The sequence below is a fragment of the Octopus sinensis genome, linkage group LG1 (genome assembly GCF_006345805.1).
Source record: "Octopus sinensis linkage group LG1, ASM634580v1, whole genome shotgun sequence".
Classification (NCBI taxonomy): Eukaryota; Metazoa; Mollusca; class Cephalopoda; order Octopoda; family Octopodidae; genus Octopus; species Octopus sinensis.
In genome coordinates this window covers 113,711,737-113,782,304 of record NC_042997.1, presented here as the reverse complement: position 1 = coordinate 113,782,304, position 70,568 = coordinate 113,711,737, and the positions used below count along the sequence as shown (strand labels likewise).

General features: G+C 34.4%; 1 protein-coding gene across 1 annotated transcript; it reads right to left on the bottom strand.

The window, feature by feature from the left end:
- Positions 1 to 18,454: 18,454 nt before the first annotated feature.
- Positions 18,455 to 56,255, bottom strand: LOC115213980 (nuclear hormone receptor FTZ-F1 beta). Its single transcript, XM_036503979.1, has 6 exons — positions 56,164 to 56,255; positions 34,789 to 35,685; positions 28,480 to 28,659; positions 26,338 to 26,780; positions 23,879 to 24,131; positions 18,455 to 20,358 (listed from the first exon to the last, which is right to left on the bottom strand). The coding sequence occupies exons 2-6, from the start codon at positions 35,681 to 35,683 to the stop codon at positions 20,081 to 20,083; spliced, it is 2,049 nt and encodes a 682-aa protein (XP_036359872.1). The 5' UTR covers positions 35,684 to 35,685; positions 56,164 to 56,255; the 3' UTR covers positions 18,455 to 20,080.
- Positions 56,256 to 70,568: the final 14,313 nt, after the last annotated feature.

The window sequence follows — 70,568 nt, the reverse complement described above, 5'->3', positions numbered from 1 at the left end:
AGTAAATTGTTTTAAAAATACTTCAAATCTTAGAAATAAAATTCACCATAGTTTCATATTTAAGGAATAGCTACATAGTTACCAAAGCATTTCCTTCATTACATTTGCTATGTGGACCAGTCAAATAGAGAATCAGAATGAAAACAAGTTTCATTTCATGTATGATCTTTCCCGTTTCAGTTAAAGGTAAATTAAAATTTAAAATAGTAATCATATAGTTGTTGATCGAAAGTAACCTATAAGAGTGCTTCTGTGAGCTGAACTTATTTTGAGTGTAGACGTTATTACATTCTTTTCTTTGTATTGTAGTGATCTTCTGCAAACTTTTATATGAAAGTTATATTTTAGGGAACAGAAGTTAGTAAAAAAAAAAATAGTGGTAATATGAAGGGTTAATTTTAATTTTCCAAATATTGAAAAATGTAATATTTTATAATTCCAAAAATATTTGAAGTTAATTCTATACTTTTTGAATAGAATTACATTAAAATTCTAAGAAACGGTATAGTGTGTTAATTGTATCATTGAACTTTTTAAAGTGGCAGTTAAAGTATTTAAATACAGTGCATTGCAAGTGAGCTTGAATGTTTTTTTTTTAACAAAGACAAATTGACTGTGTTTAAAGGAGTTAATATAATAGGTATATTATCAGTTGGTAACATTTTCCAAATTATTGAGGAATCAGTGCAGAAAATACATTAAATAAATTTTTTAAAAAGTGGGGGAGGATATTCATCTGACAAGCAGCTGAGCGTAGTATTTTTAGATGCTTTCATATTTTTATTTTCAAACAAAAGGAGTTATTTTGACATTCAATTTTATATACATACATACATGTATATATATATATCTCACTTCCCGAGCGTTAAACTAATACATCTGTTTGTTGTTTACACACCCGTCTTTTTTTTTTTTGTAAATTCCAACTATATATATATATATATATATATATATATAATTTAATTTTAAATTAACACATTAAAAAAATAAGATATTTTAAATATCAGGCTAATTTCAGTAAGAATAAAGGAGTAATTAATTGATGGTAGTTTCTTTTTTATTACAACATATAAAAAAAAAGTTATAGTGAACAGTTTTTAAAAATGTGCAAATTAAAAGACATGTTTGCTACATATGGTAAATAAATACAAAAAATAACAATTCGAATTTTAGATACAATTATTGTTTCTTCTATAAAACATTGATGTTGGTCCTCCTACTAGTGGAATGCACAGAAAAAAAAAAAAAAGTCAACTCATTATCTTAGGTTGATCAATTGGGTGCTATTCTACTGAAAACTGTCACATGTCATCTGCAACTATCTGATATATATATATGCATATATAATGAGTTTATCAGTAGTCGACTGTTACATAAACTACAGCAGGCAGTGCTCACTGAGAACCTTAACTTACGTGTATGAAAACAAAATTACTTTTGAAGTTTCTCATTTAGCATCTTTTTCTTGTTTGTTTTAAAAACATTGCATCAGATATATTGTTGGAATACACTGAACTGAATCCATTGGAATAATCATTTTAGATGGAACATTCAAACATCTAAGATTCATATAATTAAAAATTCGGCACTTTCAAATTTTCCAGTTGTTCAAATTTTACAACACACTTTTAACAGAATATTTTCTTTTTTTTTTTCATGTAATAATAGTAATAATAATTAGTTCTTTGCAGCATTTTTCAAAGCCATTAAAGATATTTTTCATATAGGACTTAACATCTCTGTCAAATAAGCTACATGATAGCACCATCATCATTAGGACAAACTCACCCAATTCTTAATACATCAATTGGGTAACAAAATAAAGGAAAAAAAAAAGAACAGAAATCGACAAGCATTTATAGCCTTAGTTTTAGTGTAATACATTTTAAATGACATTTAAACATTAATAGTTAGCTCATGTTGAATTTTAACATAGTTACTACTTTTTCAATATACAAGCACAATTTTTCCCTCTAATAACATAGCGTGAATTTGCTTACATTTTTTAATGGCTTAGTCAGAGGAGGAAGGGTAGTGTCTGTCACCCTTTTTCAGGGTCTCTGAGACTGGTAAGGAGGAAGGGAGGAAGCTATTTTCAGACCAGAGATCTGGTCCAAATGCTTATAACGAAGATGATTCTGCTATAAGTATCCAAGGGCCAGGTGATGGTGTAATGAATTAAGTTTACCACCCTAGAACAGAAATGGTCCTTTCAACAGGTTTTCCACAGTTTCCATCAACTAAATTTAATTCACATTGCTTAGTCAATGCAAGGCTATGGTAAAAGATGCTTGCCAAAAATGCTGCACATTAGGATTGAATATAAAACCTCTTACCTGTGAAGCAAACTTAACTACACATCCATGGCCATGCCTAAAGCTAGCACAAGTAACCAAACTTATTGACAACTACTAACATATTTTGAATTTTAATAGAATAGTGCTCCCACAGTTACAATATTCTCTATAGAATTTGCTTGAAACTAATTGGTGAGAATGGAATAAGTGAAATATAACATACTTGAATGTATACTTTAGAATATATTGATTTAAATAGTTCATTTTCAACTAATTAATATAACAGAATCCAGATCAATTCATTCAATAAATACAATCACTTAGAAATAGATTTTCATATTTGTGTTATTCTTTGTGATGGATTTACACAGAAAATAAAAGTTTTATGGTGATGTTCTCAGTATTCAACTTGAATAGAGAAATTTTCACTTACAAGTACCAAAGTTTTTCTTTTTTTTGTCAGTTCTCTGACAAAAGCCAATTTCTCAATATTTTCTGATCCTTAGGCAAAATTTTACTATCATATTATATTGCAGACTATTATCTCATGTTGGTGCTTGTCTTATGATCACATCAGGTTTTTGTACTACTATTATCTGCTCATTATGCTCTGAGAAAATTCTGTTAGTTCTATAAGTATTATTTCCAATAATGGCTGTTGCTATTGTTGTAACTATGAGACACTTTTGTGCATGTTTGGGGGGTGGGGAACCCTTCAAAATTAGATAATATTAAAATTAGGTTTTTAAATAGTTTTCTAAATTCATCTAACTTACAAAAATGTTCAACAACATCAAAACATAAATTGAATAAGACAAGGACAGGTTATATATACCTTCAAAGTATATGTAATATATATATATATATATATATACACACACACACACACACATATATGAATTAAATAAGCACAATAAGCTGCAGAAAGCAAAGACCAAACTAATGCATTTTGCTTGACACTTAAGAATCATTTCACTATGTAACTTCAGTCATTTTTCGTTTTGCATAAAAACAAACAAACAAACAAAATACAAAAAAACAAACAAGCAAAAAAAAACTCGTTAACTGGTGGATATAAAACATAAATAAAACATATCAAGCTTTATCATATTTCCATGCTTCATACCTTGTTGCTTTTATATCATAGGTTGTTCCCCCAACACAAAAGAAAACTCCAAAATATTTTGGCAGAAAAAAAAGTCCTCCATAAAATAAAGAGTTCCTTCTTGATAAAAGTATTTTATTTTGGTAAAAAATATATTCTCCTGAATGCATTTGTTTTAAAGAAAGCTTCCGCTTATCATAAGTGTGTGTATTGTGCATCTGATGACTACTTTTTTATGTTAATAAGAATGGAAAAGTTTTATCCTTAGTTGAATTTATTGTTATTTAGCATCAAACATAGTGTCATCTTAGAAATCAATAAATTTCAATACACACCAGTATTGAGTTCTTATTCAGCCAGCAGCAGATTTCAGATACTCACAAATTTATTCAAAGATGTTAAGCTGGTTCTAGATTAGATGAAATGTGTGGTTTAGATATAGAATATGTGTGGTTTAGAATGCATAATTTCCACTTTGGTGTTTAGTTAAAAGTCAATCCTATGATCAAAGGCATTCTAACCATGACCACCCCACCCTTTTCTTTATCTCAGACATCTAGAATTTTCTTTATTCAATATGTCCTGTATTTTTTAAGACAGTGGTGTTTGATTTGAGAGGGAAGACTGAATGCCACACAGAGGTTCCCTTATAGGCCAGTGGATGTAAATTTGATCTGGTAGCAGGCTGTAACCATTTTTGTGTTCATTAACCCATGGTTTAAATAATTACTCCTGTTTGCATGGTAATAATAATTGAGAGCTGTAGTAAATGGGCTGTTAGGATGTCATTGTAACCATCTGAAGAGTTACAAATTCACATTATGGTACTGGTGCTAGATAGCGTCTATAGTAAGGACAAATACTTAAGAACTTGTTAGGTTAGAATTAATTTCCAATAGAGTTATAAAATAAAACTTCTCTGAAAATATTCCAACAATATCAATACATTAACATTATGGTAATAAAGCCGGAAGTTTAGCAATGCTTATTAATCGTGAATTATAATTCTAATTTACCGTAACACAGCATTTCATTTTCATAATTAAAAAAAGACAAAAAAGAAAGATCCATCAAAGAGATCAGTAAAACGCAGTTTTTGTTTTGATAAAATCTTGATAAATGAAAAAATACATTAGTGCAAAAAGAAACTAGAACCTTCATTTCTAGAAAACTTTCATTTTATCTACATATATAAAGGGGAGAGGGAACCCCACCTAGAAGCTCTGGGGGCTGGTTGATACAATAGTTGTGTTCAAATTTTATATATATATATATATATATATATATATATATATATTACAAGCATTTGTTTCCCATCATACACATTAACTTACTGCATTAACAACATTAAATGGTAATAAAACTGAATATATTGTGCATGTTTATTATTATCATTACAAGGGGGGTGAATGGCAAAAGCGGTAGAGCACTAGAAAAAATGCATTGTGGTATCCATCTCATTTTATTCTAAGTTTAAATCCCACTGGGATTAACTTAGATTTTTATCTCTTAAGTTGATAAAATAGTACCAGCAAGATACTGCGAGGTGTATATAATCAATCACATCTCTTCTCAATTTATAGCCTCTTGCCTACATCAAAAATTAATATTAACATTATTAGGCTTACAGTCATTATCAGTTATCATCGTTATCGTAATTATTAACTCAGTGTCTCTATATTGAAAGGTAAATGACTTTATTGAAGAAATGAGGAGTTCAGTAATAGAAAAAATCATTTAAGTAACAACATCAAGTTTGTATATGATCATACTTATTTAAGAATACAATTATGTAAATAAGAATAGTTATATAAACCTAATTAAAATTCTACTGGCAAATAGTGGTTAAACTGAATTAAAGTGATAAATCTATACTATATATATATATATATATATTTAAAATAAGCTGCCTAAAATTGTCATGCTTGCAGGTCTCATCCAAAACCTAAAGCAAATTTTGTATAAATTTTAATTTTCTGTTTCCCAGTTTCAGTAAAGTTTAAATTAAATCAAAAAGGTTTTTTTTTCCTTTCCCTCAAAATTCATACTTTGATCAATTAATTTATAAAGACATTTTAGAAATACATATGTGCAAAAGATAAATTTCATTACTCATTATATATATATATATATATATATATATATATATATATATATTTTTTTTTATATATTTTCAACTTGGCAAGATTGAGCAACCTAAAAGGGTCACAAAATTCAGATATTTTAATTGGAGATTACCAAAATATCTGTTAAAAATAATTAATTGTTCATGAAAAGATAACTTACTCAAATAAATTGATTATAATCTTAGATTTTTAACAATTAATTCTAATTGTATGTTTTTCAGTTTATACAGTTAAAACAATAGCATCATTTTAAAACAAATCAGTTTCTACTGAGATATTAAAATTTTATATACTATTAGGTGCTATCATTTTTTACTACTCAATTTTTTTTCAGTGCATTTGTTTGTCTTAATTATCAAGCAAAGAGCATATTTATAAAGCATTCAACTTTGACAAATGCTATTAGCTTTAAATTCTAAATTATATCTAAAACTGTCTACTTGGAACTGAAATATAAAATCCAATTTGACAAATGTCTTTACCATTTCATGAACTATGATGTATAAAGAGCTCATCTTTAGTTTTATGCAAACAGTTTAATTTTATAGCAGTTCTTTTATATATGCAGTTACAATGTAGACATTACATAATAAACAAAAACAAAGTTTTGGTCCACAAAGATTTTGCAGACTGAGAATTAAATGATGAAATAAACGTAACTTTATACAATGGTTCTGTTTAATTAGCTAAGCCAGTCCTGTTTTCACAGATTTCAAATGAGTTTCTTCAAATATCTGTCTTGAAAAAAAAAAGTTGTGTGTTCTGTTTAAGAAGCAAGTAATATCTACTCTGGAATTCAAGTAGTTTAGTACAGTCATCTAGTTGTCACTTAGGAGCAAGTATGGCTTGGTAGCATGCATCATGCTTAACCCCACCCCCCCACTCTCGACCCACTGCAACATCCAGGATGTGAAAGCTGGACAAGGTTAGGGCTGCACCAACACCTGGCTGGTACTCATTACAGCTGAGTAGATTAGAGCAACATGAAATGAAGTACATTGCTCAAGAGCACAATGTACTGTCTAGTCCAGGAATAGAAGCCACAACTTTACTTATAATTATAATCCAAATAATTGTAACAACTAGGCTACATACTAAGAATTCAAGTAACAATGGCAGCAAATAGAATGTCAAGAGGTAATTCACACCAAATCCTTAACATTTTTACTAGAAACATGTCTTAAGCAAACTGTAATTTCATTATCTTTTGGTAAGTATAATAGGAATGTATAATTATTATTTTTTAGTAGCAACTCTTATACTAATGTTTCCATTTAAGATGCTTTATTATAAACTATATTTATAACTATATAGAATCAATAATCTTTCATTTTGATCACTACCATTAGCACTGACATCATTCACTTCACTTCCATGGGTCTCATCCTCACCTACCTCATCACCTGCTCTCCATCTGGAGACATGGTGTGTTGCTTCACATGGTGTATGATGTCCATAGGTCCCCTGGTTGCTCTGTATAGTCCCCATGATGCATTTGTTGTTTAGTCCTTGATCAATCTTAAGCAGACCTAAGATCGAAAACATTTTAGTTATGGCTGCCCCATGACTCTCTTGGGCACTGAGTATGTAGGACTACATTTATTCAATATATCCTTCCCTTTTTAAGATGAAAGGGTGTAACTTGAATGAGATGATTAGGCAGCTATTTTCAGAAGGTAGAACAACCACAGAGAGGCTCCCTCATGAGCTGTAAACACCAAGTCTAGGTGGTGGGCCTAAAATTCCTGGAAACATCTGCTGTTGTAAAGCAGTAAAAGTTTAATCCAGGTTGTAAGGCAGAAACAATGAGACCATCATGGAAAGAGAGTTAATATCATTGACATGACACATTTAAAAAATTCTTCTTACAATTTTGCAGAGCTTGATTTACCAACTTATCTAAATCTAGATGTCTTACAAAGATTACACTTAAACTTTAGGGGTTATTTTTATGTGCAACATGCCATATTGCTTAAGAGGATTTTACACCCAATCTATATAAATGTATATCTAATATTTCTGTTGTGATAATTTTTTCATGAATATTTATTAGTTTTCTTTGAACATTAAAAAATAAAATATTGAAGGCTTAAAATTTTAAAATGGAGTTATTAAAAAAAAAGGCTAATTTAGAAACAGTATTTGCCATAGTGCTCTATGCATTTTAAATGAACAAGTAGAAAGCTGTTGGGTGTCAATTTAGCATAATGCATTATATTATATTGTTACTTTTATTGCTTAAATATCTATTAATTCTTGAACTTCATGAAGCCAAATTATATATATGTACCACATCACTGCTAATAACACTAAAGAAATTCTATTCTGTTCAAGGATTTTATCTTCTATAAGAAAGCTTTAAAAGGAATGCATTTTATATTATCTAAATTACTACTGCAATAGACAGAACAGTGGAGAATGATGATTGCTGAGATGTCCATCAAGGTAACTATTTGACATTCCTGAGATAAATCTAAATAAAATAGCATGTGGAAGCCCTCTGGAAGTGGAAGAACAAATAGTTTTTATAAGAATTAGTTTAGTGTGTATAAACTTGAATAGTGTTTGGTGTTGACAGGAAAACATAACTGGCCAAGAGTTCTGAAAGATATTTTAGTTAAATATATTAAGATTTTGCTAGGTTTTCACTACATATATTAAATAAAATTGTAATATCAGTCACTAAAATGGTAACTAAGGGTATAAATATGATCAATTGAAATATTAAAAGAATTGACAGCATTCAATTTGTCTTGAGTACAATACCAAACATGGTTTAAAAAAATGTGATAGAATGGATGGAATTTAAACAGGTATTAAGAGGCAAGGATTGAATGAAAATTCTAATCAAAATGTTTAATTGTGGGTGCTGTGTAATTAAAAAAAAAAGAAGATAGAAAACTCTTTGATTGTCATTTAAAAGTAAAGTGTCATTCCATTAACATTTTGAAAAGTTCAGCAGAACAAGCAAGTTAAAAATATATTTAAATGAAAGAAAATACTTTTTTTTCCAATTTATAAAAGAAGGAAAAATACAGATGCACACATATAATGTAATGAGAATATACTCCTTGAGGTAGCTTAGGTAAACTACTAATTATGCCTTAAACTACTTTAAAGGCATCTTATGAATATTGACAATTAAGGAGTGTGATTCTCAGTTATTATATACATTTCAGGTAAGGCCAATTCAAGGATCAATTAAATGTTCTCATCCTTGAAAGCTTGGAACAAAAGAATAGTTCCTGACCTGTATATCAACACATTACAAAGGTTGTATGTTGTGTACTGTTGTTCCCTCTCTGTCTCATACATATATATTGACAGATACATTTTATATATCAAATACTTCTTTAAAAACCACAGATGAAAATAGACATTTTGTGTACAGGCATATGTATGCATGCAAGCAGGCAAGCTTCACAAAAAGTTAAGCAATATTACCAGAAATAAAAAATATAAATTGTCAAAAGCTGTTCTACAAACTTTTAGCTATAATAACTATGTAGTTTGGCAACAGAAACAAATACTGCAGTAACCATAACCATAAATGATAAAATATCAAGGCAAAGAAACATATTAGCTGAGTTATTTTATTCAACTCTTTTTGTTTTGTCTTAGCATGAGGTAAGAACGGAAACACACACACATACATATATATACATACATTATACACACACACATTCACACATAAAGCCTATAAAAATAGATCTGAGCAGAAGTGCTAAAAAGAAACTTTTACTACATAAAAATTAGTCATAACCTATTTTGGTATATTTTTGCTTGTATTGAGTCGTTAGATCTCTTTATTATGAGGTTATTGACAGTGCAACTAATAGAAGTATGCTTTCTAAATTTGTGACAAAACAATTACTCTAAATTATTTATTAGTATATGCAGTATTTCAAAAGGTAAAAAAAAACAAAAAACAAAAAAAAAAAAAACAAAAAACAAAAAAAAACCCAACAAATCAACTCGGATTACCACAAAATCTTAATGTACCTAATGTAATGAACAGAAACTAAAATTGGTACAGGCAGAGTATTTCTTTTCTGTTGACCACCTCAATAACTTTTATCACCTGTATATGGGCATTTATTAATATTTAAAACAAAAACATTTTTTTCAAAGTTCATACATTTATATCAGCTTGTTAGCAAATCCAAGGCCTTGAACATATTAGTTTTCTGGTCATTTATAAAAAAAAAACAAAACAATTTCAGCAATATGCAAGTTTTGGAGACAAGAAGTCTTTTAAAATTGAATGAACTCCTCAACATTTCCCACCCAGCAATGAGCTGTGGGAATTCCACTCCTTTCCCTTATCCCAGGATGTCTGAGAAAATTTTTACAAGGCAGAACAAGACTGCTTTCAGGCTGAAGTGGGGGGCAAGGGGCCTTCTCCATATTCAAGAGTGCTGTGATTTTTCATGTTAAGGAAGGAGCCAATCAGATATTCACAGGCCTTCATCCCTAGGCTTTCTGAGCCTTTGGCTAATGTACTAGTTGAACCCCCACCCTCTTATTGGTCCTACCCCTTCTACTCACTTCAGCAGGAGTGTCCTGTGCAGATTCATTGTGTTTGTAAATCAATAGTTATTGAATTGAATTTACATGCAGCAGTCAACAAGATGCATGTGCATCATGTGTGGAAAGCTGCATCACATTGCGAGGGGATGATTATAGTGCTTAGTGTATATATAATGGTGTGATTGATTGGGATGGAGAAATGTTGGCGTTTATTGCATGTACGAATTTGGATGAATGTCTGGTGCTTGTCTTTATATTATTTCATTTGGTTGTAAATTTCTTGTTTCACGTTTAGCTCCAGGTCAGCTCTGATAGAACAGATGTATGATCAAAGGCATTTCAGCCATGACTATCTCATCTAGTATTCATACATAGTGTATTTAGGACTATACTGTTTCAATATGGCCCTCCTTTTTCAAGACAAGAGTCTGTAATTTTGAAGGAAATTTGGCTGCTATTTCTAGCAGGTTGAGCAACAATGGAAAGGCTCCTTTATCAGCTTATAAAAGTTACTTTAGTATCGTATAGATGTATTTGTTTTAAATATCTTTGTGTGATTACTACTAATTGAATGTTGGGTCAGTATTCTCACTAGGTAGCCATGTAATAGTCAAGCCACCTATCTAAATTCCTAGAAAGCAACACCTAAATCAAACCCATAAAACATTTAAGGGTATGACTGATATGTTGTTGGGAGTTTGTATAGAGAGGATATACTTATAGTTGTACATAAAATATTTCTTGCAGATATCAATGCTTTGAATTTTAAATGTATTTTTATATTTGAGAGGTTGTGGTCAGTCCAAAGAGTGCTCATGTTTTTAAATGGTTTGTAAATTTGTAATTGGTTTGGGAGGACAATTTTCTTTTCTTTTTGTATATTTATATGACTTAGTGGTTCAGGTGTTGCATTCATGGTCACTAGATTGTAGGTTTGATTTCCAGACTGAGCGACATATGTTCTTGAGCGAAACACTTCATTTCATGTCGCTCCAGTCTGCTCAGCTGTAAATGGGGTCACCCTGTGACAGAATAACTTTCCGATCAAGAAAATGTTAGCGAGTTTGTCTAGCCAACAGTATGGTCAATCATGTGATATTCATCTACATAGTAGAAGTCAGATATTTCAGAATGTATTTTCTTAGCTTTAATATAATATTTTATATGTGACTTGTATTTTAAATACAGATAGGGATATACTGGGAATATATATATATTACAAATCTCTTGTAGCTGAAGAAAACATCTTCTCAGTGACAAAAGTCTGAGTGATGTAATTAGAACTAGAGGTTAATGGTATCAGCAAAGAGCACCTGGAAAATTGTTGAACTCTAGTCTGAAGTTAAACATTCCCTCATTAATCTTGGAATTGATTATGACAAATTGGTGAACAAATGCATTGTAGAATAAAGTGCTCTGCTAGGAAACAAAGTATTACCAGCATAAAATTTGAACTCATTAGGCTCAATACTTTATCTACTCAGCCATTTTGCCTCTAACACATACACTGTGGCCTTATGCCAAATGTGAACAGTGATATATTTTGAGTGTATGAACTGGTTATTTCTTTGGAGTTTGTCTAACTGACCACTATGCAGGTTTGATCCCACTGATCACCACCACAGCAAGTACTTACTATATAGCTTTAGGTCAACTGATACATTCTGAATGAAATTTGGTTGACAAACTGCTGAATATATATATATACACACACACACATGCACTCACACAAATAAGGGATGGCAAAATATCGGTGTAGTAGCAGTAATACCATATATTAGTTAGTTCTGTACAAGTTCTTTCTTTTTCCTTTACACCTAAGCTGATCTTTCTTCTAGTCTTTAGAGAGCAATTAAATAAGTATGCCAAAGACGTATTGCCATTTGATTATTGCTGTATTCAGATGTTCATGTCATAGCAGGAGAAAAAGGAGAAAAATTCATGACCCTTGAAAGACCACAAAGATTAAAATGCTGATGAATATAGAGGCAGTTGTAGTTCAAAATTCTGTAGGGTGGTTTGGTAGAGAATTTGTGTAGGGACTAAGAAGAGAGATAAAACCAGCCTGGTAGGTTAAGTGGAAAGGGTATGCAGTTTGTTAGTTCAGACAGTCAGGTCATAGTAATAACATCACATCTGTTATGCTAGTTATTCAGCAAGTATTTCCCTGCTTTGGGGGTGCAGGCTCGTACATTTGTGCATGTAGTAGTAGCATCATGTCACATATCTGAGCAGTTTCGCAATGTGAGTCTTATTTTAACTTTGTAGAAGATGACCAACTGGTCAGAACTGAATATTTTTTTTTTACCATGAGAAGGAAGAATTGTCCTAATGTTTGGGATGCAGTTTTAACTATAGGAAGTTGATCTGAGAAATGATCGGAGGTTGTGTGGCCTTGTACTTTGTAGTAACTTTGAAGGCTTTATTAGTTGTTGTTCATGTGTCGGAAAGGTTTAGTCTAAGACTGCGAATAGTCATTGTGGTTTTATGACATTGAAGGATAGTAAGTTGGTTTTAAGGTCTCTGTTCATGGAGGCAGTGTATCTAGTGTGGCATTTGAATGAAGCCTATGTGAAATTAGAAATAACATCAATAGTTCTATAGTTAGAAGTAACAGCATGTGGGTCAGAAATGTACAAAAATGTGGAAGACATAACTGAATTGTGACAGAATGTGGTAACCAGATTGATACAATGAGCAAGTATTGCAAAGAATTGGTCTGACAAGAGAGATGGGGAACTTAGCTAAGAGATTACTATGTGGAACACCATATAATTTTGCAAATGTTATTAGTTTCACTGAGCAAATCCCTTATAGATCTGGCTCTGCAGAAATCACAGTGGTAGGAAATGAGAAGGTAGAAAGACTTAAGGCGTTGAAGGCAACTATCTCCATCTTTGTGATATTGGAATTTAATGTGACAGGATAGTACAGTAACCAGAGGTTGTTTTTCTTAGGAATGGGACATACATCATGTTTGGGAGTAGACCCTGGAGAGAGAAATAGAAAGAGATACAGTTCTATATTTAAGAGATGAGGATTTATGTACATTATTTACATTTGACAGATATTTGTCCTCATCTTGTTTGCTGTTAACACAATGTTTTGGCTGATATACCCTCCAGCCTTCATCAGGTGTCTTGGGGAAATTTTGAACCTGGGTTCTCATTCCTAAGGTATTTTTTGATGTTATTATTATTCAGGTCACTGCCTAGAATCGAACTTGGAATCTTGGGATTAGTAGCCCGTGCTCTTAGCCACTATGCCTATGATGAAGGCTGGAGAGTATATAAGCCAAAACACTGTGTTAATAACCAACAAGATGAGGACAAATATCTGTCAAATGTAAATAACGTATAGAGAGAGATATTGAAGAGTTTGGGGAATAGAAAAGTTAACAGTGAAAGTCACTGACTGTGAGAAATTAAAGAAACACCACCATGACTAGTCAACTTATTGGGTTAGAATAATCAGAGATGTGGTTTAGCACTAAGTTGTCCCTGATTGAGAAGACCTATGATCAAGGGTATATCAGTACTTAGTTAAGACCATCTCAGCCTTTTTTTTTTTCAGGCATAGTGTACTTTGGACTACATTATCCAATGTGTCCTATTTTGAGATGATAGGGTGTGATTTGAGGGACAGTAGGCTGCCATTTATATCCAGGTCAAATGATCTCATAAAGGGCTCTTGTTGACATTTCCATGTTCTGTGTGTGTGGACGTTGTATGTTGAAACATGAGAAAAATGTAGTAATCGGGAAGAGTTTTTTTTTGGGGGGGGGGGGTGAGTGTGTGTTTGCAGTGGGATGTTGGAACTAAAAATCAGAGAGTAAAAAATAAGGTAGCTTTATCAGCAACAAATGCTACAGACTGAGTTATATGGTTAAAGTGTTAATGAATAGGGTGTGGCTGCATATTTAGTAGAAACCCTCTTTATCTAGTCTCCCACTTAGGGCCAGAAGTGAAGTATAGTTTTGGCTAAGAGTTACTGGTTCAAGACTGGAGAAATTTCAACAGCTAGCAGACATGAAGTATCAGAGGGTTCGAAGAGACAAGGTATATTGTACAATGCAAATGTGTGTTGTCTTGATTAAATAATGGTCATTTGAGTAACCAATAGGACAGAGGCCATAAAGGCTGTATTTGGATGTAAGAAAAGAGTCAAGAGTGTTTATAAAGTTAGTGTATTTATATTAGGGATACATATTGTTTGAGTGTCATACTGGAGCAGTTTTATAGATGTAGTGTGGCTAATTGCTGTTATACTTCATGGCTATATGTTTTTTGATGTCAGTGTAGAAAATAACGCATGTGTGAGAGAACTGGGTTTTAGGTTTTTTCCTGCCTGCTGTTAGCAGCAGAATCTTGTTTATCTGAATTCAAAAGATACAAGGATTACAGCACTGTGCTTACTAAGGTAGTCATTGTTTGTTACAAGCTATTGCTCAGTCTCAGTTGTAGGAATGCAATGACACTTGGGTCATCATGGTTTTATTATGATTTTGTCAACTAAGCCAATTACAATAATGATTGCAGACAATGAAATGAATGTCTCTAGAACTACCATTCTACACAATGACACCATACAAAGCTGTAGTTAAATATAACATAATCATAAAAAATGTGTTTAGACACTCTCAGGTACATAAAAATAAAGAAGTCAGTGAAGATTCGATGGTCAGCTTTTTTTTATCTTTAACTTTTTTAACTTGGCACAGTTGATGACCAATTGTAGAGTTTGGAGGCACTAACATCAAGACAGCTTGATTTGAGGAAGACCAAACACAACAGAATCAACTTAATTCTGTTAGAAAAACAGCAGTAGCCCAGATATCAGGAGATTTCCACACAACCCAAGACTATTCTGTTTAGCTTTGGCAGCTGTCTTTTGCAATACAATCAACTCATTAAAAGATCAGGAAAGTAATTAAAAAAAAAAGGAAAAATAAGTAGATTTTGACAGTCTACACTAAAACTACTGAGTAAGTGTTTTAATGTATTCGTATTTTTCATTTGAGATATGAAAATACCAAAATTACAGGCACAAAAGAACCTGTTGGTGGATTATAAATCTAGTGATATAGAAGTTAATTTAGGTTTTAACAACTAGAAAAATTACACAGATTCAAACCATCTTCATTAAATGTTGTAATAATGTAACAATAGTAGAATATATCAATAATATATTTTACATAGTGCAAACATTATTTGGTATAGAACTCAATATGTTAGGTAGGGTGGATATATATTTATTATATCAGAGTTAAGTCTGCTCTGCGTTTCAACCTTAGCTGGGCTACTTATGACTGAGCGTTATGAGTAGCCCAGCTAAGGGTAAAGGACTGTCAACATATATAACTTGTTTTAATTTGCTATTACAGTTTTTACTAAAAATTTTAATATGAAACATTAAGTTTTTTTTAAAAAATCATAAAAGAAAGGTCGTAAAAAAAACAAACAAATCTTTAATTCCATAGAGTAGACAGCGGTTTACATAACTCAACCATACGTACAGAAATACAAATGATTTATAAAAGGAATTCTTGATTATTTTCTGACAGATAAAATTACAAACACCATTTACTTCCTCTTGACACAATACATGCACACACAAAATGTGGTTAGAAAAAATATAGAATTTGTAATGACTGATTTGGTTTAGGAAGTTCAACTCTAGGTCACTTCTTTCTTCTGACAACACACTAAGCTCCATTTATCTTGTATAGTATACTGAACTATATTTAAACCTTAATCAAGTTAAGAATTTCCAACTATTTAATCAATTGTAAAATTTGATTACAATTGATTATCTTAGGTCAGTCACCTTTAATTTTGTTTATTAACATCATTGTTTTGTACTTAGTCACAACGAACCACTATTATATGTATTAGTAAATACAGAACACTATACAAACATAGTGAAATATTTATAACTCTACTTAACTTGTTTTATAAGATTAGAAAGTATTTCAGAAAATCTTTAAATAGGAATGATATTGTTAATTAAAAAAAAAAAAGAACCAAAATGAAATACAAAAATGATGTGTTTATGGCCACAGTTAAAAATTGCTTCTATAATTTGTTTCCATTGATCAAAGCCATTTAAGGCAATATCTAGTTATTTAAACTTTATTACAAAATGTCATAAAATTGGTTATTTGAACATAGAAATCTTCACTTCGGTATGGACAGCCACGTTTTTATTTTATAAAACAAAAGAGAAATAGTTGAGTGGCAAATTAAGGATGGCATTCTAAACACTAAGCAAAGTGTGGTTTATATGAAAGTTGTTTATTCCCAGTCATGGTTGGACAAGAAAAGATTCAGGTTTATGATCAAGTTGCTCCAAACATGACCATCCCATCATTTTTTTCAAGCACAATGTGAGATTTCACTTTTATTTCTTGCAAGTTGGGTAACCCTAGAGAGGCTCTCTTGACTGGTTATTGGCGGTATTTCTTATTTGACACACATTTTGATATTTGTAACTCCATCCTTGTGTCCACTGCTTTACCAGAATTTTCAATAGTCCGATACCTAAAACTTTAGGTGTGTTGAAATACATTTCCCTATGAAACAGTTTCTTAGTTACCATTTTTATTGTGTGTTCTCTCAACATTCTCTATTAAACATCATATTTGATTTATCTGTCATATTTCCTTATTTCATTCTCTAGCTCAGGGGTCGGGGAACATTTTTTAACCAATTAACCCAAAATATATTTATGCCGATGTTACCCCTTTGATTTGAATGATAGAAGGTCATAGATTCTTTGAATTCAAAAGGTTTATTGAATCTATTTACATGCCCATTACATTGGACAGATGCAGTGTTGCCAGAAGAAAAATTTCTATCATAACAAGGAACACATTTTTGATATAATTTTACTTATGTCTAATGAGTCCTCATTACCCACAAGAATTTCATTTTTACTCTACTTGGTGTAATTTACCCTGGTTTGCCAACTCCTGCTCTAGCTGAACAATAATTCTAATATTTAAGGAAATTATTAATAATATACCCATATTTCTTTTACATAAAAAAAAAGTAATTTTATAGGCTATAGTTTCCACTCAGCAATTCTAGTTAACTATTAGCTCTAACAGCTGTTCATTATCCAAAAATTAAACTAAAATGTCTTATAACCATCAGTGTGTTGTTGGATCACAACCATAGTCTTTATCTTCATGTAAATGTGCCATGGACCAGTCAGCCCAGCATAGCCATCATGCTACTGACTGTGGCTGGAAATTATAGGGACAAAGAAGTTAAAAGAAAACCATTTTAATATAGTGAATCTGTGTTGTAAATACAGTTTTCTGGGAACTTAATATAATTTTATGGCTGTTTAATCAAATCATTCCAAATTCAAATGGTCATCAAATATTCAATTTGATTTCAATAAAATATAATGATGTTAACAGGACAAGTTTGTATAATAATAAATAATAATCCTTTCTACTAAAGGCACAAGGCCTGAAATTTTGTGGGGGAGGGGACTAGCTGATTACATCAACCTCCCCCAGTGTTACATTGGTACTTAATTTATTGACCCTGAAAGGATGAAAGGCAAAGATGAGCTTGGTGGAATTTGAACTCAGAACATAAGAATAGACGAAATGCTGCTGAGCATTTTGCCTGGTGTGCTAATGATTCTGCCAGCTTGCTGCTATAATAATATTTGCAGTTACTGTTAATGACCTTGAACAATAGTTCAAAGCAATGCAATAGTAATGTAACTCCTAACCTACAACTGCTGCAAGGCCTCACAGTGAATGTTAATTTGTATACTATGAACTGAACTTCACTGACTTGGAGGAGAAAGTGTTTTAGAGTTTTCTATGGCCAATAGATCATCATTATCATTATTTAACATCCACCTTCCATCCTGACATTAGTAGGATGAGTAAATAACATTTTAGCTGTCATCAAATATGATTGAAACTATTTGTGTTTAGTTTCTGAAGCCTATTAGCCAGCTAATTGAATAGATAGTTAAACTAGCAAGATGGCTTTTACACTTATTTCAGCTGCTTGATGTAGCAACCAACAAACTCCACACATTCTTCAAAATGTTTTAAAGTCTTAAATCAGAATAGCCATGATAGAAATGGAACAGCCAAAGCTAGATACACCAATTAAATGTTTTTTCTTGATCAGATATATTTGTGCCATAAATCTGTTGAAGGAAAACTGCCTGGGTTTTGTCTAACACAACTGTTAATTTACAATTGACCATATAAAATAACCAGTATAATGCTGTAAGATTTACAAACAGTACTGTGATGTTCAGTAATTATATGGGGGAACCAAGGACATGTGTAGAAACAATATTGAATTTATTTTCTAACCATAAAAATATAATCAAATTTTTTTCATTTGATTTTTTTTGTATTTTTACTTTTTATAAAGCCTCAGAACTTTTACAAAGTTAGAGCTGAGTTTGACAATGTAAAAAAAAAAAATGAGAAAAAAAATCCCGACTGAGATTTCATAAATTGTTTCAAGTAACATTCTGTTATTTACTGTGGAAAGATTAGGGTTTTAGATCATTTATAAGTTGAAATAATAAAAAAATGTGTATGTTAGGGACACTGTACAAATTTCCTCTCATTCTGTCACTCACACACATACACTCTCTCTCTCTTACACATACAAGCATGTTTGTGTGTATAGATAATTAAAAATGCAGGTGAGTTTCATAAAAATACATGCAACCATGGCAACAGAAAATGAAACTGATCACTGCCATCTTTTTAATTTTTTTATATTTTTGGTTTTTTGCAGAAACACATTTTTACTTTCTTAATTTGTGAGCGAGTTTGACCATTTTTCCCATTTGGATTCCCAAAATTCTAAACACTGACTTTTAAAAAAATGTCTGAATCATAAAAATATAGTTTAAAATGAAAACTGATGATATATTTTTGTATCTGAATGATTGCCAATGACAAATGTTGACATTTTAATTCACTTTTTCACTCTTTTGCACCAATCAAGCTTAAAATTTTGATAAAACTGTACAGATTCCAGCTCTGACCTTCAACCAAATTGGGAAGATATTTTAGTCGAGAGAAAAAAAAAAAAAACGAAACAAAAACCCCCTCATGTATGCGCATATGAAATTATAAATTTCCATTTAAACAAATTTATCACAAGAACATTACCATAAGCTTCTCAAATGTATTTACATGATATATTTTACAATAATTTCTCTTGCCTGGAAACTTAACCTTCAAGACACTTGTGTACTAATGTCATATCATTTAAAATTCAATAGTTATTTCTGAATATTAATTACCTGATTTATTTAAAAGAAACTGATTTTAAACCACAGTTTAATTTGACATTAGAGAAAGAAGCCTCTCAGACATAAATGAAATGTGGTGGCAGAGAAATGAAAGTCTTTTTTTTTGTTTTTTAATGATTACAATACTAGACTAAAACAAATACAGAATTCATTTTATAAAAACAAACAAAATACTAATCAATAATTCCTCTAAACAAAAAAATAGAAATCCACTAAAATTTGTCTATTAAAAACTCAATTTGGTGGTGGAAAAAAAAAAAGCATCTAATTTTTTTGTTTTCTTTAAAGTATTTAGACTAGCCCTCTAAATAAGAAATTTACTCGTTACGAATGTTTGGTGAATCACAACACTGCTACATTTGGAAAATAATCTTCATTAAATAATAATAGTAATGACGGAAAAAATAAACATAATTCATTACATTATGGAAATTATGAACATAAATAATTTTCAGTAGAGAAATTTGTAAAATAATTAAGCAGTGATAAACAAATTTGCAACAGACACACTTAAACACACATTTTACACTCAAAAAATATTACAAAAATGAGGTGGTGAGATTTTTGCCCATAGGAATATTTTGAAGTGACATGATATAATTATCGACAGCGACAGTTTGAAGAGAGAGATAGTAAAAAAAAAAAAAAACCCATTAGAGAACCAAACTGTAACAGGAATAAAAACAAATTGAATTTCAATCTGCAATGTTTCAAGTATTTTCTGGAGTGCTATGAGATTCTTTAGTAGCATTCTCCCCCTTCAGCAGTTCGTAGAGAAGCCCGTATGATGAAATGTCATTAAGCTGAGTGTCTGTTATGAGTTCTTTTCCTTTAATGCTGATACGAGACAAGATGGGCAAAGTAAGGATCATTTCTCCAAATTTGTTTGGATGTTGAGGGTAATGGCTACCCGTGTACATATCCAATGCTTCACATAGCTTTTCTTGATGTTCTCTGATTGTTTCTGGATGTTTCAAACCCTTTACATCTGAGGAGAAAAAAAGGAAAAAAAATTTAGTTTGACAAAGAATATCTAACACAGCATAATAATAATAATAATAATAATGATGATGATGACTGTTCATTGCTTAGGAAAGGAGTTGCTGGTAAATCAATAAATGCAGTAGAATTACATTCTGAGTTCAAATCCCACCTAGGTCGACTTTGCTTTTCATCCTTTCGGAGTCAATAAAGTATCAGTCACACACTGGTTGGGGGTTATGGTCAATATAATCAAGTAGCCACCTTCTCCAAAATTCAGGCCTTGTGTCTATATAAGAAAATTATTTTTATGCCTTTCAGCTGAATGACTTTTTGGATGTAATCAAAAGTGAGTCTGTCTTTCCCTACCTATTGAATGTCTCTAAATGTTCATTGTAAATAGTTTAGAGTTGAAGTATTTTCTGTCATGGATACAGTTTCATAAAGAAAATATAGAATGGAACAGAGTATAGGTATTCAACATGAAGTATAGTCTGATAGGATATCATGAAAGATGCCTTAACATTTAACCAAAGGTAGTGTGTTGTTTATAGGATGTTACTGTAATTATCAATGATGGTTGTTGTAATTATTAATAGCAATAATTAGGATGGAGGGGTGGCAGAAATGGTAGATCTCATACTAAATGTCTTACTATATTTAGCTTTGTACCTCTAGGTTTGTTTTTCTTAAAATAGATCACAACCATGTATTCAATAGAGTCTACTTAAGCTGCCTTATAAGACTGTTAGGCTGTTTGCCAATTTAAAAAAATTACATAACTCACAAAAATTATTATTAATACAACTTGTGACTCTGTTCTGAGTTCAAATTCCATCAAGGTCAACTTTACCTTTCTTCCCTAGAGGGATGAAAAACAAAGTATCGGTCAAGTACCAAGATTAATGGTATCAACTAACCTCACTCCCTTCAAAATTGTTGGTATCATACCCAAGCTAAAAACTATTATTATTAAGTGTTGAGCTGTTAGAATTGTTAGCTCACCAAACAAAAAGCTTAGCAGTATTTCTTCCAGCCATGTGTTCCAAGTTCAAATTCTGCTGAGGTCAACTTTACTTTTCATCCTTTGAGCAATGGGGTTGATATAATTGGTTAGCTCCATCCCTCTAAAATTTCAGGCCTTGTGCTTATAGTAGAAAGAATTAAGGCAGTGAGCTGGCAGAATGATTAGCATACCAAGCAAAATGCTTAGTGGCATTTTATCTGTCTTAATATACCGAGTTCAAATTCTGCTGAGGTCAATTTTGCCTTTTATCCTTTCAGGGTTGATATGTACCAGTTGAGCACTGGGGTCAATTTCATCAACTATCCTCATCCCACCAAATTTTAGGCCTACTATAACAATACTCTTGTGTTTTTTTTCTGTCACAACATATGAATGAAAGGAAGGAAGGGGTGATGACAAACTGGTAGTGAGTGTTTCAACTCTGTGTGCGTATATGTAAAAGGGAGGTGTGTGTGTGTGCAATGGAAGTGAGATGGTGAACATTCAATGCTGAAAAGAAAAATCAGTGTTTCAACTCTGTGTGAGTATATGTATGCATGTACAAGGGAAGTGTTTGGATGTGAACCAGCGTTCTTTCAGTAACAAACGATGATTGATGTCACATCTCAAAAGACAACCTCTAGAAAACATTGACAAGTGCATGAATTCGATTTACCATCCATATTCTATCTTTTGTCCTTATCTATATATAAAATACTACAATTAGCCATCAGTTTTGATGGCACAGGGCCAGCTAGTTTATTATAAATCAAGAAGGCAGTGAGTGGGCAAAATTATAAACATATTGGATAAAATGCTCTGTGGTGTTTCTTCTGGTGCTTTACATTCTGATTTCAAATTCTGATGACGTCAACTTTACCTCCTGGATTGATAAGATAAAGCATCAGTCAAATACTGAAGACAATGATAATGACTTACCCACTCCCCTCAGAATTGCTGGCTTTGTGCCTAAATCATCAACATTATTATTATTAGGAGTTCAAATCCCAACTTTGTCTTTGATCTTTTTGGGATTGATAGAATAAAGTACTCTTCAAGTACTGGGGTTGATGTAACCCCCCTCCTCATTGCTGGCCTTGTGCCAAAATTTGAAAGAATTATTATTATTATTATACAATGGGTATTACATGTTAATTTAATTAAATAAGAATAGCCTGGGCAAAGTTCAAGGAGCTGGCAACTAAGGGCCACTTGCTCAGGATGAAAGGTAGACTGTATGAAGCAGGTGTGCAAACTGCCATGCTACACGGCAGTGAAACATGGGCCTTGACTGCTGAGGACATGGGTAGGCTTAAAAGAAATGAAGCTAGTATGATCTGCTGGATGTGTAATGTCAGTGTGTATGCATGACAGTGTAAGCACCCTGAGAAAAATGTTGGACACAAGAAGTATCAACTATGGTGTGCGAGAGAGACGACTGTGCTGGCATAGTCATGTGTTACGTATGGATGAGGACAGCTGTGTGAGGAAATGCCACTCCCTAACTGTAGAAGGAACCAGTGGAAGAGGTAGACCCAGGAAGACATGGGATGAGATAGAGAAGCATGACTTTCGAACACTGGTCCTCAGAGACAATGACAGTAGACAGACCTTTGGAGATATGCTGTGATTGAGAAGACCTGGCAACTAAAGTGAGATCACAGCCATGGCCGATGCCAGTGTTGTATGTCTGGCCCATTTAAGAGTACCCTTGATGCGTCAGGCAATAAGATATGTTTGAGAAGACCTGTTGAGTCAAGTAAAACCAAAATCGAAGTTGTTGCCAGTGCCTCTTGACTGGCCCCCATTCCAGTAGCATGTAAAAGGCATCATCCAAACATGGTCAATACCAGTGTCCTCTGGCTGGCTCCCTGTGCCGGTGGAATGTAAAAAGCACCATCCGAATGTGGACGATGCCAGGTCTGCCTGACTGGCTCCTGTGCTGGTGGCTTGTAAAAAGCACTATCTGAATGTGACCGATGCCAGTATCCCCTGACTGGCTCCCATGACGGTGGTACATAAAAAGCACCCACTACACTCTTGGAGTGGTTGGCGTTAGGAAGGGCATCCAACTGTAGAAACACTGCCAGATCAGATTGGAGCCTGGTGCAGCTGCTGGCTCTCCAGACCTCAGTTGAACAGTCCAACCCATGCCAGCATGGAAAACAGGATGATGAGATATTATCAGATGTTTGGTAACAAGTCCCCTCAAATCTCAAACATCTTTCTGATGGTTCTTGTAGAAACCTAGACATTCTGGCACTTTTCTGCAGATTGCCATGTCCCATTTCAAATATCCTTCAATGTCATAAAAACGAAAGAATAGGGCAATCAAAAATTAAACAACTAAATGTTTCAATATTTCATCCAACTAGAAGACCAGACCATTCAACCAAATCCTGTCAAGGTAAATTCACTCTTAATCAAGGACTTAACATTAAGAACAATACATGGAATGAATGAAAAGGAAGGAAAGGAAGGAAGAATTTCTAAAGAGATAATTGATAAAAAATTCCTTTACCTGGTGTAATGAGCACCAATACTTTCAGACCAACAAATTCATAAAGATCTACTTTAAGTCGGTTTAACTGCTCAGCTAACTCAACAACCATTGACACTACACTGCCCAGACCAAGAGATTTTGCTGTTTTCACTGAAAGAGTGGCTCCTTGAGCAAGGCGGATTTCAGATGGTTTCTCTTTAGATCGGTAACAGCACTCTAACAGAAGAAGATCTGACCAACAATTCTGTAGTAGCAGTATTTGATCATCAGTCTGTAAAATAAATAGAAAACCAAATACATTAGAGGGACAAAAGTCTTTAAGAAATTATGACTTCACCTTATAAGCTTTGGAAAACTCTGATTTTGTATTTCAGCCTTGTTCATCCCATCTGCTTTTCTGGTATATTATATCCAGTACTGGACTACCCAGTACGTATTTATTTCATGTAGTTTAACCCCTTTCATATCAATCAGCACCCAAACTGCTCCTACCTTGAGGACACAAACTTCAAACAAATTTCATTCTAAATTATTATTCCAAATACCAGCTTTGATAATGACAGTAATACTTTGTATTTTTTAGAATTTAAAAAAAAAGTGTATTTCAAAAGAAATATGGTAACAAAAGGATTAAAGTAGGATGAGACATGAAGCAAGATCTGAATGTTATTTGTAGCAGGTAGAGTACCTTGATAGAGGCTTTCTTGGCTTGAAAATTTTTGTTGCTGATAAAGATCTATCTTAGATGAAATACATTTGTCAGTGATGCTACTGTCAAGTGACAAGTTATATCAGCTGAAGGTATCTTTTAAGGTGAATGTAGCCATTGTCAGTGGATCTAATTCATCAAAATCTGAATGCCCTGGACTATGGGACTAGGATGTGAACTAATGACACTTTGGTTGTTTAGTCATCTGTGATTCCTTGGGATTGATGGCAGTAAAAGCTATAGACTGGTTTCATCCACCTTCTTTATCTTATCACCATGCTCTTTATTATTGTTGTTAGTGCTGTTGAGGGTAAGAGAGGGTGATGTGAATTCAAGAAGATTACATGTACAAGAAATAACTTTTTTTCTAAAATGAGGTTTCTGTAAACAAGATAAATGAAACTGGTTTTAAAAGGTAGCAATGCCATGTATTAGATCTGATATCAACAATGATTGATCTATTTTCTGTTGATGAAAATGTTTCAAATTATTCTGAAATACCAAATGGTGGATATTTTATCTATCAAGATATTTGATTCTTTTTTGTTTCCTTGATAAATCAGCTGGATACTCAGACCAACAACTTCTAATCATATACAGGGAAGAAGTTTGAGAGAGTATCAAATAATACCAGATTTTAAGATAATTTTTTGTCAATCTTCTTGATACCAACCTACTACCTCTGACTATCCCTGGTCCAAGTATTATCATCTTACCAGAAACTAGCTGTGTTATCATATTCACATCTAAATTAAAACTTCTCTATCTCAAAACCATTTTTGCTCCATGAATAACAACTCCAGATTGCAGTTGATAAAAATCCCATTGTAATTTTATATGAGGGCCCATTAAATTGCATTACAAATCCTTGAATAATATACTAATAAATAGGTTACAATTATTTTTACCAAACCCTTTGAAATTCTTTAGACATAGGTAGAATATTTTCATTAGAAATAATGTTAAAGAACAATTAAACCTAATTAGTAAATATGGCAGAATTTGGTTTGTTTTGTATGAGTAAATTAAATTAAAAAAAACCAACAATACACTGTAAACAATAGATTAGACAAAGAAACAAAAATCACCACTGTGATACACTGTTGGATTAAAATCTTAAAATCTTCTGTCTCTCTGTTTTCGTTTAATGTATTTGTTACCATATTTCTACTGAAATACACTACTTTTGCTTCACTTAATTTCAAAACTAATTTTGAATTTAGTAAAATAACTGTTGAAATTAAGCTACTGTTTGGAACATGAAATTTTGATGGGAAGGTTTTTTTTAGCTTGTTTTAGAAAAGGAACTTTTGCATCATAGATCCAGAATGGTCTCAGGTGGGTTGTTATCAAAAGGGTTAACAGGAAGACTTGACATTTCATTGGCCTCTTAATTTTTAAGAAATACAATGTCAATTTTTTCAGCTCCTCTCTCTCTGTCTGATTCAACAAACAAACCAATGAAGGAACCATAATGTTTACCAAATCTGAAAGAAATAGTAATTAAACTTCTCCATATCACATCCAGCTAGGTCTTAAAAGAGGGGATGAAGGAAGGACACACTGAACAATGTTGTCCAGATTTACAAAAAGACAAGGTGGTTAGAGCTAGAACACCTCTGATCTACTCAGAGCTGACCCAGGGCTAAACAATAACAACAAAAACATTCATATCAAATTATGATTGTTTTTGAAATATGACCTAAAAGGTAAAATTACACAGTCACTGTTATAGACAAAAAAAGCAAAAAACTTCAGTAATACTCACAGAAATTGATGCAAACTGAGAAAGATTCCTGGCCCAGCGTACAATTTTGTAAAGACGATCTTCAGTGATTTGCATCAGAGAAGTGTAACTTGTTGGGTCTTCCAATAGAATTTGAGTGTTTGGTTCATCATCACAGAGTAATGATTCTAAATTCATAATGTCTGTAAGAATCTGTGGAACAAAAGGTTTTTTGTCATCAGAACTACTGTTACGGCTTAGTATAGCAACAAGCTGACTAGCCTTGTTCTGACCAACTTTCTGTATTGCCATATTTGGAATGGTCACTGACCGTTGGGAATGCTGCTGTTGTTGATGATGACTGTTGGGTTTCACTGTGGTCAATTTCTGAAGTTTCTGTTTGTCAACAATATCACGTGTACGACCATGCGGTGAACAACCATCATATGAACTTCTACCACCACGTGTACGATCAAGACGGATAGCTAGAAAGTAAATGGAAAGTAGGAGAGAAGTTAATAAAGGCATGCAAAATGCAATCAGATGAAACAAGTGCAACACTGAATTCTTCGTCTAAATACCCATTCTAATATCATCATAACAATTGTAACTAATTAAGAAATCCTAATTCTCATAGGATTTTGTCACACTTGTGACATCTCAGCAGGGTTTATATGGAAGCTAGTTATAGATAGATGAACTAGTTTAAGGAGCCAGAAGCAAGAAGACTTTGTATCCATAATTTGAAATGATAGCATTTTACTTGCTGATAAATTAACTTAAATTCAGTGAGTGCAATGCAGTCTAAGTGATATAAATTTGTACATTTTATTTGGAGATTAGATATTGAGATATTGCTGAGATTGTTATTAAAGAAAATAAGTTTCATGTGTGTGTCTGCATGTTGGATTGTTGGTATGGCTGTTGTATCTGTTGCACCATCTGAAGCCACCTTTCTGTTCTTTGACCCCAACACTGATACTAGTTCTTATCTTCCAAGGCAAAAAGTCCTTTCACTGAGGTTTTTGATTCAACACTATACATTGTATTATAATCATCTGGGACTTTCATTAGAGATCTGTTAATCAGTCTGCAGAACAATTCTGCTTCCTCTTTACCAACCTCCAAAGATTTTGGTTTAACCACGTTTCCTCCTACCATGTACCAACATTCAAACTACACATCTTGTCACTCTCTGAGACCCATATTTCTCATGTTCCCTCTCTAAGCTATCTTTCTTGTTCAGGTTATGCTCCCTAGACTAAACTTAGTTCTGTAAGGTAATATCTTTTTATGTGTGGAACCAACTACGCCATCACATCTCTCCTCTCAACAGGGCATCACCATAAAAAGACGGCTGTTTATTCTCTTATCTTTTCTAATTTATCCACTGCCTCCATCACTCCATCCCTATCTCCAGTAGTTATTCAACTATAATTTGTCCAGCATTAAGTACATCCATCACATCTTAACTTTCTCTGAAGTTATTCTTAGTAACTGCATTGAACTTGTCTTGGCTCACACACTTCTCCCATCTAACACTGACATTAACTACTGGTACATTATTTGCTATTCTGAACTATCAGCACCAGTTAGCATTCTTAGCTACTTGTATTCCCCAATTGAAGTATACTGTTCAAAACAGACTTCACATCTTCCTCATTGTAAACCAGTTTATTCTACTTATATTGTTTATATTTAATGATTATTAATGCAGACCATCATTACTTTCCCCCAGATCCTACCGTTTACATTGACCTCAGACCAACACAATTTTACTAAAACAATCTCAACTCCATTGTTGCACTAAACCCAGACAGTGATTATCAAATGTGATGTCATAATTTTAACCCGTTTTTGTTTTCTTTTAAAAAAATTCTAAGTAGTTTTTGGTGAATTTTACTACTTCATCATTTTTGAACTTCACTAAGAAAATAATTGTCTAGTGTCACATACTTCAATAGCAATCAAAACAGCTTAACCTCATTTTAATTTTCATTATCTGTACAATTACTGTAACAAAACTTAATTAGTCAAATGTAATCTAATGAATTAATGAGTGTGAGTCAACTTTTCCTGATTATGTCATGAGACATACAACCAATACAGGGTCGAATTGAACTGAATGTGTTTGATGGAACGATTTGTTAATTTGCAATTCACAAAAACTGAAATTCTTCTTACCTTCCAATAACATACCACTTTCAAGACATTTATTAAACCGACAAGCAGGACATTTCTTTCGATTGTAGACATTTATCTCACAACAGTTTTTCTGATGACATTGATATACTTTTTTGTTCTGTACAGTACGCTTGAAGAACCCTTTACAACTTTCACAAGAGAAGATACCATAATGGTAACCTAAATAAACAAACACAAAACAAAAATAAAAGGAATAAATTTTAGAACAAAATTTTTTTTTATAGTTTAGTCATTGAAGAATCAACAATAACCATAACCTCCAAAACTGAAGGGAGAAAGATAGTAGATGGGTCATTTCTTGGAATCTTGGCCCAAATATTTATAACACAATAAACTCAACAACAGGCTCCCAAGGTGGTGGAATTAACTAAATAATGTTTAGCATTTAGATTACTTTGTCAGATGTAATGCACAATTAATTCAAAACATGAATAATCTTGTAGCTTTGAGATTTCAATGATGTGATTGTTTATTTCTAGAATGATATCATAGGATAGATGTCAGAAGCCACATCTGGCCAGTTTGAATATAAAACAGGTGAAATATTTTGGCTGGATATGACTGGTTTAAATACAACACATCATCATTATCATTTAATGTAAATACATTAAAACTACATTAAAGCATCATAACAGTGGCGGCAAGGATTTGAACTACATGCAATTTTAAAAATCCTCTTACTTTGTAAAAGTGATGACAAGGATTATAATTTCAGGCACTTCACAAAAGTGGAGGCGAGGTTTCAAATTTCACACAGTGAAAAATGATATAAAATCACCCACTTCATAATTGTGAGACATTCAAAGTTCTTAGCATGGAAGAACTGTTAGCCTCTGTAGTACAGCAACAACAAGAACAATGGAAACAGCAACAATAACAGCAAACTCAGCAGTTGTTAGAATTATTGCTGCTGTCAAAGGACACATCAGGTTCATTTTCAGCGGATGGAGTAACCAATTCGATTGGGTTATTTGCTTATAATCCAGAAGGGATTACGTTTCCAGCATACTTTAGAAGGTATGGGGAAATATTTAAGGAAAAATGTAAAAGTTGGACAGTTGAAAAGAAGATAGGGCTTCATTATCATCATCATTATTTAACGTCCGCTTTCCATGCTAGCATAGGTTGGACGATTTGACTGAGGGCTGGATGCCCTTCCTAACGCCAACCACTCCGAGAGTGTAGTGGGTGCTTTTACGTGCCACCACCACGGGGCCAGTCAGGTGGTACTGGCAATGACCTCGCTCGAATCTTTTACACATGCCACCGGCACAGGTGCCAGTAAAGCGATGCTGGTAACGATCACGCTCGAATGGTGTTTTTTACATGCCACTGGTATGGAACCCGGTTAGCCGTTCTGTCAATGATCACACTCACATGGTGCTCTTTGCACCCTGCTAGCACAGACGCCAGTCATCGAATTTGATTTTGATTTCTTTTATGAAAATTATCACCGGCACATCATGAAAAATATTATTATTTCATCTTGCCAAGGAAACTGCTAGAAATTTGTTTCAAGGAAACAATTAGTCTGTTAGAGAAGATATTCAGTGAAAGGAGTTCATTATTTAACATTCGCTGGGAATGCCAGAATTTGAAAAAGAATGAAACAGATGACTTTGTTATGTATGCAGGTATCATAAACAAAGAATGTGAAAAATTTAAGCGAGTTAACTCCAGACATGTTCAAATGTTTAATCTTTGTAAAAGGATTAACTGCAAGTAAAGATGGGGAAATACAAGCTGGAATATTAACAAAATTAGAGCAAGCTACTAAATTAACTTTATAAACAGTAGCGGAAGAATACCAAAGGATAATCTATGACGAGACACAAAAAATTGAAGGGGATGATGTAAATATACAGGCATGTCGACCTATAACAAACAAGGAGAAAATAAAACTATCAAGACCCAAGCCATGCTATGGGTGTAGCCAAATACACTTTAAAAGGGACTGTCTTTTTAAAAATAAAAATTGTTTTGGTTTTGGCAAAACAGGGCATAAGAATTCACATTGTTGGTTAAAGAAAAAAGGTCGAATGAAAATGCAAGTAAAAAAGTGTTCTCAACACAAATAGAAAGTGAGGTGCAAAAAAGAAAATTTGTATCTGTAAAAATAACGTTAATATGAAATTGCAATTGGATACAGGAAGCGGTATCTCAATAATCAACATTGATACATGGCAAAAGATTGGAAGGCCTACTTTCAAGAAAATATCAAAAATTGCTCGTATTTCAGGAAAGCAAGCACGATTTTTAGATGAAATGACAACAGAAGTGACATTTCATGGGAAGACGCTGAAAGCTAAAGTTTATGTAACACAGTCGGATATGTTGCTGGCTGAACTAATGTTTGCCAGGAAAGTCCAGTCAGTATTTGATAAACTACTACCAGGAAGAAAACAAAAAATACAGAGAAACACTGAAAATAAAATGAAGTGTTTCAATATAGGTGACAGTGTTTTTTTAAAAAATATAAAAATGGCAAAGTTGGGAAGAAGGAAAAATAACTAAACGTTTAGAAAGAGTAATATATATATGGTAACAAGGCATATGTGGGAACATAAGAGACATCTGAACCAAATGGAAAAAACAGATTTACAGTAGAAAAAATAAGGCAGGAAGAGCCAATGGAAATATTATATGACATGTTTGATGTTCCTGTATCGCAAGAACTGGTTGAACCAGCATGTACTTCAACTAGGAAAAGAAAGTGGATCGAAATGTTGAAAATTGAACCAAAAAGTGAAAATATTCCAATTTCTCTCTGTGGAAGTAAAAGAAAAAAGGGTGGGGGAAAGAAAGGTGGTAATAAATAAAAGTATTGACTCTCAAGGAAAGTCAAACTTAAAAAAGGGAGATGTTGTAGTGGAATCCGAACACCCCCTTGAAAGTATAAATGAACAGTTCCAAAATGTATAAATATGCATGCATGCTGAAGATATCAGAAGTGCGTCATATGTGCAGCCATATATTACACAGAGTCGTAGAAGCTATAAAGAATAGATATTGTTTGTGATTTGAACAGTTAGTAAATGAATATACAATAAGTCCGCAGCTACATTAAAACATCATAACAGGCACTGAACGCCAAACCACATGGTTGCAAACAAAACTTCTTAACCACATAGCCATGCCTTTGCCTATATGTGTGTGAGTGTGTGTGCACATGCGCAATGTACGTGAATGTTGCTATTTGTCAGTTTGAGTGAAATGGTTGATGTTGACATTCTGTATCAGCATTATGAACAGTTGCTCAGTGCTTTTGAAGACTTATGGAATATGAAAATTCCTTTGTTCAGGCAATGGTTGGTAACAAGAAGAGCATCCAACCATAAGATTCTACCTCAAAAATCAATTCTTCCCAAGCCATGCTAACATGGAAAGATGGGTATTAAATGAACAAACAAATTCCTTAATTTCATTCATTTCACTCTTGGAGTGTTTGGCGTTAAGAAGGGCATCCAGCTGTAGAAACCTTGCCAAATCAGATTGGAGCCTGGTGCAGCCTCCCGGCTTATCAATTCTCAGTCAAACAGTCCAACCCATGCCAACATGGAAAGTGGAAGTTAAATGATGATGATGATGATGATTGAGGTTAATATCTAGATATAGTTATTGTCCGGCCTTTCTATCATCAAAGGGGTTTCAGCTATGACCACCCGGCCTTTTTTTTCTTTTTTTTTGGTTCCACGAACAGTGTTTGCTTAAGACTTATACTGGAGGTGTATAAAAGCCACAAAATTAATTGAGACCAATACTGAAAAGTAGAAAACTAAGTAGGTATGGAATTCCTAATTTTCACATCTCTCGAGACAGTTCTACTTAAATGTATTCCATAGAGATTGTTTCATTAAACTTATATCATCAAAACCGCTTTAAACATTCCTTATCTTTTAAGTCCATGTTATGCTTCAGAATCAGTTTATTAGGATTTTGCTTTGGTCTGTCAGTTTTGAAAATCAGACTGTTTCTGTCCCTCTTGTGTTCAACAATTTACACTGGTAGCTTGATACAGCACACAGACACGGACACACACACACACATGCTTGCGCGCTCTCACTAATACAACTTCTCCTTATAAAATATACGATTTTTTATTGCCTAATATTTTAAAAATAAAATAAAAATGAGTAAACATTAGTTTTAATATCATTTAAACCAAAACACAGTTATGTAAGACTGAAAAAATATTTTGTTATCAAGTGATTAAATTACAAAACAATCTAAATTTCAAACTAATGTCTATCGTTTAATGAAATCTATAGTTTTCATTTTCAAGACTGAATATTTTCTATTTATCGCAGATATTGTGGCAACATTCCAAATCAAAAAGTATTAGTAAATAAATCTTAGTTGTTCTTTAGCACAGATTAAAAGTTTTATAATTCTGAATAAATCTTGAGAAAATAATCACCGTCATCGTGATTATATATAAGACATCTGTTCTGTCACTATATCATACTTTCACTTCTCTTAATACTACACACACATTCAGATGAGGAGGGTCTTGTCCTGTGAGTTACTTGGTGACCTTACTTAGTGCTGGTGCCATGAAAAAAAAAAAGCACTCAGTACACCCTGTAAAGTGGTTGACATTAGGAAGGGCACATGTTAAAGTAGATACTGGAGCTCTGACTCTTCATTCCAGTTAAACTGTCCAACCCACAACTGCATGGAAAATAGACATTAAACACTGATGAATGATGATATATATAATCATCATGATTATAATGCGTGTGCACATGTGTGTATATATTTATCAACATTTTAGTGCCTACTTTTCCATGCTTGCATGAGGCAGATGAGAGTACACTGGGGCAGAATTCTTTTATGGTCAGATGCTCTTTCTGTCATCATTCCCACTTATTTCCAAGTAAGGCAATCTTTCAGTCTATCAAGTATTGATTTTTGGCAGACTGTAGGCAAAAATTGCTGTCAGGAGGCCATTGTTTACAAACCAGTGAAAGCAAGGAAAATGTGAACACACACATATGATGAGCTTCTTTGAGTTTACAGCTACCAAATCCACACAAGGCTTTCATTGGCCTGGTGGAGCTATAGTGGGACTGAACTATAAACCATGTGGATGATAAGCCAACTTTCCTTTTCCACACAACTATGCCTGTGCTTAGAATGAAATTCTGAAATATCTGTGGAATCTTTGGTTTTTATTCAAGAATATATCTCCAATAATAAAAAGTGAAGATTACAATTGTTTACATGGTTGAAATACAAACATTGTCATCCATATAATTACATAATTAATACATAAAAATATGTAATCAATTTTAATGAGATGGACAAACCACTTTATCAAGAATTAAAATTGAAAGATGAAAATCAAAAATATTTCTTGTTTTAAATGACAGACAAGATAGAGAAAAGAAATTACATACACAAATATTAATTCCTTTCGAGTGTTGGGCCTCATGGAGGCAAAGTGGCTGAGTTCCTTTTGAGTGTTGAGCCTCACAGAGGCAATGTCCAAGACCTTTAGCATTATGTCATGCTTGAGAAGAAGACCCATCAAGCTGAGCAAAATAGCAATCACGACAAATACCAGTGTGATGCAAATTGGTACCTGTGCTGGCGGCACGTAAAAGCACTCCAGTGTCAAGCAAATGGCACCCGTGCCTGTGGCATGTAAAAGCACTTATTACACTCTCAGAGTGGTTGGCATTAGGAAGGGCATCCAGCCATAGAAAACCATACCAAATCAGTCTGATGATGATGACACAGAAACATATATAATCAAACCTTGAAGCACACACACACGCACATACATCTGAACATATTCATATTTTACTGAGTGCATTTTAGAGTGGCACCAGCACTAGAAAAGTTGCATTTTCCCCTTACAAGAATAAAGTGGTTACTATATGTTGTCTCCATTCCATTGCCAGTCACTTTCAAGAGTGTATTGAGTGCATTTTATTCTGGAACCAGCACTAGAAAGGTTACACATTTTCTTCACAAGACTAAGGAGATCTAGTTTACTTGACTGACAAGGAAAATAAACATGCTCTACTTTATTTCATAGCTGAGAGGTAGCAACATGCTCTACTTTATTTCATAGCTGAGATTTATGGCATCAATCTCACTGGTTTTGGAGGGTCTGTGATGACTGAACTCAACTGTTTTTCCCAGAACCAAACCACTTAAAAGCAAATGTAAAATATAAAATATATTCAGTTGTGGAAAAAAAAAAAAGAATTAATACAAAAATGTATCATCTTAGTTGTGTGATTATAGGAAAAAAGAAGTTAAAAAAAAAGTGAAACTTACCAGATACTTTGTCACTACAGATTGGACAATTTTCTTTGTCTATGGCATCTTTAGATGGAGAATTGTTATTGGTCACTGAAGAAACTGGAATTTTTAAAGATACAATTTCTTCTGGATGAATATAGACTGCATGAATGTTAGAGGCAGACTGTGAGGTACTGTTACTGTTTTCCTCATCTCCTCTGCCACTTTCATCTTCTTCAAGACGAGTATACTTCAATGGAGAAGACTGTGATTCCTGATCGCTTGTAGGAGGTAAATGTCTTTTCTTGGAGGCATCTACAATGCCACTGTCAGAGTCTGAGACTATAACATCATTATCAGGTGATGGCACTGAAGAACTGTCTCGATTGAAACACACTATAACCTCTTCATGTTCACCACACTTCACTCCATCAATCTTAATGGTTTGATTTAATTCAAAAACCAGATTCTTGCTTTTATTCTCATTGTTGTTTATTGCTGTAAATACATTTACAACATTTGGGTCACTCTGTGAGAATAGCACTGAATTTGAATTGGGTTTCACATTTGCTCCCTGATCAAGTTTTAGTTTAAGCATTGCCTTTAGATCTGGAGTGGTCTCCGTGACATTTTCTGCGATGCCATTAGAATCCATTTGAACTTGACTGATGAGAGATTCTGTGGGTTGGTGTAGCCCATGTAGAATAGGGAGTATTTTCTTCTCAGAATTTTGGTTTGCATTGACCTGCAAGATATTAGGCTTAATATCCTTTGATTTGCATTCCTGTAATCTGAATCCACTGGTGTCGCGGTGTTTTTCATGAGAATTATTGTTTAGACAATTTTCAGAATTCACCTCAGAAGATGTAAGGGTATGTGAAATAACCTGCAGCAAGACTGGTGAGATGCCAACCTCACCTGTGCAGCTCATTCCTGAAGAAAAAGAAACAAAGAATAGATGGTAAAGATCTTCTTGTTTCAAAGAAAATTTGGAAAAAAAAAAAAAAATGCAAAATCACAAAATGTAAAAACAAAGGAATTCTTTGGATATTTCTTGATTATAAACCATTAAAAAAATCATAATATAAAATTAAAAATCACAGACTTTAAGATAACAGTCTTAAACCTAAATTTTATATGACATAAGGTATTAAGATATAACAGAAAGTATATCTTATTGAAACTAACAACCAAGAATAATCATATACATTTACTGTTAATTTGTATATTTTTAATATAAACAACATTACAAACATCTCTTCACATTATGTATTTTTCATTCATTTTATGCCTGTTTTTCCATGATAGCATGAGTTAGTCAAATATATCATTGAGGTGTTGTTTTACAGCCAGGTGCCCTTCCTGTTGCTAACCCTTATCTGTTTTTTCAAGTAAGCAATCTCATACTTAACATGTCTTTCAAGGTGTAAAGCCAATGAATAATTTATTGATGGGGAAATGACAGCAACATCACTGCCTTTAGCTGAGCAATTTTATGGAGAAGTGTAAATGCTATCGAATACACATAACTTACATATATATATATACACACACACACACACACACACAACTATATATATAATTCAGTTTTGGGGATTAATAGATATGTGGGTATTCTATTTCAAATAATACAAAAAAAAACCAAAAAAAAAACCTAATCAGTATATCTGAAAGTAAACTCATGGTATCCATTTGCACATCACGAACTAATACTTAAAGGACATAACCATTATACCAGCAGGGTATATACTATACTTCCTTAATTATCTCCTACTTTAGTTGACACTAAATTAATTAAATATGAAGAAACTACACATGTTTCAGTATTGAAGATTACAATATATATACATACACACAATAGTATACATATATAAATACATATATGCAATCATCAGATTTACAATTATTCCAACACATCTTCAGGTTCTTTTTCAAAATATTATTATATTAATTTAGTGTTAACTAAAGTAGGAGATAATTAAGGAAGTATAGTATATACCCTGCTGGTATAATGGTTATGTCCTTTAAGTATTATTTTGTGATGTGCAAATGGATACCATGAGTTTACTTTTAGATATACTCATTAGGTTGTTTTTTTTTGTATTATCTGAAATAGGATACCTGGATATCTATTAATCCCCAAAACTGAATTATTATTGACTTTTTTTTTTAGATACTTTGTATATTTCTAGATAAATATATGATAAATAAAACCCCAAGTTACGCTATGCAGATGCATGTAATGCAGAAGGGTTGTACCTAATTGATCTGGAAATTCATTTTCCCAAATTATTTAAATTATATATATATATATATATATATATATATATATATATATATATATATATATATATAGGGTAGGTTTATTTTTTCCATCTACCAAGTCTTTTGTTGGTTCAAGGCTATACAATAGAGGACACTTGCTAAAAGTGACACCAAACTCAAAATCATGTGGTTGTGAAGCAAGCTTCTTAACTACACAGCCATTCCTGTGCATTGTGTTCTTGAGCAAAACACTTTATCCCGCATTGCTCTGTGATCACTTTGACACCTGATATATGGTACACTGTTCACCCATTTAGACAATGTTGATTTGATGGAGAGAGTGAGCTAATAAAAGTCGATCACACACACACACACCAGTGGCATGTAAAAAGCACCTGCAACAATTTTGGAGTGATTGCCATTATGAAGGGCATCCAGCTGTAGAAACTATGCTGAATTAGATTGAAACCTGCTGCAGCTCCCTAGCTTACCAGTTTTCAGTCAAACAGACCAACCCATGCCAGCATGGAAAATGGATGTTAAATGATGATGAAGATCACACACATAAACATAAAGATATTCATGTGGAACTTGTAATGCTCATAAAAATTTCATAATTATTTTGAAAACTAAGGTTGTTAGAAGTTTATAGAGAACCATGAAATACATTTGTTTTGAAATTGTATTTTCTCATAAGTGTTTGATTACTGATATGGTGTAAATCCACATAGGTTGTACTATAGGAAAAAAAACTATATCTTTTGTTATACACTTCTCTTCTAGTTTGATAGTTGTTATGTTATTCTTTTATCTTCACATCAACAAGTAAACCATCTTAAGTATGGAATGAAATCAAAGAAATTAGCTATACTATTATTCTGCTATGGTATAACCACACTGGTAAAGCTTTAACAAATTTTACTATAGCCTTATTTTTATATGAGAGAAATGCATCTGGTTGGACTTAGATCCACAATCATAGCGAATAAACTACCATAACTGTCCAACTGAGCTGTAAATTCTATAATAAAGAAGAAAAAAACCCAGTAATATATATAGGTAGGGGGATGTAAACAGTGAAAATAGAACTCCAAATATATATTTTTATTAATATTTAGAAGAAACAGAGTGGCTCAAGGACCCAGTGTTTCATGCATTGGCACTTATCAAGCTAGTTACAGTTTGAAAGGTTATGGGCTTATATAGCTGGTGAGAATTACATTATCCTCTGGATGGTTCAGGATTAAATTTTAAAACCTTAACAATGTCACATGGATAAGTCATATTTTTCAAATAGTTTGTCCATTATGTTGTTCAATAAGTTATTATTACATAAATAAGTACAGAAACCTTGTGCATCTCTTCACACTCACACAAGGTTTCTTTTTTTATTTATGTATTTACTTATTGAATGACATAATGGGCAAACTATTTGAAAAATATGACTTATCAATGTGACAGTGTTTTGGTTTCAAAATTAGATCTAGAACAATCCAGAGGAAAATGTAATTCTCATCAATTATATAAGCTCATGGGTCTTCAATCTGAAGCAACAGAGTGACTCAAGGGTTGAGTTTCGTGACTAGTTTGGTTAACTAATTTGGTAAGTGCCAATGCACGGAACTCTCAACCCTTGAGTCACTCTGTTGCTTCTGCTAAACATATATATATAATACTTAAAATAGAAACAGGAGAGCATGAATTTCACATAGAGTTCAACAGCTGTTTCATTAAAATAAACATCATTATGTGCATAATTACAGATACATTGTTAAAAAATTTTAATCAAGTCAACTTTATATCGCAATTATGTAATTATACATTTAATGATGTTTTTCTTAACGAAACAGCTGTTGAACACATTATGTGAAATTTATATGTGAGATTTCTGCTTTTATTCCAAATATGTTGCTACTAAAGATCATTTTAGCTGATTTTATATATATATTTGAAAGTTGGTCTCATGGAATAACTGCAATGTAATAAACATGTTGAAGTTTAATGGTCTCTTTATCTGTGAATCTATTTTTTCATATTTATGCATCAATTCTCTATTTGGGAATATATATCATAATTAATTTCAAATACTTAGTAATCAGCCAATTGTTTTATGAAAGAAAAAAAAAATATTAGTAGCAGATGATAAAGTGAACAGTTAAAGAGTTTTGTGGCTTTTCCATCTTGGATTCATGCTTGCAAAGTGTTTAACTTAATGTTTAAAAATAATATAAATGTATCTATAAAGCACCATGTCTTCAATTTTGTTCCATAGCTAAAGAAGGATATGCATGTAAACTGAAGCGGGATATTATATTAGAGAGAGAACATAATTCAGTAAAGTCTACCTAAGCATGACAATTTAAATAAAAGATCAATATTTCTTCTTGAAGTATTAGTGAAAAATAACAACTTCCAAATAAAATATAAAATCTGGCTAAATATTTTAAAAGAAAGATTTGAATAAAAAATTTATATTTCTTTTTTTTTTTTCATTTGAAAAAAGAAAAAAGAAAATCTCTGAGACTGACATACACTCACATGCATGTAAGTATTCATTCACATACATACACATGAAACTACAACCATCCAAATGCTCACATAGACATACAAATGCATCCCTCTACAAACACACAGGTGTGCATTTATCTACAAACGAGCACATGGATGCATTCATTTATTATTCACAAACACACAAAAGCATCTACTCATGAACACACACACACACACACACACACACAGAGTAATATATCCACTCATAAATAAATACATACACAAATGCATCAACCCATAAACAGACATGAGTAAATTATGCATTTCCTTTTTTACAATATTTTGACTAAGTTTCTAATCCAAAATAATAATGTGAATGGATTTGGTCAGTTAACAGTACTATTAATGACTCTAGTAAATGCTTAGTTTTACTTCAATCACAGGAGATCAAGTAATAAACTGAATTACTCAGAAATCTATTCTATATTTTTGAGAGGAGGAATTACGTACATTCTTTAGAATGGATGGATAGATGTCCTCATCTTGTTTGTTGTTACCACAATGTTTCAGCTGATGTACTCCACCAGAGTTTCAAACCCAACCCTTTATTTGACTAATGAGGTACTCTGTTCTCATTTCTAAAGTATTGGGGTTTTTTTTCTGATGTTATTTTTTGTTGATATTATTTAAGTCCCTGCCTGGGATTGAACTCAGAATTTGAGAGTCAGTAGCCTGTGCTCTTATCCACTATGCTATATGCTCATAGGCAATTATAGAGTGAATTTTTGGGCTTATAAATTATTTTTTAAATTCTAATTTTGTCAATATTTAAAGAGATTAATTTATTATTATTTAAAACAGATTAATTTAATTTATTTCATTGAAGAATTCCTTGCCATCTTAGAGTTTACTACTTTTCTGCTAGAATTGGCATTTACCTGAAGTCATTACAAACTAAAATAGTTTGCTTAATATTGCTTAGAAAATGTGAACTTTTACTATTACACCTGCTGCTTCACTTTGAAGCTGAAATTTTACTTAAAGAAAAAGTGATTTCCCATGGTTTTTACGGTTGGAGTCATTTAAAACATAAAAAAGGAGAAATTTATTGTTTTATCTTATTCTTCTAGTTGTAGTTTGAAGGGATCTGAACATCAAAACTGTTGGAAATCACTCATTCTTTGAGTAAAATTTCACCTTCAAAGTGATATGGGTGTAATAGTAAAAATTTACTTAAAATGCCTTGTCGTATTTAGTTACATCCTTTCATGTTGTTCTGAGTTCAAATCCCACAGAGGTCCACTGTGCCTTTGATTCCATTGGGTTCACTCAGTCCTTCCAGTTGAAGATGATAAAGACTGATATTTAATTGATCACTGAATGAATATTGCTGTTTAGTGCTCAGGTGGTTATTAAGTAGACTTATGGTAAAAGCTTTCAAACCATGATCATCCCATCTATTTTCAGAAAATATGGTCCTGTTTGCTTTTTGTTTGTTATTTATAGCAGGCTAAGGGACCATATCGAGAGCTCCTACTTTCACTCTTTCATCTCTGGCTCTGCAAGCAGAAGATTCATTTGGTGGTTGCTATAGTTAGTATGTCAAATCTAGATCCCTGCTTAGCTGTGATTAGTAATTTTGTTGACAGCTGCCACACCTCTGCTTTGTAGTTATATTCCTTTGAACTATAGTCTATCCTGAGCAGGTTGTATGGAATCGTGTTTATACTTGTGTGGAGATTATCCAGAAATCTTATAGTATTTATATATTTCAATGAAATATATAAAAGGCTGTAACAGTTGGAGGTGTAATTTATTTTCAAGGATCCACCTAGCATAAAGAAAATCTTACAATTCATGGAAACTACATTATCATCATCATCATAGTTTAACGTCTGCTTTCCATGCTAGCATGGGTTGGACGATTTGACTGAGGACTGGCAAACCAGATGGCTGCACCAGGCTCCAATCTTGATCTGTCAGAGTTTCTACAGCTGGATGCCCTTCCTAACGCCAACCACCCTGAGAGTGTAGTGGGTGCCTTTACGTGCCACCGGCACGAGGGCCAGTCAGGTGGTACTGGCGACGGCCACACTCAAATGGTGTTTTTTACATGCCAACACCAAAAACATGTAACTGTTCTTTAACTCTCTTTTCTTCTTTCTAGTGCTAGTGTAGAATGCAGCAGAAAAATCTCCCACATCTTGCATAACCATGCGGTGTGACACTAATGAAGTGAGGCAAGTAATAATAGTGTCTTCATATTGCTAATGCTTTACGATTATTGTGTTTTTGCCTACAATTATGGTTTGCAGCAGTGAACACTGTGCATTTGCTGTTGAAACAGTAATCATTATCATCATCATTATCGTTTAACGTCCGCTTTCCATGCTAGCATGGGTTGGACGATTTTGACTGAGGGCTGGCGAACCAGATGGCTGCACAAGGCTCCAACCTTGATCTGGCAGAGTTTCTACAGCTGGATGCCCTTCCTAACGCCAACCACTCCGAGAGTGTAGTGGGTGCCTTTTATGTGCCACCAGCACGGGGGCCAGTCAGGCGGTACTGGCAACGACCTCGCTCGAATCTTTTTTACACATGCTACCGGCACAGGTGCCAGTGAGGTGTTTTTTGCTGCTTTAGTATTAGTTTCTTTTTCATCAGGGTTATTGTATACCTTCCTTAACCTGTTGTGAATTACCAGCTTTACACAGATGTTTAAATTGATTAGATAAGTATGAGAAACTAAAAAGTCATCCCATTCACATATACTGCTACATTTATCATCTCACCTCTTGCACCTTAAACTGAAAGTCCAGGAAATGAACCAGTGATTTTATTATTGTGAGCTGAACACCATAACCATTTGGCCTTACAACTTTGCATCAAGCAAAATAAATATGTGAAGTACAGATTTGAACTGATATTTTCAAATAGCTACAGCACTCAATAATTTGAGGTTTGTTTTACCTTTGTTATTAATAGCAACATAACAAAAATCATCATCATCATCATGTAGTATCCGTTTTCCATGCTGGCATGGGTTGGATGGTTTGACTGGAATTGCTATGCCAGAGAGCTGTACCAGGTTCCAGTATGATTTTGGCTTGGTTTCTACAGCTGAATGTCCTTCCTAACTCCAAGAATGTAGTGGGTGCCTTTTACGTATCACCAGCACTAAAACATAAGGTACAGGTGTGGCTGTATGATTAAGAAGTTTCCTTGCCAACTGTGTGCTTTCAGGTTTAGTCCCACTGTGTGGCATCTTGGGCAAGTGAATTCTACTATAGCTCTGAGCCAACCAAAGCCTTGTGAATGGACTTGGTTAACAGAAACTGAAAGAAGCCTGACTGTGTGTATTTGAGTGTACTTTTGTTTTGACATTATATGATGTAAACAAGCATCAGCATCTTACAAGGGATATTCTTTGTTTTCAGTCTTCTGTGGAAAATGCCTGGCCATGGGAAATATTACCTTACATGGCTGTTGAAAATTCTACCTCAACAAATTCCATCTGGTCCATGCAAACATGGAAAAATGAATATTAAAATGGTGATGATAACTCTAGTTTCCAGTAGTATCCATTATATTAAATTTTTTTTTTTTAATATTAAAAGAAAATAAGAAATAATATTGATTTCTAGCATTAAAAGCAAGTTAGTATTAATTTTTAACAAGGGAAATAATAAACAGATTTTAGTACTTAAATGGATTTTATTTTACTACACAAAAAAAAAAAAGAGGCAAAATAGACCCTAGTGAATTTTGAACTCAGGACAAAACCTTGACTAAAAACAGCTCTTTTACTGATTTTGCTATCATTACTACTGCCCACCTTTTAGAAATATAAAAAGAAGATATTGATTTCAGTGGTTTTTGAGCACAGTCTCTCCATTTTCGTTAGCCAGCAGCTAATTTCATTGGTTTGTGGCCAGCAAAGATATTTCTGTTTTCTTCAGAGATATTCTTTTTCTTTTGATATTTTGGCTTGCAATTAAAATGCAGTTGTTAAATTTTTCCCTAGAAAATTTCTCTCTCTTACAGAGAGAGAGAGAGAGAGAGAGGATACTTTGGCTTGCAATTAAACATGCCGTTATAGTTCTCTTTCTTGTGTTTGTTGTTGAATTAAGTTCAATTACTCCATTTACTGCAGCATTTGAGGCTTAGTGTGAAATCACTGGGGAAGAGTGATTGTATCTGATCGTTTGCAATTTGTTATTATTGTAGTTCATTTTCCTGTTGATGTATGAAAGCCCAAATATAAAAACAAAACTAGACAATTTTCATTGCAAGTGAAAATACCTCCACCCTCACCCAGTCTTCACTGGATACCAAGTGAAATCATACTAGTTATCAATTGACTAGAGGAGACAAGAACTAAAGTATCATCTTGATTTCTAACACAACATCAAACATTTTGGTGGGAATAGACAATTGATTATGGTGGGGTTTGAACTTGGAATATAAAGAGATGTCAAATTAAAACATGAAAATGATAATAGTTTTAATATCAATAGAAGTACTTAGATCTTGACTGAACACCTGAGAAGCAATAATGGACTGTGTTGGATTCAGGAATCTGGAGATTAATTATAACAGTCAATTCTGTGATAGATTTGTTTTTCTTTCTTCTTTTAATTAAGACTAATTACTATACTTTAGTTGCCCAGTAACTTAAAAAATCTAAGGAAAAGTTGAACGAAATTTTAACGGAGAAAATATTAGAGTTCTCTCCCTTACTAACCCATCCAGTCTAAGCAATGTTAATTTGCTTTAATAATGCTAAATACACTTTAGTTACATCTGGCCTGTATTCTTTATTTAACATCTAGAAAAAATATATAAATAACCACATAGATCATTAAACTTGTTGCTCTGGAGTCATTGGAGGCAGTAAAATAAGGAACAACGATAATAATGGTAATATTGAATATATTCAATGAATGCATCATGAAAAATGCCTTGGATAGTTGTTCTGGCTATTTAGTCTGAGTTCAAATCTTTCCTTCATCATTGTGGGGTCAACAAAATAAAGTATCGGTCTAGTAAAGTGGTCAAGAATCAATGTAATCAACTAAACCCCTTGCCTTCAAAACTGCTGGCCTTGTTCTTAAATCACAAATCACTAAATGCCAGAAACTCCCCTACCAGTGGCTTACAAACTTAGAGAATTTTACACTTTACTCATCTTTAACACAAGTAGTATGAATAGTGGTTATGGTAAAAGCACTCAGTAAGTTCAGAGCTGAAATTCTTATTTCAACAACACTGTTGCAAAAATAGGAATTTGTTAAAAGGTTCATACTCTTCCTGTCATCAATCCTCACCTGTTTTCTTGATCTCCTAGAAATAACAGCCAAATGTCCCTCAACAACCTAGTCTTAAATAAAGAATATATTGTACAATGTTGTCCTTGATATGCAAAATGATAGGATGATCATGGCTGGAATACCTTTACAATATATATAGCAGACCTAATGACTAAAGGTGTTTCAGTCATAATTATTCCTACTCCTTTTTTATACGAAGGGATGCTGAAAAGTTCCTAGTTTTAAAGGTATCCTGAAAGGCCTGGTTGGAGACCCAACCTTCCAAGCTCTTTTACAGGGCTTAGAAAAACCAAAGGACCACTATGATAAGTGTGTGAATCTGAGATGGGAAGAATATGTTGAATAAAATCATAATTAACTGATCCTCCTATATTTTCTTTTACCCCAAGCCAGCAACTTTTTAACACCCCCTCATACAACATGGTAGGATATGATTAAGGAGAGAGCTGGTTGTCTGTTTTTAGCCCTGAACAGACCATGACCATATTTTGGGGAATATGCAAGATTGTTTTATCTAATGTTTTCTATCATTTATATAAAATGTATGTAATCTGAACGATTTGACTGCTATTTCTAGCAGGTCGTGTGGCTATAGTGAGGTCTCTTGGCTCAAGTTGCCAACTGTAATGCTACATCTACAAGGTGCAGCAAAAGACCACATCAGCTACCTGAAGGCACTGATTATCACCTGCCTAGCTTCACGAGTGCCATGTCAGTAAGGTAAAGGTTTTTCTGTTCACAATTTACACAACCACTGGTGTGGCACTAATGAAACTAAGCAAGTAGTAATGGTGTCTTTATGTAGCTAATATGGGAGGTTATTTTTGCTGCATCTTGTAAAGGTATCTAAATCTTACATACACACATCACTAATTCATCATCATCGTTTAAACGTCTGTTTTCCACGCTAGCATGGGTTGGACAGTTCGACTGGGGTCTGGGAAGCCGGGGGCTGCACCAAGCTCCAGTCTGATCTGGCAGAGTTTCTACAGCTGGATGCCCTTCCTAATGTCAACCACTCCGCGAGTTAGTTACATAATATACAAATTTTATCATAAACTTTTAGAAGTTTCTTCTACTATACCATATCTCTGCCAGTTAAGGATGACCATGCATATACTTGATGTGCACAGACCTGGGCATGATTTTTTTGAGAAAGATTGGCAGGTGCCCACACATAAAATTCTTTCTTTTGTGTGCCACCAGTGTTTATCCAAGGGAAAAACCAATGTCTTAGGGCCAATACAGCTTAGCACCAGTGTTGTTGCTGTCAGAATGCAAAGTGGAACAGATGCAGTAAAGCATCTTGTCTCAGTCTCTGGCAGCCATAGAAATCATATCAAAACAGACAATGGAGCCTGGTGCAGCCCTTGGTCTTACCAGCTCCTATCAAACCTTCCAACCCATGCCAGCATGGGAAATTTACGTTAAATGATAATGATGGGTATAAAAGTAAAAATTCACTGAAATTGCCTTCTCTTAAGTAATTTCAAAATGTCAAAGCCTATATTTTCTAAACTATGAAGTAAGCAAGATAAGAAATGTCAGTGAAAGCTAGTAAATTATATAATTAATGTCAACGTATTAAAAATCTAATTAAATATAATTATGTCGAGACAGATAATGAGCACTGTTGTTGTTTCGCCCTCAGGTAAGCACTGACCAATCAAACATATGACCACAAGTAGTTCAGATGTGACAATGCTGCATTGATAAGGGTGAACTTGGCCATCCTGTCTTATTTCTCAGACAGTACATTTAGGGCGTTATTCAGTGTCCTTTTTTATATGATGACTGAATGTGATTTGATGGAAAGCTGGCAGCTATTTCTTGGAGCTTGATGATTACCACATTATGGGATCTCTAGGTAGCTGGAGTGGAGAAGTGAGATGGAGTGGCTCGAATTTACTGTAGAGTGTATGACTGACTGTAACACTCTATTGGTTATGACGACGAGGGTTCCAGTTGATCTGATCAATAGAACAGCCTGCTCGTGAAATTAATGTGCAAGTGGCTGAGCACTCCACAGACACGTGTGCCCTTAATGTAGTTCTCAGAGAGATTCAGCATGACAAGGCTGGCCCCTTTGAAATACAGGGACAACTGAAACAGGAAGAAAGAGTGAGAGAAAGTTGTGGTGAAAGAGTACAGCTGGGTTCACCACCACACCCTGCCGGAGCCTCGTGGAGTTTTAGGTGTTTTCGCTCAATAAACACTCACAACATCTGGTCTGGGAATATAAAACTGCAATCCTACGACTGTTAATCTACTGCCCTAACTGCTGGGCCATTGCACCTCCACCATATAATTGATACTTAATGTGTGTGTGTGTGTGTGTAAAAAATTGATGACAATGACCTATTTCTAGCAGAGAGTAATAATTTACTGAATAAAGATGAATAGTTAGATAGAAAGAGACAACTAGAGAAAGATTAGTGACTGATGTTATTTTAATGGTTTCAATAAGGGGGACAACTTGAGGCATATTTCAATTTATTATTATAATTTCCTCATTAGCAAAGCAAACTTTCAGCCTACTTGCTGAAGTAATGTAAGAATCTCAATGTAAACATGTACAGTACTGTACAAATTTGGTTGGTGCAGAAAAATAGAGTTGTTTAGAGAGAGAATAAATAACATAGATAGTGCACGATAAGATGTTCAGTCAACCGCATCGTGAAGTTATGTTGTTGTGGAGTAACAACAGATTTAGCTGTACCAATCAACAAATGTACAAGGTTTCAGAGTTAAACTGAATATTCTAATCTTTTTTAGTGTCTTTTTTTTCTTTTTTCACTTTTGTTACTGAATTTTTAAAACCTGAAAATAAAATTTTAGCATGACCAGAGCCCTTACACCACTTCTCAATCAGATAGAAATAGTAGCTAAATCTTCCTCAAATCAGAGGATAGATAGATATATTGGACACTGGGTGTACACCACTTCACCAACACACACACTCACACATTCAGTTAAACTGAATGTTCTAATCTTTTTGAGTGTGGCTGGGATGCCTATAATCACAGGACAGCTGAAAATAGCTAACTAGAAGCTAAACCAATTCACTGCATACCTCCAGAATGAAGATTTAAATAGAAAACATTTTGTCACTAAAATAATTAGTCAGCATGTTAATAATTAACAACATATTTTGAAGAGAGTTGACAGAATATTCGTGATTACAGGAAATTAACAGAAGGTTGTAATGAAAGTTTTATGGAATATTCAGTGGCTGTGTGGTAAGAAGCTTTATTTCCCAACCACATGGTTCCAGGTTCAATCCCACTCTATGGCACCTTCTGCAAGTGTCTTCTGCTATAGCTTCAGGCTGCTCAACACCTTGTGAGTGGATTTGGTCAATGGAAATTGAAAGAAGCCTGTTGTGTATATGTGTCTTTGTGTCTGTCCACCACCACCACCACTTGATAACCGGTGTTGGTGTGTTTATGGCCCTGTAACTTAGTGGTTTGGCCAAATATCCACAGAATAATTACCAGGTTAAAAAAAAAGAAGGTACTGGAGTTGATTAATTTGACTAAAAATTCCACTATAAATTTTTCAAAGTGGCACTCCAGCATGGCCACAGCCTAATGACTGAAACAAATAAAAGTAAAAAAAAACAAACTAACTTGGGAACATTAAGCCTGCCAGCACCAGCATTGTGCAACAGTCAACCCCATCTTCAGAGGTCACCACATCAACATTATCCTACTCTATTTCATAATATTTTGGATTTATTTGTTTGTTCTATTGTCTTCATAGCATAAGGCAGATTGGAAAAGAAAAGACTGATCCACAACCATTATAAGTCTTTAATCTCAAGCATTAACCTCTCCTGCTACAGCACCACCTCAAGTAAGAAAAAAGTTAAAGCTCATCATGCAAATTTGCTAATAAAGAAGCTCTTAATTATTTTTAACATAGACACAAAACTGTAAATTCGGAAGGTGGGGGATTAGCTGATCACAAGTATTTGACTCGTACTTATGGACCTCAGAAGGGTGAAAGACAAAGTTGGACACAGGGAGGTTTGAACTTACAATGCTTACTAGAAAAAATACTGTAGAGCAATGCTACTCAAAGTGGCTTCCAGAAAAGAAAATGCTTATGTAATATTGTATTATTTGCTTACAAAATTAATCTTCTCTATATATAAACGGCAGTTTGTCTGTCTGTGTGTCTGTGTGTCTGTCAGGTTGTACCCTCACCATGACCACGGCTTTCAACCGATTCTGATGAAACTTGACACACACATAGCCCAATGTCATAATTCAAAACTAACGTAGCGAAAATATTGAAAAGTCCACCCAGTTCTGAAAAAAATCGATAAATTCGACATGGGTCGAGTATCTAAGCCTTTTATATGCAACACATTTGCTACAGACTGTCTAGGGGACGCAACTCGACCTTTTTAACTCTCGGAACACGTGGGGTAAGTATCCCAAAATGTATAAAAATGTACAAAAACGGCAAAAAAGCGGGCAGCAATGTGAGTGACAACAACGAAAAAGTCAAAAGTGACCAAACTGAACAAACGTATGGAAAAGGCTTTTTTGGTGCACACGACAAAAGTAGTTTATAATAAACCAAGAGTTTGCAAGTAGCGTCCGAGGACCCTTAGGGTACGTCAAAAATTTAAGGTAAAACGTTTGGGGTGGTAGTTATAAAGAAAGTGTAAACAAAAAATGTATTCGAATAACTTGCGGCTGCAGCAGCTATTAGCAGAAGTGGCGGTGTTGGGGGTAAAGTTTCGAATGTAATTTCTTCCCGGTAGGAATTGGTTGGGTTGAATTATCGATAGCTGTTTGATAGTTATTTGGGAGTGAAGTGAAGACATTGCAACCTACACATGCGCCTTCGTTCCCTAGAGGGAAAGGACTAGATTGGGATTAGTCGTTGCCTACTAGGGGCTCTTACATACCCGGGCAACACTGGGCTATGCTGCTAGTATAACATAAAAAGAATTGTCAATTTCTATTATATTCATTATATATATTATTTCTGATATCTCTTATTATAAAAGGCAGATTTTATCTGCCTCCCTTTGGGAGTTATAGAAATCTACAATATAGGATTTCTTCAATTACAATTTACCTAGCATTTTTAAGAGTAGAATGCATCGCGTCATGCCAGGTCCAGTTTTTAAAATTTAAACTCCAATTAAGCAAAATTTACAGAAAACTCACATTCTGGTGTGTGTGTCAAATGCTTTTCTTAGTCTGGTTTACACCACACGCAAACGCACACACATAGTGTGCAACGAATAAAATGAAAGTAAATAGCGACAGAGTGATTTGAGCAAGACTAAACTGAAAGTATTTAAACCACTACTCAAAAAATAAAAAAACACAGCAAACAGAAACAAATAAATACATAACCATTTACTCCTCACACAATTTCTTCAATTAGAATTTACCTAAGATTTTTCAAAGTACTCCATTCGCTCATGCCATAATATATTTCTTTCAATTTCACCCCCAATTAAGACAAAATTCGAGAAAACTCAATATTTTAACATATCACTCCGAAAGCATTGATGTACATGTGTGCGTGCGTGAGTGTGTGTGTGTGTCATTCCTCACACACACGCATACACATACATATACAACTACATACACATACAACTACATACAAACACGTGTGTGTTTGTTATTAGTAAAAAAGGCGCCAAAACCCAACTCACTTATCATTCCAACACATTTGCAAAGACACACGGACGGACAGAAAAGGTAAATTGGTTTTTATTTTACTCTGTATATATTTTATTATATAATATTATATATAGATATATGTATATATAATTGCAGTATGAAACAGTGTTTATGTATAAACAGATGACACTTATATATAGTTATTATAATAAGAGATTAATAAATGTATGCATCCGTTTAACCCTTTCGTTACCAAGCCGCCCGAATTTACCTATTCATATTTAAATGAGAATATCAGAGCAAATCTCTTTAGTATATTCGTGAAAACACGTATTATACTTCGTAAACACTTCAACTACAGTTTTGTACAAAAATCGAAGTGTAATTTTAATTCCGTGAATTATGGGAGATTTTTTTCCGAAATTTGTTCCTATTGTGTTTTCAAAATTTGTAATTCTGACAAAAAATGGATACGAATTTCATTATATCAAGCAGCGAGTCAGAATTCGAAGGATTTTCTACTGAAGACCTTCATAAATCTAACTCTATGACTGAAAAAAAAAAAGCATCTTTATATAAGAGTGAAGTTGTGTGTCTGTCTCCTACGATTTAGATTCCTAACTACTCCCACATTTTGCGGTGCAGTTTAACCAAAAGCGGGTATCTTATAGTCGTGATTCATATCGAGCCCTTCTGGGTATTAGCGTGCGTCTACGATGAGTCTACGATTTAAAAAAAATTTACCATCATATTTTTCCATTTTAATGCATTTTTTTCGCTTTTATATAAGGGAAGTAACTCTCTAAAAATATCTACGATGTGTCAACGATTTAAAAAAAAATTTACCTTAATTTTTTTTCAATTTTTAATGCATTCTTTTGCTATTTTTTGGCTATAACTCTCTAAAAATGCTTATATAGTTATTTCCCTTACAACCCGAGCAACGCCGGGCGATACTGCTAGTGAATTAATATTACTAAGAAATATTACCGGTCCCTGGTACATTGGAAAACAAAAAAAAAACCCTGTTGGTATGCCACATCAGATAGTTTGAGAAGTACTGCCGTAGAGCATTTGTTTTTGTCCAATGCTCTAATGACAGCAGATAACAAATTTGGGTTATGTATATGGCCAAACATGTTACCTTCAGTTTGGTTTCTATTCCTATCCTCACCTTTGGTCTTGAATGTTGGTTAATGACCAACAGGGTATGATTATGAATACAAAAGGATTTTGACAGGGTTTGTAGTTCAAAGATTGGAGAATCTCTCCAGGTTGAGCAGCTACTTCTCCACATTGAGAAGCTACAGCTCTGGTACTATGGACATGTGATTAGAACGTCACAGGAAAGAACTGCAAGATACATTCTTCAAACCAGGTCAACCTGTAGGAGACCTAGGGGCAGACCAAGAACAAGAGGGTTGGATACTATCCATAGTCTCAGTTGGACAAGCTTAGGAATCCAGTCAGAAAATGAAATGAGAGTTGCTTACGATAAAACAATAACTATGAGAACCTTTTCAAACTCCACCTGTCTAACACCCGTGGACATGTTTACAAAGTCAGAAAACAGCACAGCTCCCATGACTTTCGGAAACATTTTTTTCACTCTAAGAGTTGCTGAAGCATGGAACAAACTGCCGGCATCAGTTGTTAGTTGTTGGAGCACTGCATCCTTCAAAACTTCCATGCTTCCTGAGATTCGCCAACACTATACCTGATTTTCTCTCCTCCATACACACGCAAGCGTGTATCTGACTCATACACTGTTCGCTTTCCAGACATTTGTACATTACTGCATATACTTTATACGCACTTTTGACAAGTTGTGGTGCACCCGAGCACTGTATACAATAATTTCATTATTATTATTTTTATTAAAACCCTCTAGAAGAGGTGCTTGAGGACTCTACCCCCATTACTCTTCCAGGAATAAGAGGTGGAAAAAGTGGGTGGATTGATGAATAATAACCAACAAAATCATCCCTAGACTGGTATTTTATTTTATCAACCTCAGAAGGATAAAAGGCAAAGGTGAACTCAGTATAGTTCAAACTATGATCATAAAGAGCCAGAAAAAAAAAAAATACCTAATTTTGTCTGATGCTCTACTGATTCTGCCAACCCACAACCCTTCTTTTAAACACAAGGCCACATATCTTAAGGACAGGTGTAGTTCTTTTTATCAGTTGCAATGTTTGACTGGTACTTTATGAACCCCAGAAGGACGAACAGTAAAGTTGAGCCCAGCAGGATTTGAACACAGAATGTAAAGAGAAGCAACTCCAGTGATTTTTACCATCCAAGTCCTTACTAATGATTGTTGTTGTTTAACCACCGGTAATCCCTGATAGGGTAGACCTCTGGTCATGGGTATTCCAATTGTAATCAGTTCATCTTTATAAGAGTAGCTATGGCTATCATGTCTTATTTTTTTAATCAATATATTTAGGACCACATCATTCAGTATCCTTCCACTTTTTAAAGACAGTAGGGTGTGGTTTGATGGAAACTTGGCTGCTATTTCCAATAGGTCAACAATTATGTGAAGGCTCCCTAGCTGGGGTGTTTAATTACTCTCCTTCATATATGTGAGTGTGTGTGTGTATATTTTATACACACACATATAGGGCTGTCTTAGTAGCATCATAGGGCCCTGGGAAATTCAAGGCACGGAGCCCTGTACAATTTATTTATTGACAGCAAGCTACAGCATACATATGTAGATCAGAATTGGGCCCCTAGACTCAGGGCCGGATTAAGACCCATTGAGGTCCTAAGTACTTAAAAGATTTTGGTGTCCCCATAAAAGATTATGTAATTCGAAATATAAACAATAACAAACCATAAAATAAATTATTTTTCAAAATGAAACAAAACAATAAGAAGGAAAATAATGTTTATCTTTGTATATTTCGGATCTTTTCTAAAAGATGGACAGAATTTTCTACTTAACTAAATAATTTGAAACTTCGTATACTGGTAGAATGTGTCAAAAGAAAACATTAATTTCAATTAGTTTTTTTTGAGAAAAATGTATTTTGTAACTTTTACGTAGTTTAATTCTTCGAATTTTAACCAATCGTATTCTCTGTTTTGAACTCAATTCATTAACTGCCGTGTTATTCATCCTTATCACTGTCTTCTGTTTTCTGTCTTCAAAGGCTTCTCGCATGTTTATTTCAATGTCATCCCTGACTTACGGAACGATTACCTGTGTGTGTGTGTGTTTTTGTTGTGTATGTGTGTGTGTTTGTTGTGTGTTCTCTTTTGACACATTCTACCAGTATACGAAGTTTCAAATTATTTAGTTAAGTAGAAAATTCTGTCCATCTTTTGGAAAAGATCCATTTATTTAATTTGAAAAGTTCGCTCCTACTTTTTTGAATTGCGAAGTCTCTGATCAGGCTTCCCTAATATTATTTTATCAAGTTTAAAGTGATTCTTTTGTGCTGTAAACCATTTCCCATTTCCTTCCCTTGATGCCCTAAGCATGTGCTTATTTTGCTTAACGGTTAATCCAGCGCTGCCTAGACCTGTGAGGTCCCTGAGCAACTACCCAGTGTGCCTATGCCTTAAGACAACAATGTGTGCATGCATGCATGTATGTATGTGATGAATGAGCAAAAAAGAAGGCAAAGAAGAAAAAAAAAACATAGACAATTATAAGCCTCCCACTTGAAAAGAAAAAGGGAAAGGATCTTTACGCTTTGGACATTAGCATTCTTCATAAGAAAACAAAACGGAAGAGGAAAGAAAAAAGTTTAGGGACCATGTGGGAATGCAATTCTATGGGGATGAATTAAGATGAGAGGGAGAGTCGGGGTGTTCTGTAGAAAGCGATGGGCATAGGTGTGCGAGTTGGGTGGGGTACAAGCGATATTTATACACACGCACGCACACCAAAGTCGATGACCGGATGGGTATATGGCATATTTCCAGCAGAGAGTATTCATGTTTTCATAAAATTTGCGAATATAAAGCGGGAAAAATTGTAAATAAATAAAGCAGCAGCAGATGTAGTAGTCCTCCCCCTCCCCCACTACTACTACTGCTGCTTCGGCCGCAGCTGCGGCATGGCTGTGAATGCTCATGATTTGCAGAGAAAAACAAAACAACGTGGTTGGCTAGAACCGGCTTGCTAGAAATAGCAACTAAATCTCCATTAAAATATTAAAGGTGAAGTGAAGGAAGGATACATTGTAGTCCGATATATATATAATAGGCCTGACCCCCTCCCCCAAAAAGGTGGATTAGTCACGACTAGAATGCTTTAGTCAGCTAAACATCAGACACGAAACAACGAGGTGAACCCCTATCTGGTGATATGGTCTGCTAGAAATACCAGCTAAATTTGGTGGAGTTTCGGATTAGGCACCCGGTATCTCGTAAGAAACGAAAAGGTTATGGAAAAAAGGCAGGGGTGTAACTGTAATTTCTGTTGAATGAAACACGATTACTAAAAAACAAAACAAAAAAAAAACGAGCATAAAAAGGAAAAACCCTCTTTCTTTTCCCTTATGGGAGCACCCTGCCCCAGGTCTTCCTCGAATCACTCCCTACTGTCTTAAATACTGGAAGGACATATTAGATATGTCCTACATTTGGGAGTCTAAAATATTTATATTTAGGAGTCTTAATTTTACTAGAATATCTCTGATCATGTATATCTATTGAATGTTGGACGGCCCTGGGTTAAACAACAGCAAAGGTTATTGGGGGAAAATTAGAACAACGGAAGGAAACAAGTTCATTGACCGCAATATTAGATTGGACAGAGAACTTACAAGTGGGTGAATGTTGTTGATCTAATTTATAAAGAACCGTGATTGTAGAGTTGGGTAATGATGATGGTGAAGGTCAATATCATCCAGAAAAGAAAACAGCAGTCATCAAGGACAAAAAAAAATCTATATACATACATATGTGTGTGTACGTGTGCGTAATCTTTCTACACACCTGGTAACATTAAATATCAATATAGTCAAATATAATATACTAATATATAACCTCAACATATAGACACTTATAACCCTTCTACATTACACACACGCTCATATAATATATAAATATATATGTAACCATTACATACATCTATATTACACATTCATTACCGTCATTAGTCATATATATATATATATATATATATATATCAATTATTGCACACACGCATTACACATCCACGTACACACACACTTTCATTAGTCATTTACATACAGGCAATACATTGCGCACATCCATACACCTACCTACATCACTGACATATATTGTATAATGACACATGCACCCGCAAACATTTCGCGCGAACACATGTATCACTCTTCCTTTAACATACACACACAGATAGAAACAGTCATTGCTCACATACAAACGTATACATGTTTATACATACACTTTTCCTCTATGAATGCATACATGTTATTGGGAATATTAGTTGAGAAGCGCTGATCAAATAAGGGATTTTGTCATTGTACTCACCGCGAATGATATAGTAAATAACTGGCTTATTGGAAATTGTTTTCGATCAGAACTATTTATCTAGAACAAGGGAGGAGGGTATGAAGACAGGCGGTGCCAGCAAACGTTTCCATAGCCATATTATTATTATTTAGCAACAACAAACAATAACACGTGTATGACACTTGGTTGTATGAGCGGTGCCTACGTATTATTACCTAAATGAGTGTTTGGTGAGGTGGCGGCGATGGAAGCAGGCTGATTTTGGTGGTGATGGCGGCGAAGATGATGAATGAGCGGTGGTGTTGATGTTAGCAGTGTTTGGCAGTGTATAGTTGTATGATATCAGAGATGGTATTTCTAATACTGGTGCTTGGAGACGGGAGTTTGTTAAGCAGAGCAAAATTAAATATAAAAGAAGCAAGACGTGACGAAGCAAGCAGCAATCGTAGTGACAAAGTATATATGTATCAGTAATTATTTAACTTAATCATAATTACTACCATAAATGAGTGAGTGTGTGTGTGTGTGTGAGAGAGAGAGAGAGAGAGAGAGAGAGAGAGAGAGAAATTAAGTGTAAACTAGACGCGCAACTGAAAGAAAAGGGATCCGGTAATATTCGATTTATAAGTAAAAGAGAGGGGGGGGGGGAGCCGAGTCTCCCGATTTTTTTTTGAACGAAAATGGCTCGTATCATATTGCATGTAAGATTACCCCCCCCCCTGCAATTGTGACTAGTTTATATGATTATATACACACAGGTGACTAGTGTAGGGCCTATACACAGTATTTTTGGAGGAAGAAAATAACTGAAAGAAGGGGAAGAGAGAGACAAAAAGAGGCAGAGGGAGCGAAAAAGACGGAAAGAAAGAGAAAGTGAAAAAGAGAGAGATGGGGGAGAGATTGCTTGTAACAAAAATTAATAACTAATTAAAAGGTTGCCGGCTATTGAAATATTCTCGCTTAATTGGAAAGTGCTAAAGAGAAAACAAATTCAGAAACTGATTGAAGACACTTATATTCTTGATATAGTGATAAACGGATATGTAAATGGAATCAAATAAACTGAATTGCAGAAAATTAAGACAAATATCGATTAGCTACGGCTACAACAGCAACGACGAGGACGGCGATAACAAAACTGGCGCTGAAAAGTTTTCTTCTGATCATCCAAAGCTAAGCAGACGATCACAGTTGGCTGTGAAATAAAGCAACATGCCAAGTGTTAACCACATTACAGAATGGACAAAAAAAAAACAAAAACACTCGTCATTATTAATATCGTTAGATTTCACAGACTGTTACTCATAACGACACTGAATGTGACTCATATTTATTGTCTGAGCAATAAAAAAAAGAAAAACAAGTAAAGCTCATTGACGAAGACTTGATAATCAAACAGCCAGGCATGGCTGTGTGGTTATGAAGTTTGCTTCCACAACTACATCATCATCATTTAACGTCCACTTTCCATGCTAGCATGGGTTGGACGATTCGACTGAGGTCTGGTGAACCAGACTCCAATCTTGATCTGGCAGAATTTCTACAGCTGGATGCCCTTCCTAACACCAACCACTCTGAGAGTGTAGTGGGTGCTTTTACGTGCCACCGGCACGAGGGCCAGTTTGGTGGTACTGGTTTCAAATTCAATCTCACTGTGCAGCCCTCTTGGGCAAGTGTCTTCTATATGTGTATTGTGTGTAACACGTACACACACACACACGTTTTGAATCATCTATGAAAACATTCAGCCATGGAGAAATATTACCTTGTTAAGAAACAGGTGAAGAAGGCATTTGGCCATAGAAAATCTGTTTCAATGGATTCCATCCAACCCATACAGGCATGGTAAAGTGGACATGTATATGACAATGATGATAACAGACAGAGAGAAGGATTGAAATTTCGGGACTCAGGCTGACCAAAGCTATGTGAATGAAATTTGGTTAATGGAGTCCACTCTGTTGCATGTACTGAGCCAGGTCCCATATTTGACCCCAGTAGTTAACTGGTATTTTATTTTTATTGACCCCCCTTCTCTTGAAAGGATGAAAAGAATAATGATGATGATAATTGACTATGTTCTGTCCCCAAATTTGTGGCCTTTTGCCTGCGTTAGAAATCCTGTAGAGTCCTCTTTGTTGGCCTCTATTACTAAAATAGCATTATGTGATGGTGGTGGTGATTTTGTATGTGTGTGTGAGTGACACTTTGACCATGGCTTGAATTTCACTCCTCACATCTTGTTTCAAAAAGTTTGTAGGGGTGAGTGGGTTGTTCACTTGAAATCCAATGACAGACAGGTCCATTATGATTTATTTCACTAGCACTGTCCCCATGCAGGGTGGTACTGGTTGTAGTGTTGTCATGTTACAATATACTTCAATATTCATTTCTCAGTACAAAAGAAGTGGAAATTTGAGAATTCAAGTCTATAATGAAAAGCAATTAGTGCATGGTTACGAAGGCACTATTTCACAAAGAGTGTATGTGAAGAATTCAATTTGTCAACTGTGGAGATTGCAAGAGATATCATCACATGCGTGGATTCTCTTTCAACAAATCTGGGTCATGTTCATTCCAGTAGTAAAAAAAAAGTTTGTTGGTGTGGAGTTACAGCAATGGCCAACACATATAGGAGTAGTTTTAGAGATGGGTCTTATCAAATCTGATGACGAATTTGATAGAGATAAGAATGGAATCTGTGAATTTGAAAGCTGTTCTGTACATGAAATTCAAGATGTGCTCATTTCAATTGGAAGTCTTTCAAAATCACATCTTATTTATGGCAGACCAATGACTGCAACACCCTAGCAATGACAGAAGTGTTGTCAATGATTTTAAAATTTTCTGTCTCTGAAATGGAACTTCCTTCCATTAACTCATCAACAGTCACTTGCAGATATTGCCATCAACAACTGAAGCAAACAGTCAAAACAAAAACAGCAACACCATTTTAATACCTTAATTGATGCTTAGAGCAAAAACTCAGGTTCAAATCTTCCCTTGGTGATTTTGGAAAGGCATATTTAATATGCAGGTGTAGGTATGGCTGTGAGATGTAGAGATGTGGATGAAGGTCTCCATATTGACAGTTTTGACATTGACAGGGCCTTGATGTCAATGGAATTTTGATGTTGACAGATCTCATACAATATGGACTTCACATTCACAGTGACTTTTATGTTAATGGAGACTTGGTGTCCATGAGAACTTGATGTTCAGGGTGGCTTTGATGTTGAAGAGGCTTTCATGTTTGGGGTGGGGGAGTGCTTGAAGTCGACAGGACTTATATGTTGATGGAACTTTCAAGTCAACAAGGAGTTTGATGTCAACGGGACTTTGATGTCAATGGGACCTTGATGTTGAGAGGTTAAGCACAGACTTTTTAACAACAGTTGGGGTTGTAACAAGATTTTTGCTTAAACATTTTTATAGCAATGCTTTTCAATGGTCTATGTAAGCAGTTTCATAATGACTGTTTTTCCACATGGAGCACCTTTCTCACATTTTAAACATATTGGTACTGGTATTAAGAAGCTCTTGAATGTTGTGGGAGAAATTATCATACATAATAATTATTACTGATGACCTTAAACTTCTCTTAAACTGTTTGTAGTTTATAGGCACAGGTGTGGTCGTGTGGTTAAGAAGTTTGCTTTGAAACCATGTAGTTTTGAGCTCCGTTCCATAGCATGGCACCTTGAGTGTTATTTAATATGGCTCTGAGCTGACCAGTGTCTTGTGAGTGAATATGGTTAAAAAGAAACCGAAAGAAGTTCACCATACACAAACATATACACGTGTGTGTGTCTGTACATAGGTGTGGTGAACTGAAAGGCGGCGAGCTGGCAGAAACGTTAGCAAGTCGGGCAAAATACGTAGCCGTATTTCATCTACCGTTACGTTCTGAGTTCAAATTCCGCCGAGGTCGACTTTGCCTTTCATCCTTTCGGGGTCGATAAATTAAGTACCAGTTACGCACTGGGGGTCGATGTAATCGACTTAATCCATGTGTCTGTCCTTGATTGTCCCCTCTGTGTTTAACCCCTTGTGGGTAGTAAAGAAATAGGTATGGTGAACTGTCACAAGGCACTTGACCACAAAATAAGCCAAGAAAGTGGTTTAAGGACAACCTAAAAGAATCACTTGGAATCTGTGAGATTTCAAAACAGGAGTGAGAAGGTATATCATACAATAAGAAAACTTGGAAGCAAAATGTCTATGATGGAGTGAGCACATTCCAGCAAAATGGAAATGAGGGGTCATGCATAAGGAGATCAGCACGAAAAGACTATGCCATTGACCCTACAAAGTCTGTGGCAACATATATATGTCTCACACAGGCCTGGTGAGCCACAAGAAAACCATGTAGAAAGACCTCCTACAAACTACAGGGGGTCCCAGAATTAACTATCTATTTCAATGAAATCAGACAAATTAAAAAAAAAAAAACTGACAGAATTTGATGTTTCTTATCCAATTATGATACCAAAACAAATAGATTTATAAATTTTATGTCAAAACTTTATTTTAAAATTTTCAACCTGTGCTCCATCTGTATCCCTGCAAATTTCAAATCTATCCACTTTGAAGCATTTCAGGAGTTATCTCCTGTACTGCTAACTGAATGCTTTCTTTAAGTTTAGCATTTTATTTAGTCAGCCATGGTCATCATCATCATCGTTTAATGTCCATTTTCCATGCTAGCATGGGTTAGATGGTTCAACTGGGGTCTGGGAAGCCAAGAGGCTGCATCAGGCTCCAGTTTGATCTGGCAGTGTTTCTACAACTGGATGCCCTTCCTAACGCCAACCACTCCGTGAGTGTAGTGGGTGCTCTTTACATGCCACCGGTTCTACTCATTTATTTAGTCAGCTATGGTCATACTCATTTGATGAGTTGATAACCATCATGTATGTGTGTATACCCATGTCAGAATGTTGACATTCTTTGTTGATGACCACTTGCTTTGCACTTTGGAATTAAAGTTGTAAAATAAAAGAAGTCCTTCACATGAGAAAAGAAAGCTAACAATTGGTGACAAGAAGAGCATCTGGCTGTAAAATTCTGCTTCAAATATGTTTTCATCTAACCCATGCTGGCATGGACCCACCCCCTCCCCCCAATGTTTAATGAATGAATATTTATACATTTGGGTATTTTATGCCATAATAAGATGGGCTAATGATCGGGTGGAGTATACTGAAGAAAGAACTCATAGCTCTCCTCTCAATTCAGTATTGTTCCACAATATTTCAAGGGCAACCAACATATTCAGGTCATTATTATCAGCGTTAGGTTGTGTTTGCTATAAGTAATTTATGGCTGAGAATAAATATATAAATAAAAAATATCAAAACACACACACACACACACGGCATACTTGTGCACACAACACACACACACAACATAAACATGCACATAAAACATACACAATGTACACATGCTCACAAACACACGACATACATATGTACCCCCTTCCCCCACAGATAATTAATCTCTTCCCAGTATGTTTATTTTAAGCCTCTTCTTTCACCCAAAAATATTTCCACTGCAAACATCAGAGAGCTGCAGAAACAGTAGAACAGTGTCACACAAAATTAGTATTTTCTCTTTATGCTCCAAGTTTAAATCTTAATGGGGTTAAGTTTGTCTTTCATCTTGTTACGGTTGATTAAATATGTACCAGTGATACACTGACATGATTCCAAACCAATGAAGGAGCCTCTAGGTGATTGGTTGGCTTGCTTGAAATAGCAATCAAGCTGCCCTCTCACTAAATAACACCCAATTGTCTTGAAAAATACGAAGGACATAAAAATAAAGATAAAGTAGTTCTATATACTAAGAAAGAATGGGCATGAGTGGAATGTCTTAAGTCATAGATCTAACCTGAGGTTAAATACCAACAAGAGGAATTGATTGAAGTGACCATATATACACATACATGCACATACACACAAACACATATATACACATAACCATAAGAATAATATTTACACATAGACACATATATTTGTGTGTGTTTGTGTGCATGGCTGCATAGTATTTATAGGAAAGAACAGCAGTGAAACCCAATATTACCATCGAAGCCACACATAGAAACTTCAAGGACCACATGCAGTTTGCAAGCCACAGCTGGGCCATCACATACATGCATAAATATATACATATAGACATACACACACACATACACACAACCTTACCTGAGTTATTTATGACCTTGAGTCAAAATATGAAATTTATCTTTAACTTTGAGAGAATTAACATATTTTGTCATAAACATTAATTAGTTAATTAGGAATAATAATATAATGAGGGAAGAACAATATTAGACTTTTACTAATTATTTCAATGCATGACTGTGTGATTAAGAAGCTTGTTTTGTAAATACATGGTTTTGAGTTCAACCCCCCCACACGGCACCTTTTGCAAGTGTCTTCAAACTATAGCCCCAACCCAACCAAAGCCTCGAGTGGATTTGGTAGACAGAAACTGAAAGAAGCCTGTTGTATATATGGCTATGTATGTGTGTCTTTGTTCCTCATAACAGCTTGACAACTGGTGTTAGTTTGTTTATGTCCCCATAACTTAGCAGTTTAACAAAACTGTCTGATAGAATAAGTCTCAGGTTCAAAAAAATAAGTACCATGTTTGATTAGTTTGACTAAAATTCCTCAATGTAGTGCCCCAGCATGGTCACAGTCTAATGATTGAAACAAAAGAAAATAAACAAAAGGGTAAGGGAGACAACTCCAGACATGTTTGAATCTTATGAGGTCTTCATCACTGAAATATACATGTCATTGAACACGCTGGAATAGAGATGGGAGGATCACTAAGTATACTTATATGCAAGAATGTATGTGAGTTGGCATAGAACAATAGAATCATTTAGACAGTAAATAACTCCAAGGTATTATCTAAAGAAAGAACAATAGTTTCCTCATTCTACATTGAAGTTATTTTTGTAGAGAAGACAAAATTGAATACAGACTATAAATAAGTAAATAACTTTAGTGACATCAACTCTTCTGCTTTTTTTTTTATGCTTCACTAAAAATACAAAGGCCATAGACAAGAGGTGCTCTTTACATGGTCATTCTACTTGTTAGAAATAGCAACCAAATTTCCCAAGGAGTGGCTGTGTGGTAAATAGCTTGCTTACCAACCATATGGTTCTGGGTTCAGTCCCACTGCATGACACCTTGGGAAAGTGTCTTCTACTATAGCCTCAGGCCAACCAAAGCCTCATGAGTAGGTTTGGTAGATGGAAACTGAAAGAAGCTCATCGTATGTATGTATATATATGTGTGTGTTTGTGTGTCTGTTTGTCCCCACCACCATCACTTGAAAACCAATGTTGGTATGTTTACGTCCTCATAACTTAGTGGTTCAGCTTAAGAGACTGATAGAATAAGTACTAGGCTTACAAAGAATAAGTTTTGGTGTCAATTTGTTTGACTAAAGGCGGTGCTCCAGTATGGCTGCAGTCAAATGACTGAAACAAATAAAAGAATATTCTGTTAAATGTAATGTTTGAATTATTGAATTAATCATGCATTATCTCATGGTTTTGATGGTGTGATTGTTTATTTTTAGAATGACATTGTAGGGTAGGTGTGAGAGACCAGATCTGGCTGGTTTCAACATAAAGCAGGTAGAATATTAGGGCCAGTTATGGCTGGTTTAAATGGAAAAGGGTTAAAGAAAGGCCACATTAGGTCATGTAGTCTTGCTTAGCGAGTAGGACTTGGTAGCATGTAATTGCCTTCACTAATTATTTTAAGTGCCAAATGTAGTCATGAGCAGATATAGACATCCTCTTGGACCCTCCCACCCCTGATCCAGTGGAACATCCAAGATGTGACTGCTGAAAAGTGCAAAAGAATGCTGTACCAGTAGGTGGTTGGTACTCATTTCTAGCCAAGTGGGCAAAAGTAATGTGAAATGATGTGATTGTTCAAGGATATAACTTGTTGCCTGGTGCAGGAATTGAACCAATGACTTTATGATTGTGAGCTCAACACCCTAACCACTAGGGCACTGGGAAGGTCAGAGCTAGAAAGTCTTTGATTGTAGGTCTGTCCAATTAGAGTTGACCTGGGGTTAAAAAATAACAATCAATAATCTTCTTCTGTATGTAATGGGAGAAAGAGAATTATACTAAATAACTGTACATCACTGCAATCATATCGGATGTGTGCCCTGAGCTTATAGGATTATTAAACTGGGGCCTTAGGTGATTGAGGGTACAGGATTGAATGAGATGCTAAGTTTGTTGTGGCTCACCTCTTCCAGCTGTTTCTGGTAATGCCTTTTCAGATGAGAAATGAAAGGTCTTGCTCAAGGACACAATGTAGCTCCTGATCTGAGAATTGAACTGACAACCTAATGATTGTACGTCCAACACACTAATTATTAGGCTATGAGCTTTCACTCATCATAAGAAACACTATTAAGAAATTATGTCAGGTAGGGATGTGTCTATGTCTATACATACATACATACACACACACACACATATATATATACACACTCACACCTATATAATATATGTACACAACACATACACACACAAAATAGGGGTTCTTTCAGTTTCCATTTACCAAATCCATTCACAAAACTTTGGTTGGCCTGAAAGTATAGTAGAAGACATGTGCCAAGCAGTAGGACTAAACCCAGAACCATGTTGTTGGGTGTGTGTATATATAGGTGCAGATGTGGCTATGTGGTAAGAAGCTTGCTTCCCAACCACATGGTTCCAGGTTTAGCCCCACTGCATGGTACCTTGGGCAAGTGTCTTCCACCATAGCCTCAGGCCAACCAAAGCTTTGTGAGAGGATTTGGTAGATGGAAACTGAAAGAAGCCCATTATATATATATGTATATGTTTGTGTGTCTGTATTTGTCCCCCCATCATTGCTTGACAACTGATGCTGGTGTGTTTATGTCCCTGTAACTTAGTGGTTTGGCAAAAGAGACCGATAGGATAAGTATTAGGCTTACAAAGAATAAGTCCTGGGGTCAACTTGTTTGACTAAAGGTGGTACTCCAGCATAACCACAATCAAGTGACTGAAACAAGTAAGAGCAAAAGAATATAAATATGACATCATTCGAGCGTGATCGTTACCAACGTCGCTTCACTGTGGCACGTGTAAAAAGATTCGAGCGAGGTCATTGCCAGTACCGCCTGACTGGCCCCTGTGCCGGTGGCATGTAAAAAGCACCCACTACACTCTCGGAGTGGTTGGCGTTAGGAAGGGCATCCAGCTGTAGAAACTCTGCCAGATCAAGATTGGAGCCTGGTGCAGCCATCTAGTTTGCCAGCCTTCAGTCAAAATCATCCAACCTATGCTATAGCATGGAAAGCGGACGTTAAACGATGATGATGATATATATTTATGGATGGACACACATTTGTATGGGGTTCTGAAGATAGTCTTTATCCAGTTTGTTTACTTCCTTGATTGTTTTAACCAACTCAGATAATTCTGAAAATAAGAAACCTAATTTTTTTTTATTTCACAGATAATTATTTCAAAATTAATAAAAGAAACCTACTTTGCCTTTTGGCTTTTTTTGTGTGTGTGTGTGTGACTTGGATATATGATGAGCATTATTTATTGGAAAAACAAAATCTGAATGTCTAATCTTGCTTTAGCATCTCAAAACTCCTGTAGCTAGGAAACGCCATTTTTCTTTATTTCACAGATAACTATGTAAAATGAAAAACAAACATCATTTGTCTAAGTTATGTTTTTTATCAAGTTATTTGGATACAAAACGAGTGAGCTACAAGTTTGAGGAAAAAACAAAAAACAATTATAAGAGAAGCAAAAAACAGCGAGAATATGTTCATGCATCGCACACACACACACACACACATTGGTAGGTAGGTTTATACACTGATGCATATAGGAACCACTGGTTTCTTACACTCTTTTAATACCATCCTGTCCAAGAGTGCCCATGTTTCTATAGTAGAAGATTCCTGTTTTAAAGTGATCTAAATTGAAATTACCCTTTAAAATTTCATGCTAATTTAAGTTTTACTATATTCTTCATTATTTCCCAAACTAATTGAAATAAAGAGGGGATATTTCAACAGGAATCTGATAATAAAAGGGGATAAAATAATAAATTTTAGAATTAAAGTGAAGAGACACAAGAATGTTTGATAATGGTAACTGCCCCAAAGATTCTAATGATACAAGAGAAATTCGCTACTTACTGATTTATAATTATTTCTTCTCTAATTATGGATTTCAAACTTTCAGAGGAGGTACAGACATAGATGCACCTTGAGCTAGTTCTGCTACAGCCCTAAGTCAGCCAATGCCTTGTGAGTGGATATGGTGGGCAAAAATGGAAAGACATCCATCACACAAACACATGTATATCATGAATGTGTGTGTGTGTGTGTGTGTTGGCTTTACAGGATAGTTGTAAGAAAGTGTCACTGTCATACAAACGGTATCATTCATTTCCAGTCTCCCTTGAAGAATGGTGTCTGGCTAAAGGGAAATATTACCTCACATGGAAACTGAAGAGGGTGATAACAGGAAAGGTATCTCGCAGCACAAAATCTGCCTCAGTGAATTCCGTCTAACTCATACAAGCATGGAAAAATGGATGTTAAAACAATGATGATGATGATAATGAGAAACAGTAAACCTCATTCTTATGAAATGTATTAAGTGAAAGGGGAATGGCTGGAAATGACAAAAATTTTAACTGTTTTGTAAACATGTGTCAGTGGAAAATTTGTTTTCTATAATATTCACTATCACATTAATAATTGACATGAACAAGGATGTTTAGTAGGTTTTACATTTGTAGTTCTACACCAGCGTGGATAAGAGAAATAGAATGCCAAGGCATTGTTTAATAGCTGGTTGCATTTCCTGTTGCTAACCATTACCTGTTTTTCAAGAAAGGGGCCTTTTATCCCACACATCTTTGAAGAAGCAAAGTCAGTAGATGAATTGTACCAGCAGAAATAACAGCATCACTGTTTGCAGCCCAATGATTTTTTGAAGATATACAAACATGAACAAATGCATGTGCACACACACACACACCAGGCTGTTTTTTCAGTTTCTGTCTCCTGAATCCACTCACAAGGCTATAGTAAACACTTGCCGAAAAAGATGTGGAGTGGAAATGAACCTAAAAGTCACGACAGGAAAGCCAACTTCTTAATCAAACAGCCATGTATGTGCCTTCACTGATGATGTTACATTGGTAGATATTCAGAAGCCAGCTCTTTCTATGAGTAAAATCCTATGACACAGCAATAACATTAGTTTTCATCATCATCAACAACAACAATGGATGAAAGCATAATTAATTGACTGAACAATACTCATGGGATTAAGTATGTGGTTGTTTAAGCATCTGTTGGTGTTAGAAACACAATGATTTGGAACCAATGGCATGCAAAGTAGAATAACGTAGAAGACATATATGTGAGGTTATATGATATATTTACTCACTTTACCATGACATTCTCTGATGTTCTATATGACTGATTTTCCTTTTAACTTCGACTGCAAGAGACATACATACTATGAAAGCTTACAGAACTATTCACCAACACCAGTGGAATGCTGGCTCAGCTAGAAACTGCAGGTCCAATGGTAGAAAATGATGATGCAGAAAGAGGAATGGGTAATATTATCAACTGAAAGGACCAGCAAACCCCCTCAAAAAAAGCAAAGAAGGACACACGGACACAAAACAGTAAAAGAGAGAAAGGAAAAGATAGGAAATTTATTATGAAGCAACAAATAATATCACAGATTTATAAACCAGATAGTTATCTATTTTACTCTCTTAGTTTCTGCAGTTCCCTGGGTGATACTTGTGGATTTATTAGTGCTGATGTCCTTTGAAAGAATGCTTACTACAACCATTTATTGTAATAATTATTGTAATTAGTGTAACAGACACTGAAACATTACTTAATTGTGTGAATGATAAGATTCATTTTTTGCTGTTGTTGACTTCCTTTTCAACTTAGCTTTCAATGACTTTGGTAGTAACAATCTAAACAAAACTAATGGAGCAGATAATTAAATTAGGTTCCTGTCATTATTATAATTAAATATTTGCAAGGAAAATGATGATTGTTCATATAGAACGTACAAGATATTTTATGACATAGAACCATACTAGATGTTTTGTAACAGAGAACTATAGGACGTGTCTTATATAGAACTATACATACAAGATATTTTATGACAGAGCCATGACAGATGATTTATGATATGCTTAATGACAAAGCCATGATAGATGCTTTATGACACAGAGCCATACTAGGCACTTCATAGGGGCCCAAAATTTGGTGCCTCATTGTCCTCGGATCAAATTTTCTTGGAGCTGATTTATTTATTTTCGATCAAGAAAATCAGTCCCCATAAGATACTGGAGAAGCATTATGGTATTGAGCTGCTTCTTTTGCAAAAAATTGAACTGCAGTTGAAAGAAATAACTGAATCTAGGCATAAAAATGGAATGGAACAAGTCTGAAGTGAAGCTTTTAACATTTGTTACAGCCACACCAAACTTGAACTGGTGGACTGTAAATGTAACAATCAATAGTCTGAAGATGTGTAAGGGATATTTTAAAGTAAATTGGTTTTAGAGCCAACATTTGGCTTCATCATCATTGTCACCATCCACCTCACCACCCTTATTTTAAATGATTTTTATCTACAATAGTTCCATCTTCATCACCATCATCCTCTTCCTTCTCGCTACCGTCCCTCCTCCTCCTCATCATCATCATCACTGTGCAAGAAGAGAACACAGAGAGAACTCAACTGTTATTAAATATAGGATTGTTCACAAATTGAAACAATGCTGAGTTGTACAGACAATATTGATATCTCAATACATCCAACATAAACAACACACACACACACACATACAAAACAATATACTGAGGGCAGTGGAGAGTGTTAATTAAAACTTTCCTATTAATGCCATTTTATTAATCTCAGCATTCCTTTAGAATATTCAATAGAAAAGAAAATTAAAAAGAAAAAAAAATATTAAAAAAAAAATACCAATGCAAAATGCATCCAGCTTTGTAAGATGGAATGGACATTCTGTTGATTATAAAGACAAAATTAATAACGAAATATGAGAAAATCTAAAGTAAATATGCTCAAAACGTAAACAGAACAAAATCATATGTTTAATAAAATATGTCTGAAAGAAAGGTTGATTCCCATTTATTCTTTCCCTTCCTTCCATTTGTCTGTCTGTTTGTCTCTCTCTCTCTCCTACACACACACACACACACACACACACACACACACAGTGCAGAAGCAACATATCATTCTGTTAGAGGAAGATTATTATACGGTTCAATGCGTTGCAGTAAAATATTGCCAGAACTCTGGCAAGGAGACATTAATGAGAAGAGGAACTTTTATTAATGTTTATCTTGAAAATTAGATTGGGCACAAGTTTCAAGAAAATACTGGAGGTGTTGAGCAGTTGGTTTATTGGTTGCAATATCTTATCATTCAGCAAACAATATATAATATCTATCTCTTGGCCTCTCTCTGTCTTCTGTCTACCTTACTAACTATCTTCTCCCTCCATTTATCTATCTATCTACCTATCTACATCCATCCATCCATCTCTCTATCTTTCTACATCCGTCTATCTATCTATATCCACCCATCCATCTATCTATCTACATCCATTCATCTATCCATCTACGTCCCTCTACATCTATCTATCTATCTATCTATCTATCTATCTATCTATCTCTATCAATCTATCTATCTATCAATCTATCTACCTCTGTTATTCTGTCAAATAATGCACAGAGAAACAAACGGAAGCAAAATTTTCCTCGGTAGTTATATTATAACTACTGGGAAAAATTACTGAAAAATAAGTGTAAAGTCTTCACTTGTTATTTATGGAGTTTGAACATAAGCCAAGATACTAAAATCAATGCTGGTTACATAGTGCAAGCATTTTATTGAAACAAGACGCAATGTTACTTTTGGCAACATATATGAAAACAGAAAACTAAATTCTCTCACAAAATCTGTAAACTAAAGGAAGTGAAAATTTAAATATTCTGAAATGTTTTACACAAAGTGTTGATGGTAGTGGTGGGGATAATCAATTTGGAAATGTTAATTTATCAGGAAAGTGAATAAGGTAAGAGAGGAGATATGGTGCCAATAAGCAATACCTGAGATTCGGTTACATAATGCTGCTAATATCTTTTGAGAAAGTATTGTATATTGATGCAAATTTTCCATCTGATAATTTAGAAGACATGTTGGTTGGCAGGGTTTAACCATTTTGTTACCATATTTTTATACATACTGCTTTAGTATGAATTAATTTTGAAAACAATGAAGAATTTATCAAAATAATGTCATAACTAAGCTGGTGTTTGGAACACAAATTAAGATGGAAATTTGATGGAAGGTTTTAATTTAGATCACTTTAAAACAGGAAGTTTGTATGAAAGAACAGGAGGGGTGGTCTCAGATGGATTGGTATCAAAAGGGTTAAATTACAGAAAAAACACTTTCTAGAGTATCTCTATTGAGAGGTCTGGCAAAATTTCTGTGGTTTCT

What these genes read in the sequence shown, in the direction of transcription:
- LOC115213980 (XM_036503979.1), bottom strand. Translation starts at nt 35,683, where the DNA reads ATGAGCTGCACAGGTGAGGTTGGCATCTCACCAGTCTTGCTGCAGGTT. An exon ending in CTGTAGTGACAAAGTATCTG is followed by an intron (nt 28,660 to 34,788) that starts GTAAGTTTCACT and finishes TTGTTTATTTAG; the next exon opens with GTTACCATTATGGTATCTTC. An exon ending in AAGTGGTATGTTATTGGAAG is followed by an intron (nt 26,781 to 28,479) that starts GTAAGAAGAATT and finishes TTTACTTTCTAG; the next exon opens with CTATCCGTCTTGATCGTACA.